The sequence below is a fragment of the Castanea sativa genome, chromosome 4, assembly GCF_040712315.1.
Source record: "Castanea sativa cultivar Marrone di Chiusa Pesio chromosome 4, ASM4071231v1".
Lineage (NCBI taxonomy): Eukaryota > Viridiplantae > Streptophyta > Magnoliopsida > Fagales > Fagaceae > Castanea > Castanea sativa.
Genome location: NC_134016.1, coordinates 35074781 through 35146869, shown reverse-complemented (window position 1 = coordinate 35146869; position 72089 = coordinate 35074781). Strand labels below are relative to the sequence as shown.

Sequence of the window (72089 nt, the reverse complement as noted above, 5' to 3'; positions counted from 1 at the left end):
TCATGTCCAGTTCATCCATCAGCCACACGCACTGCCCTATTGGCCATGTCGACCACCAATCTGCCTGCAAAAGAAATCTGGCTTTCAACCACTAAATCACACGCCTCCACACACTGCCTGGTTTTCTGGCTTCTCCTCCACTCGCCGATGGTAATCACACACTCCTGCCACACCCCGAAGAACTCCTGCTGACGTCATTGGATGACGTCATTACTCCTTCATCATGCCACATCATCAGCCACGCAAGCCCTAGTCCACGTCAGCAACACGTCATAGGATGATGTCACCAAATCTGCTACCCGATCCGTGACCAAACCCAAAAACCCGGAACCGACCCGGACCATGTATCCTTTGACTTTGACTTTTTGTGTTCACCTTTGACCAAAAGTCAAAATTTTCAAAAAGGCCTTATATTGCTCAGTTTTTCGCGTAGATTCCAATTTTGGACTCCGCTTCTTCATTTGAAGCTCCAAAATTGTTCAATTGGCACATTCTTCATTGTGGTTTCTTTAAAGGCATTCTTCAAGGCATCTTCAAGTGATCTTCTCATACTTATCCAACCTCAAACCTTCATCAAGCTTCCACTTTGAGTTTGAGGGAGGGTGTTAGAGATATATTAAACATATTAGCCCAATGTAATAGGCCCAAGCCCACTCTTACTTGTACTAGTAGTTTAGGGTTTAGTCACTTATACATACTAATGTTAGGGTTCATTGTAACATAGGTTTTGTACTACACTCTTATACAATAAAAATGTAGCCCTTAAGGGATTCTTCCGTGGATGTAGGTCAACAAGGCTGAACCACATAACCCTCATGTTCTCGGTGCTCCTATTCTATGCTTCCCCTTCCACATCCACTCTAGCATATACAGCATGGTATAACACATCGCGTTGCTAATAATATATTTAAACAATTAACATGCTTTGATCCTAGTTACCATTATAACATCACCACAAAATCTGTTTTTATTCTATCATAATAGCACTAAAACATAACAACACTAACCTGCATAAAATTAAATAAACAACAATAGGGGGGGAAGTTCTCTAGAACCATAAAATAGGAGCAATAAAATACTTAGTCGCAATCAAAGACTAGGAAGGTTGGATGCACAATGACCATTTTTTTTTTTCTTCCATTAGAGCTCTAGAAGAGTGGAGGGCCTTGAACTATGAATCCCCCGTATATTTAAAGAGCATAAGAAGACTCTAGAAAAGGGGTAGGTGGGCTAACTCGGATTTTGGGAGCTTTGACTTCAAAATTTGAAGTTGGAGGGAAAAAAGGAGCTAGATTTTGAAATTTTGAGTCAGCTGGTTTTGGCACTTGGATATTTTTCCTATGTCTACCGATGAGCAGATGGAGTAGCAGAGCCAATGCTAGCCTACGTTTTTATTCTTTTTTTGGATAAAAATTGAGGTAAAACTGGGATTCTTGCCAATTTCAGGCCAAATTACATTGACTTTAGTAATATTAACCCTTAATTATTGCCTAATTATCCACTATCCCTTTATTAGGGATTATTAATGTTTGACAATATAAATTGTCCAATGTGTGCTCCCTCATGATTATTTTAAGTCGAATCCAAAAAGATCATGGCACATCATTAATTTTAAATTTATTCTTTATGGAACCAATTAAAATCAATTTTTCATAATTACACGTGATTAGACTAAATCATGCAAATGCATTTAGCCATTGAAATTTGATTTCACAGTATCTTTCAATCCAATGGTTTGATTGGAGCTCATGGCATATCATTTTGATCATTAAGCTTCAAGATTTATTTTGTGAGAAGTAATTAGAAATCCAACATCTAAAATTATAGTTCTAACCGTTAGATGTGAAACTACCATTTTACCCTCATATGAGGTTAAGTGCAAGTTGTAAAATAGGGTTAAGGATGTGCATGGATTGGGTTGGGTTGGGTTAGAGTGGTTTTTCAACCCAACCTAACCTTGTCGGGTTGAGAAATTTCTAACCTAACTCACATGGGTCAAGTTGATGGGTTGTGCATATATACTTTATGCCTTATAAAAGTTGGGATTTCCTTAATTATTTAAACATTATTTTCAATAAATTATTACAATCCATGTAATATGCTTAAATTATATCCCAAATTCCAAAAATAATTCTCAAAATACCAAAATAAATCAAACAATAAGGGTCATATTTTTATGTATTGGCATATCCGAGATCAAAACATACTTTTTATGTAATTCAGTCTAAGTTTAAGTTTGTCACATTTTATCTACAAGTGGGATAAATCAAAAACACAATACTACTCAAGAAATGTTGGAACTGCAATTCTTGCTACTTGTTAATCTATTGAGAATAAATGAATCTCAATGCATGTCTCAACACCTCTTGATCCATAGAGCCTCGGGAAAACTAAACAAAAATTTTCTGTTTTAGCCCGCAATGACTTGGCCTTTCTAGAGATTCATGCACTAGGGTTCCATAGCATATAAAAGATATTTTATCGTCCTCATCATAGATATAGAAAGACACACCCATAACAAGAGTTGTTGCGACGTTTGTGCGTCTAGGGTTTTGTACCAAGATGATACCAGTTTAAGGAACACTCGCACACATATACTATTTCCTTCAATCTAAAGCTTCATTTTTAAGGAACTCGATTCAAAATAATATCTTAATAAGGACGTACTTGGACACACTTAGAAACAATATAACAGTATCAATTTATAACTGAAGGAAAAATGCATGTGCGCAACAGATAAATAAATGGATCTACTTCATTCATAAAAGTTAACATGTACTATATAAGTTTCATAATTTAAGAACAAGAGAGTGTATCTTAGAGCGGTGAATTTCAAAATCTGAAGATCAAAATCTCTTGGAAACACTTTCAATCTTCACTCCAATTCCACTAACGCCCAAGATGTGTGGTCTCTCAATCAATTCCAAAGGAAGAAGGTCAAGGAATGTCTAACACTTCTTACACCACATCGCAATTATGTTCTCTTACAAAATTCTCTATAGAAAATTCTGTATATTTCTCCCTTTTGTGTCTAACCGATTATCTAATTGGGCTGGCCTTTTGGGCTTTTTCAATTGGGCTTTTTCAATTGGACTTAAGTGTGTGGCTTGGAATGGGACCAAAAGGGACCAATAAGACATTAGCTCCAATGGGCCTTGGGCTTTTCTGTCAATTCTTGACAAGTCCAAAGTTACCATTAATTATATTTAATACCACTATATAAATATAGTTGCACTCTAGGCCTTATCTATAAATTATATCCCAAGACTTTATTGTACATGCAATCCCTTCATAAAATATTCGTAGTAACACAAAGTCATGAATGTAGAATGCCACTTTGTAAATTACTACATCTTATCCTTGAGTACCCGGTTTAATCCTTTAAGTTATTCATCATATATTTATGAAATCCAATCTCATAAATACATACTCTAGTAACTATTTACTAAAGTAGTTAGGCCTAACATTCTGAATAACAAACCCATTAAACTTATCTCAAGGGAATATTTTGTATCTCCAGGGAATATTTTGTATCTCCGTTAAGAGACTATGAATTCCATTTTAAGAATATATGTTCCATCAACATTAAATGTAATTACCCAACATACTGAGGTTTTGACCGTTACTCTAGATCTCACTCCTGATATATCAAAGTAACCTACACCTCATGATCAAGTCCATTATTCTCTCAGGATTAAGAGTTCATGCAAATATAAGTCGTGAGTTTATTATTCATTTGATAGTCGTTAGGAGAATAATAAATCTCACACCGGTTTAGTTCAATATGTTTTAACTCTTAAAACATATCAACATATCAACTAGAAATCTTTATTTCCATGATCAAGACAAATCATCTTAGTTGATATGTTATAGTCTTCGTACATGAAATGCCCAATTTCATCACCGACTACGAACTAAAATTTTGAGTTTACAAAGAACTTGTGATTTATATCTTCTGTGACTTTTCACATAAATCACATACTATGCATCTCATGGACTATATGATAATGTCTCAATATTCATGTTACCATTATTTTAGATAATAGCAAAACAACTTTATTAAACACAACATTAAGTCATACATAATGTCATACATAATAAAATACATAGCATCATACAATAGGATTTAAGGGCACACATCCTAACAATAATATCCTTAATGCTTTAATTGTTCAATAAAGCTTTCGAAATTCTTAAAATATGATCCACCTTCAGTTACACTCGTTTTGGCCATTTTCTTTAGCTTCAGTGCATTTGTTTTTATTCCATCATCAGAGAGCAGTGTTTCTATTTTTGTTTTGATTTCATGCCTCGTGATGAGCCCATTATCATCTGGGGTCAACCCTAAACCAATCTTCCAAACTTCACATAGGTAATTCCTATTATGTAATTGTTCTGTAAAGAAAGGCCAACATAGAAACTGGACTCCCATCCTTATACCCTCCAATGGCGTACAAAACATGCAATAGAAGGATGATCTAACACCTTCTCTTGAGGTACCAATTCAACAGTCGTTCCACGATCATTTGGTCTTGTTCTAAACACAAGCAAGAATTCAGCAAGTGCTCCATCTGTTATGTCTGATCGAACAACCCAAAAAAATGGCTTGCTTATGAGTTCAAGACCAAGTGCTAATTCATCAAACTGTTGTTGCCTAAAGGTTGCTAAGCTGTCAAAAGCAACATAAATGACTAAACCCACAGGTTGTTTATCAAGCCAGCTTAGACAAGTTGAATTCTGAGGCCAAAAGCTTCTAACATAATTGCTCAATTGATTGCCCAAAATTAATGGGCCAACAGTTATGATCCTAGGAATTAAATCGCAGGCTGGTGAGTCATGTTCATGAAATGAGTCTCTGAGAAGCCAGTTGCATTGTTTCACATAATGGCTCACTCTCAAAGAATAATATTCAAAAATAATGTTTTGCATCTTTGAGTCTCATGAAAAGCTCCAAGGTAACTCGGTGCTACTCCATGCTGGGATTTCCTTTGACAACCAAATCAAGTTGCCTTTTATTGGAGTTCCTACTGGGTGGTTCAACTTTTTTTTTTACCAAAATTAAACAAGTATATGCCACTAATTATGTGGACGGTACATTTTTATCCTTTTTTACATTTCTTATACCAAATATTAAATACTGAAGATGCTTGATTATAAGTTGCTCAATTAGGTATCAACATGTAAAGTAATATCTTTTTTAGTAACATAAACAAGTTAGAATTGTTAATGGCAGCCAGATATTACCTCTAATATCTAATATTCCGTACTCAATAAACTTTGGGATACAGATAAGGGTATTTTTGGAATAAGAAATTAATTCTTAAACAATAAGAGCTCGTTAGCAAAGAGTAAAGCCGACGGTGCCAATCCCTAAAGGAGCCGTCGGTCTCGAGGAAGATCCGTCTGGAACCTTGAGCCCTACACCAACGAATGCTAATGGCTAAGCAAATGGACCCTTGTTAAGCTAACAGATACACTTTTGTACTAAGCAGATGGATCACATCAACAGATAGATGAGCATACTGACGGATCCAACATGGCCTTGCGTGGTCTCCACGCACGTTCTTATATGGATATATCTTGCTCACAACGCACAAAGACCCTACCCCATGACTTTTTCATTCCCAGTATGGAAGGTATCCCCAAGATCTCGGTGCCATTAACTCCAGCTCCTCCCTATAAGGAAAAACCTTGTCTTATTGGGATCAAGGTCTCCTACGCATCACTATATAAACCATAGGTCTCCTTCTTTCCAAGGAACGCAGAAAATCCCTAGCCCTCTCACTATAGAGTTCTTGGAGATTTCTCATTCATTGACTTAACCTTTAGAGGGTCTTTGGCCGGCGCCTCACCGATGCTCTCTATTAGGTTCTTGGTTTCTTATTCTTTACGTACCCATTGGAGTGATTGAGGATAATTAGCTCAATGAAGATTTTTGTGCATTATCAGTTGGCGCCATCTGTGTGGACGAATGATTGGCCATATCACTGCTTTTAAGACAAAGAGTTGCACAGTCCAGACGCGACCAATAGCTCCCATCAACCAGAAGACAAAGAACCCCTCCAATGCCTTGGAGAGACAAGTGCAAACCTTAGTAGCAGTAGTTGAACGGCTCACCTAGCGCAACCAGGAGTTAAAGTAGCAACTAAACCAAAGGAATGAGCAACGTCCTGAAGATCAACGCAACGAATGGGACAACAAGGAACAGAACTGCAGCCACCTCCTAACAGAATATTGACAAAAGAAGGAGGATCAAGTAGAAAACAACATCCCCAGCAAGCAAGACGAGCAGGAAGACACCAACTACCCGTTGAAACTGGAAATCAGCGCAATGCGCATGGCCTAGGACATGCAAATGATGAAGGAGAAGATGGACATGATGATGAATGGCATGAGGGGACGGGTATTCACCAACCTAAACAAGCTAGTTTAGCGGACAGACTCACCTTTCATAGCGCATGTAACTTCTTTCCCCCTCTTACCCAAGTTTCAGATGTCGTAGGTGGAAGCGTATGATGGGTCGTGGGACCCACTCGACCATCTGGAGTCATTCAAGACCCTCATGCATCTACAAGGGGTTCTGAATAAGATTATATGCAGGGCGTTCCCCGCTACATTCAAGGGACCAGCAAGGGTATGATTTAGCAAAGTGACCCCCAACACCGTCTCTACCTTCAAGGAGTTGAGGGGACACTTCGTCACCCACTTTATCAGGGGGCAAAGGTACAAGAAGTCCTCAAGAAGCCTATTGAACATTAAGCAATAGGAATACAAAAGCCTGAGTTCATATGTGACTTGTTCCAACAAGGAGGCCCTTTTGATTGACGAGGCCAACGACAAAGTTTTGGTCATCGCATTCACCAACGGACTCCAATCAGGAGAGCTCCTCTTCTTCATCTACAAGATTGACCCGAAGACAATGGTTAACATGTTATACAAGGCCAAGAAGTATATCAACGCTGAGGATGCCATGATTGCCCTAAGGGGTAGACCAAAGAAAAGGGAAAGACAAGACGATCTCTGTCTCGACAAAGGAAGAAAGTCTGTCTGGACAAGTGACCAAAAGGACGATAGGAGATCAAGACCTCCGCCTAGGAGGACTATCAACTTCACCCCACTAAATACCCCACTTGACCAAGTCCTTATGCAAATAAGGGATGAGGCAGCACTGACTTGGCTAGACAAGCTGAAGGGCGATCAAAACAAAAGGCCTAAATTATTACAATCCATGTAATATGCTTAATTAATTATATTCCAAATTCCCAAGCTCGTCAAAACTAATTCTCAAAATACCAAAATCAATCAAACACTATAAGGGTAATATTTTTATTTATATGCATATCCGAGATCAAAACGCACTTTTTATGTAATTCATTCTAAGTTCAAGTTCGTCACATTTTATCTACAAGTGGGAAAAATCAAAGACACAATACAACTCAAGAAATGCTAATATTGCAGCTCTCGATACTTGTCGATCTATTGAGAATAAATGAATCTCAATATATGTCTCAACACCTCTCGATCCATCGAGCCTCAAGAAAATTGGAAAAAAAAATTATATTTTAGCCCAAAATGACTTGGCCTTTCTGGAGATTCATACACTAGAGTTCCATAGTATATAAAAGATACTTTATTGTTGTCATGATAATATAGAAAGACACACATAACAAGAGTTGTTGTGACATTTGTGCACCTAGGGTTTTGTACCAAGATGATACCAGTTTATCAAGGTGTGATTTGAAGAACATTACAAAGCTACGACAACCAAATAGGTTGATGTGATGTTAGTCAAAAATAGAAGATTTGTGTGAAGGAGAAGTTTTCTGCAAGAAGTAGTCTTATTGAGGATTAGAGTTGAGCTTTCATATAGGTCAGTAGGTTCTACTATAGGTAGGTACTCTAAGATTTGGTAAGATTCCTTGTACTTTTAAACTCTATTTATGTTAGTGGATTCTTCCGTAGTGTTGACCTAAAATTCACTAGGTAGGGCTTTGCCTGCGATAGTTTTCCCTATCATGATCAAATCGCCCTATCAAACTTATTTTCCACTACATTTTATTTAGTTTGGTGATTTGATTGTGCTTTAATTAGTTTTGCATGTAATTTGGACTAATTAATCAACTTAGATAATTGGTTAATTAACTGGGGATCAATCTATAATCTAACACAAACTAAAAACATAAAATAAACTTATATACATGAATAGTTGGGTTGGGTTAGGTGGGTTGAAAAGACTATCAACCCAAACTTGAGCTAACCTAATGCTCAAAATAAAATTCCAACCCAACTCCCAACCTATGAAAACCAACCAAGGCATTGGGTTGGTGGGTTTCATGTGCACCCCTAAATAGGGTTTCTACACAAGCACATAAAGTTCACTGAGAGATGATCTTGGAAAACAAATGTTGTAACTTAAGGACCCAATCTACTTACAAAACCTTTGCACATCTAGAGTATCTATTATAACCTCTACAAATGTCTAAAAGTTCACTATTAGCGACAAGAAGCAATGTCGTCACTAAAATTCACTTTTTAATGATAACAAATGTCGTCACCAATATAGAAATCACATATACTATATTTATCTTGGCCACATATCAATGATGACACGCAAGATCATCACTAGCAGAAACAAGGTATGTTGCTAATATAAATCTTATTTTAGCAACATAAATGTTATCGCTAGAAAATTTATGGCTGTCGCTAATATTTCCCACCACTTCCTGCAAGTGAAAAAAGAAATTCCTCCATCTTATTAAAGACCTATAAACTATGAAACTTTTTTTTTTTTTTGGCATTTATTGAAGACTATAAATTGTCATAGCTAATGTGTACTTTTTTTTTTTTTTTTGAATAGTTAGATTAATTAGAAATTAATAGAATAATATAATAATAAATTTTTTTTTTTTTATTAATTTTCAGTTATGATATAGAGGGTCCGCCTACATAATGTGTACTTATTAGTAGCAACTTTTTGGTTGTTCGTTGATAATTTGATCGCTAAAGACGTAAATTCTTGTAGCAACTCATCATCCACACAAATGAGAACATCTGGAACTTCAAGGAATCTTCTTGAAGATTTGCTACAGCGAACTCGCTAGAAAAGTCACTGGAAAAGTTTTTGTGGTTTCAAATGTTTAAGGCTTTAGATACATAGGAACACACAAATGGTTTTTCTTGTTTTAGCTCTACCATAAAGATGATTTCTCTATTTAGCTCTGGCATATCCGCCTTTCTGCCTCTAAAAGTTGTGCAACAAAGTGGTTTATATATATGCACAAAGTAGGGATAAAACTTAAAACATAGCAAAAACCTTTTTTTAAAACTGAATTTAGATTGCAAATAAAATATATAAAAAAAATTGCTTGTGCTTAGTTGGAGCAACACCATGTCAACTTTCAAACAAATCTAATATTTGTCTTTATTTTGAAGCTTTAGATGTTTATTATCCAATAACTACTCATCTTTGAGGAGATCAAAACATTATTAACTGTCTTTTAAACAACTATTGGCCCTAATTTATACAGCCTTATTTTGACATGTTTTGACACAAAGATTTGCTCAACACACCTTGCGACGTTTAATGCTTGATCTGTTCAATAAAGTACTCCAAGTTTTTTGTAGAAGATCCCCCTTTCCCAACACTCTCTCTGGCCATGTTCTTCAGCTTCAGTGAATTTGCTCTTACGTCATCATCAGAAAACAACTCGTCAATCTTCCTCTTAATTTCATGGCTTGTAATGATCCCATTGTCATCTTTTTTTAACGGTAAGCCAACCTTCCAACCATCACATATGCAGCTCTGGACATAATGTTGATCTCCAAACTGAGGCCAACATAGGAAAGGAACTGCATTGCTTAAGCTCTCCAAGGTTGAGTTCCAACCGCAATGTGTCAAGAAACAGGCAACAGAAGGATGAGCCAACACCTTTTCTTGAGGTGCCCACTGAACAATTTTTCCATTAGCAAAACCATCTGGGTATTTGGTGTTGGACCCTTTGGTGAGGTCTGATTTTATCACCCACAGAAATGGTCGACCTGCAAGTTCAAGTCCAAGTGCTATTTGATCAAACTGGTGCTGGCTAATGGATACAAGTGACGTGCTGCCAAAGGCTACATAAATGACTGATCCAGCTGGTTGTTCATTGAGCCAGCACAAGCAAGTTGAATCCTCTCTCCAAAGGTTTCCAACAGGATGCTCATTTGCCAGCAATGGACCAATAGGTAACATGTTTGGGAGTAAATCACTGGCTGCAGGGTGGAGGTCATGAAACCAGTGGCACAGTAGCCAGTTGGATGCCTTCATCTTTTGCTGGATGGCAAGGGCATAAGAAAACATGGTCTTTTGCATCTCTAGGTTCTCTGGCCAGTTCCAGAAGAACTCAGCAGTGCTCAGAGGTGGTACGTTTGGTGACAATTGTATTTTCCCATCCTTTCTCGGAGTCCCTGCAGGTTCATTCTCCCTAGTGAAATTTCGAAAACCATATCTTTCACTTTCTTTTTCTTTTTTATCCATAATTCAATAGTTAGGGGCAGTCGCGTAGCCAAGGGGGGCGAGAGGGGGTAGGTGCCCCCAACCTGCCCCAAAATTTGTATAAAATAGCATAATACTAGAGTTTGATGTTAGAAAGCCTAAATTTCCCCTACACATATCGAAAAGCATGTTACTTTAAGATTAAAAAAAAAAATCACCATACTAGTTTTCGTCTTTTCCTAGTGGACCATTTAAATAGTTAAATTCACTATTATAGAATTTCTTTGCTTCTCACATAGTCACAGTATATAATACAAACTACAAATTACAGACTGATAATTTTTAGACATAAAAGAGGTCAATGATGAAAAAATTGAAATCACTTTTTGTGCGTAGAGCATTAAAAAAATCTACTTTGTGTTCATTCAAGATGTAAACCACAATATATGATTTAAAATTTTTTTAATGATCCACATGTATGAGATGATGTGCTACTTTAAGGAATGTTGTGAAATTACTGTGAATTTTTATTGTATCCTTGACATAACTCATATTTTCTTTTAATTTTTCACAGTTTCATACCCTTCCTATATATCTTAATTTTAACTACTTAAACAAATAAGGAAACATATGCCTAATTCTACAAAAAAATTTAAAAGAATGCAAGGCACTGAAACATTAATACAACTTTATAGGTATATTATTATATCATTATATTCCTAACACTCTTACATTAATTTATTTTTTCAATTTATTTTAATTTCAACATTATGTATTTAGATTTTTTTTTTTTTACTATAATTTGATTATTTTTGTTTTCTTTATTTGAATGATATGAAATATATATATATACATACATGTAGTTAATTGAGCTTATGAAGAAATATTATTATAATAATAAGATGTCATTTAATCTTGTCCCCCTAAGTTGAAATCCTGGCTCCGCCACTAGCTAGGGGAGGGGAGATTTGAAACTTAAACTTCTCCAAGAGGCAAGAGGTGACAGTTGAGCTGTATGGCCCTTGATTTAGAAAATCATATTTATAAGTGGTGATCTTGTAACAAGGCACATACTTTATAAACGATAATTGGCAGTATTTCCATAGCTTCACAGGCCTTAAGGCACCGCGATCCTGCTATGCTATAGACATTTTACTCATAATGGAAAACAAAATATGAAGAACTAGATATAATGATTCAATAGCAGAAGTAAAAATGAAAAGAAACAAAATTAATACACAACAAACACTGTCACAGACTAACCATTTGTGTCAATGATGCCTGCCTCAAGAAGCTTCGGAATGTTAAGTGACGAGGCCAAGAGTCCTGGTTCGGATGTCCAAAACACTGCCCGCTTGAGCCTCATCTTCTCAGCAATCTCCAGAGCCCACATAAAAGCTGCATCAGTAATAACACAAGTGATCTGATCATCATCACCACCCAATTGGTTAGCCTTCTTAATCAAGTCCTCAAGATGACCAGGCAAGACTTGAGCAATACTCGAACTGAGCTTCCTTTCATCTTTCCGATCATCCTCAGATTCCAAACCATCAGGGAGTGAGACTAGCCTCATCAGGTGCTGCTTCTCTCCCAGCTCTGGCAATGCATTCTTCATTCGTACATGTGTAGACTCTGTTATCACAAATGTCACCTTTACCTCATGATCAACTAGAAGGTGTGACAACTTCATGAATGGTGCAACATGCCCTTGTGCTGGGTATGAAATAAGTAACACATGAGCTTTGGTTGCTCCCATGCTTTTAGAATTGGAGTTTGGTTGGGTCTTTGTTTTTTGGTGTGGTTCAGTCTCTCCGTACAATTGTGTTTGTTCGAATTTTGTAGGAAGATTAATATAGAATTCTAGCAGTGAACAATGAGTTTAAATTCCAATATCCATTATCTAACTTGCACTTTTAGTCAAATGGTGAACAAATGATGTAGCCCACCGTGAGAATATTAATAATTTCTCCACAATGATATCAAAATAATATTTTCCTATCGGAAGATTCGGAACTCCTAAGAAATAGGTATCATTATTTGATTTCTATGATCCATTCAACTTAGCAACACGTCGCCAAGAGCCTTGTAGCCTATGAAGCACCGGCACAAATACTGCGCGGGTACAGTTACGGATACAATGTAGTAACAAGGCAATTTTTGAAAAAGTAAAACACAAGTATGATGAAGATACGTATATTAATTAATTATTAAATATGGTTAAGATTTTATTTTTCATATATCAATTTAATAGAAACAATGAACATTTTATTTCTATATATTATTAATCATTTATTGTTTTTATCAAATTTAGAGTAATAATGTATAATAAAGCAAATTTATTACTATTAATTATTTACCACCGGGCACATTTGGTACGGTGATCACTCTACAAGTATAAATGCTTGTGGGGTGTGGGGGGCAAGTGACGGGGTTCAAGTCTCCAAAAGAGAGCTTCACATGCATATATACTTAGATTAGACTAGAGTAGAAATTCTATCTTGTATCAAAAAGAAATTACTATTAATCATTTATTGTTTTTATCAAATTAAGCATAATAATTAATAATAAAGCAAATTTATTATTATTAATCATTTATTGTTTTATCAAATTAAGAGTAATAATTAATAAGAAAGAAAATTTATTACTATTAATCAGTTAGGGTAATTAGTAAAGTTTCTAATGGTTGTAAAGTCTCTAATAGTTGAATAAGAGATTTGAGATTCAATCTCCGCCTACACCAAAAACCAATTGATATCTTGGTCTGATGATAAGAAGTTATCATCGGAAGTAGACGTCATAGGTTGAAACTTTCTCCACAAAAAAAAAAACAAAAACAAAAAATTGGAGTACACCAAAACAAAACAAAACAAAAAAACACTCACCACAAAAAAACAAAAATTGGAGTACACCAAAAAAAAATCATTTATTGTTTTTATAAAGTATGAGTAATAATTGATATATTTATTACAATTAAATGATGTTTATCAATTATAATACAAATAAATAAAAAAGATATTTATTAATTTTCAAATGCAATATTATTATTCAGAGTGTGAATGTTCTCTTTGTTTAATGAAGAGGTATTTGATTCCTCTTGTTCTCGTATCCCGACAATGTCCTGCATATTTTTTAAATTGTTAGAAAATGTCATAGCTAGGACACGCATGTATAAGTGTCCAAGAAGTGTTAAGTGTACAACACGGATACGACACCTCAAATAAAGTGTTTGTGCTTCCTAGCTTGTAGCTTAATTGGCACATTTACATGCACAAAATGCTAGGGCAAGAAGGTTTGAACTGCGAGATTGGCAGCATATTGTAACTATATAAGATAAATAAATATGGAATACACCAAAAAAAATAATTTATTGTTTTTATAAAATATAAGTAATAATTGATAATAAAGCATATTTATTACTATTAGATGATGTTCATCAATTATAATACAAATTAAAAAATTAAGATATTTATTAATTTTCAAATGCAATATTATTATTCAGAGCGTGAATGTTCTCTTTGTTTTGTAAAGAGGTATTTGATTCCTCTTGTTCTTGTATCCAAACTAAGTCTTGCATTTTTTTTTTTTTTTTAAATGACATAGCTAGAACACGCATGTAGAAGTGTCCAAGAAGTGTTTAGTGTCCGACACAGGTACAACACCTCAAATAAAGTATCTATGCTTCCTAATTTATAGCTTAATTGGCACCTCTCCATGCACAAAATACTAGGGTGAAAGGGTTTGAACTGCAAAATTTGCAAAATATTATAACTATCTAAAAAAAATCATTTATTGTTTTTATAAAATATGAGTAATAATTGATATAAAGCATATTTATTACTATTAAATGATGTTCATCAATTATAATATAAATCAAAAATAAAGATATTTATTAATTTTCAAATGTAATATTATTATTCAAAGCGTGACAGAAACTCACTTCACACAAAAAAAAAATGGAGTACACAAAAAAAAAAAAGCATTTATTGTTTTTATAAAATGAGTAATAATTGATAAAAAGCATATTTATTGCTATTAAATGATGTTCATCAATTATAATACAAATAAAAAATAAAGATATTTATTAATTTTCAAATGCAATATTGTTATTCAGAGCCTAAATGTTCTCTTTATTTTGTGAAGAGGTATTCGATTCCTCTTGTTTTCATATCTCGACTGTGTCCTGTATTTTTTTTTAATTTTTAAAGAATAACACAACTAGGACACGCACGTAGCAATGTCCAAGAAGTGTCAAGTGTCCGACATGGGTACAGCAACTCAAATAAAGTGTCTGTGCTTCCTAGCTTGTATCTTAATTAACAACTTTTTATCACAAAATGCTAACGCAAGAGAGTTTGAACCGTAGATTTTCAGCATATTGTATCTATCTAAAAAATTTTAAGATAGCAACACGTCTTATCCTTGCAATCCCAATGGTTATTCCCAATGGTCATGCAAAATCATCATCCGAAACATACTCCTTCCATTAAGCATTGCCATTATTTTAGGTATATTATATTTTACAAACATCTTTTAGGTATATTATTGTTAAGTCTTCGAATCGAAGCTTAATGGTTGTTAAATAAAAACCATTCATAGTTGTCATTCAAATGTTATGAAGAACAACCTCCAATAGTAGAGATTTCATATCACTACGCACCTTTGGTGCAGTGGTCACTCCACAAGTATAAATGCTTGTGGGGTGTTGGGAGTAAGAGTCGAAGTTCAAATCTCCAAGATAGAGCTTCACAGACATATACAATTAGATTAGGTTAAAATAGAAATTCTATCTTGTATAAAAAAATATAGTAGAGATTTCATGGTTATAAAAAAAATGGTGTATTATAACTATCTGCCCGAAACTATGGATCATTTAATATTTATGCTAAACTATTAATTTTTGCAATCAATATCTTAATTTGAGATAAAGTTGCAATGTTTACCATACCATCCAAAATCATTGTCAAAATCAAAATATTAGTTGGGAATTGGGATAGATATTTATTTACAAATAATAGGAACTAGGAGTGGCAAAATTTGACCCGCAAACACAATACAGCTCAACATAAAATTAGCAGGTTATGGGTTGACGAGTTCATGTCATATTCGGGTTGACATGATTGACACGTTTAATAAACAAGTCAGGTTAGTGTCTAACTCATGGAACTCATTTAACCCGTCTAACCCATTTAATTAAATGATATTTTACCAATATACTCTTCAAACCCTAGGTATAAAAAGTTGTTAGTTGTTGTGGTTTATTTTCCTCAACATATTGTGATTGATTATTTGTGATATTCAGATATGTTTTAATTTTTAAATGATTATTTGGGAGAAATTACACTTTACCATCCTAAACTATGCACCAGATTACATTTTGCACCCTAAACTATTACACTAATCACACTTTGCACCCCGGTGTTATTTTTGCTGTTATGTTTAACGGAATCCTACTGTTTTAATTAATTTTGAAGAAGGACATTTCAGTCTTTTAAGTTTGTTCCACCTAAGTAAGAAGCATGTGCTTGTCATATGCAGCAAGATTCCGTTAAACAAAACAGCAAAAGTAACATCGGGGTGCAAAGTGTGATAAGTGTAATAGTTTAGGGTGCAAAGTGTGCATTTGGATAGTTTAGGGTGCAAAGTGTAATCTGGTGCATAGTTTAGGGTGGTAAAGTGTAATTTCTCCTAATTATTTGTGATGCATCTACTCATTAGTTCCAAATTTTATATTAGAAAAATTATTTTTTTTAGTTTTTCATAATTTAGATCAAGTTGGTTAATACTAATTTTTTTTTTTTTTTTTGCTTTGATAAAATCTGATAAATGAATTGATATGACTAACCCAGTTAATTAACAGGTTGTATTAGAATTGAAAAATCTTGGCTCGTTTAATAAACGTGTCTAATTAGTGTTAACTCATATAGTCAAATACTCATTAGTCAAATAAATTTTTGCAGTGAATTTTTTTATAATGGGATGAAAATTAAAATTTTATTTCAAATTAACATGTTCATTGCAAGAATTTATAGTTTGTGTTAAATGTGATCTCATAATTTAGGGAGACATTTAAGCCATGTCATTTTATGTGGGGGGGGGGGGGGGGGAAGGGAATTATGTTTATCAGTACAAGACAAAGTTTGGCTACAACCAACAATAAGAAAACAAATTGCACATAACTTACTTAAAATGGTTGTATACAATCACTTAAGTATGGTTACACGTGACACATTTTATCTTCTTATTGTTGGTTGTAGCCTTATTTGTAGCCAAACTTTGTCGTTTACTTTATTTCGAAAAAAAAAAAAGAAGAAGAAGAAGCTAGCATTACGTATGAAAACTAGGTGTTAAATGTATACTCTTTTTCCTATACTCCTTAAGTTTTTAGCAATTTTCAATTAATTTTGAGCCAATTCAGACCTGATTTTGCTACCATTTTCTTCCCCAAAAATTGATAGTATAAGAACCATAATTGTCAAAACTTGGATCATATCATGAATCTTTTTTTTTTATTATTGTATTCTAATAATTTTTCTTTATATTTTTTCCTAGCATTCTTGCTTCTTAGACTTATAACAATGATAACAAAAATAAATTTGCAATTATAAAAGTCAAATGTCAAGTATTTAGTCCAAATTTTATAGAAGAAAGAGAATAGGAGGGAAAAACTCATGGACATTTTATTTTTTTGGACTCAATTAAGTATTCCAATAATTTTGTATTAAAATAAATCTAACAACTTGTTTAAATCAAATATAATCTCAAATTTTAACCAAAAACCTCATTTTAAACTCACATATTTAAGTATCGTACAATTCAACGGTACGATACAATTCATCAATATACACTTATGTATTGTACAATTCATGAACACTATAATATACCTCTACGATACAAAACTTTTTGTACACGTATGATTTGTATCATAAAATACTAATCATATGTCATATGATACTGACAACTATGGCAAGAACTCCAAACAACTCATCTTTGATTAGCTTCCCTAATCAATTAAAACCAGACCTGCTATAGTACTGTTGAGTTTTCCTGAGCCTCCAAACCCTACACTTTGCTCTATTAGAAACTCAAAATTTCTCAAGTTTCACCTACCTCTGCCACCATAAAACCCTAACCCTAAATATCCTTGAATTTTACAAGCTGCTCCACAGAAAAATCATGCAACTTGGTTCCTGTATCCAGTCCCTCAAAGGCTCAAACCCCTGTAAAATTCAATCTTTGCTAGCCTAATATTGAATCAAAAGCCCTCTAATTTCTTTTCCCATCCTTTATCCTTCAAAGCAGAAATCGTCCCTTAAGCTTTTCCTTAATTCATGGAAGACAAACATCCCTGTCCTGCTGTCCTACGTCAATTTGGACATTGACGCACTTGAGAAAAACTTGCTTTTCCCTTAAGAAACAATACCAAAAGCCAAAACATTAATGTTATGGGAATAAAAACAGAGCATTTGGTCGCTGTGGCTTCAACTCTACTGTCCGAGCTCAGAAAAGTTGGCCACCTCTGAGATCACTGTAGGCCTCCATGAGAACTATGTAATTGGTTTCTGACTGTTCAAATACTTTTTTTTTCTTTTTTTTATAATTCAATAGTTGGGAGAGGGGAGATTTGAACGTTAAACATTTCCATTAGATATACCCCCCATTAGATATACCCAGAGGCGCCAATTGAGTTAAAAAGCTCTTGGCCACTGTTAACATACTTCAAACATGCATGATGTAATACTCTTAAGTGCTATAGCAAATGCAACACTAGATTAGTAGACTGTGCATCAACATAAATAAATAGATGAAATTGAGAACCAAAAATGCATTTTCACCATTCATTATTCTATTGATACTTGAATCATTAAGTAGGTAATGCTACAACCTGCCTACTAGTCTTAGTAGTTAGTACACCAATGTCATTAGGTTTTGTAGGGTTTTGGCCGGGGTGGTGGGAAGGGGCGCTATGTGAAGTGCTTCTTCCATGGTAGAGCTAAAACTGCATCCATTTAATTTGAATAACATTGTCACAGAAGATGTCCAAGCAAAACTACAAATTTCATTAACAATATACCCCAGAACAACAATAAAATCACCATCAGAAGAATGGAGCCTTCAAAGAGTTTGTCTTGACTATGTGAACCATGAAATCTTAACCTTTTCTGCCTGGTCGAGCAGGCCCAAAGTAGTTTGTGACTAATCCCATAATAGCAAACCTGGTGTTCATAATTCCAACATAATAGATGTAAGATAAGTAACCAATAACACCATCATATTGAAGCACAGATGATAAAAGGAAAATATACGTTGAGGACCGAAAATCTTAAACTAAAAATAAAATAAAAATGGAATCAGTATCCGTCTCACGAGCTTGAAGATCAACAATTGGACACTGATGTAAAATTTTCCCATAGAAGTTAAACCAACAATTTGGAGTGGAGCTCCACTACACTTAGTGGATCTAATGACTACCGAAATCCCATGTTTTGGCTGCAGTTATTATATTCTTCTCTAATTATATGTCAATCATTTGTACACAATGAAGCCCTAAAATTGCATTGAAAGGTAAGATTACACAAAGCTGGAACAGATTAGCAAACTAGCCATGCAGTGTCCTTTTATCCAACAAACATGTAAACTTAAAATAGACATAAAATTACTACACTTTGTGCAGAATCCTAAGATGAGGAGATCTTCAAACCTACTCTAAAGAAAAATGCTGCCTCAAAGTGATAAGTTAGTCTCCCCTTTCAGCTGTATATGGCGTCTTAAAAGGTATGGCTGTGTTACCCTTTATTTATTTGTTTGTTTATAAGAAATTCATAGTGTCTCATTTGATACTGACTATTACAAGGGAGAAACTATGATAGGGTGGCGCGCCATATCAGTCTTGATGGGCACCACCCCTTTTACCTATATTGGATGGAACTTTTAACACTTTAAGATATTCAATAAGTTAAGGATTCCTAAAGAAGAGATAACAAAGTGAAAAATAATAATTTAAATGCTTTTTCCTATGGGAAAAAAAAAGGGGGGACTCTAATCTTGCCCATATATGCACAGCTATCCACCATTCAAACTCAAGCAGAGAAAGAAAAAGCCATTTAGCTCTACTAATTCATGCAAAATTCAGAAGATGTACATTTATATTTTTTATAGATTTATTTGAATGCCTTTGATCTATAGGTAATTTTATCAGATAATACAAAAGTAGGCGAGGTCTCACCAATGTTAATGGGGCATCACCTCATCATAATTTGTATCTTATTAATTTTATGAAAGACAAAATATAAGAAATCAAATCATTTCAAATCATTTGTTAACGTTTGTGGGAACAAATTTACTCTCTATATAGGTCCAAAGGATTGTGGCAAATTACAATCACCAAATGAATAACCAAAGTGACCATTTGCATCAAAACCTACCATTAAGTCATTAACACAATCTAAAAATCAACTACTGAAAGAAATTGCCAAGTAGATAACTTGAATTTGCTATAGAACATTTTCTTCTTTGTAATAGTGGCACAGAAATGGACCTGGTCAACCGTAAAACAAGACAAAAACAGAGAGAATAAAAAGGCCAATGAATCCTCAACAAGTTCACAAAAAGTCAGTTCAAATTTCCATGTCTGCCAATACCTGGCAAAAAAGGGTTACTATATCCCAAAATTGGCATTTCCTCCTAAAAGAAGGCCATTCAGAAGATGTACATTTATATTTTTTATAGATTTATTTGAATGCCTTTGATCTATAGGTAATTTTATCAGATAATACAAAAGTAGGCGAGGTCTCACCAATGTTAATGGGGCATCACCTCATCATAATTTGTATCTTATTAATTTTATGAAAGACAAAATATAAGAAATCAAATCATTTCAAATCATTTGTTAACGTTTGTGGGAACAAATTTACTCTCTATATAAGTCCAAAGGATTGTGGCAAATTACAATCACCAAATGAATAACCAAAGTGACCATTTGCATCAAAACCTACCATTAAGTCATTAACACAATCTAAAAATCAACTACTGAAAGAAATTGCCAAGTAGATAACTTGAATTTGCTATAGAACATTTTCTTCTTTGTAATAGTGGCACAGAAATGGACCTGGTCAACCGTAAGACAAGACAAAAACAGAGAGAATAAAAAGGCCAATGAATCCTCAACAAGTTCACAAAAAGTCAGTTCAAATTTCCATGTCTGCCAATACCTAGCAAAAAAGGGTTACTATATCCCAAAATTGGCATTTCCTCCTAAAAGAAGGCCATTGAGTGCTGATTTTTTTTTTTTTTTTGGGATAGGTAATAACAGTTTTATTGATAAGAAAAGTACAATGTGTTTACGATAGTAAACCCACTACACTATTTATCAAAAAAATATAGTAAACCCACTACACTTGAAGCAAATACAAACAAATCAAAGGGAAGAGTTGACAGAAATAAGGAAATCAAACAAGGAAACACAATGCGTAAAATCAGACATTGAGTGCTGATTTTATCCATTTAATTATGGGCTGATCTGAAATATCTAGGACATCAAGAAGTGGAGGTTTAGACTATTCATGTCAACTTTGGTTCTCTCTTCTAGCAGTAAAATCTTGGGCGTTTCGAGTCTTTTGGCAACTTTGAATAAGCCAAATACAGCTCATTCTAGACCAAAATAGCCATTTCCAAGGTTTTCATAACCAAATGTCAGAAACATCTAATGATACCCGTCATTAGCATCTAAAGGGTCTTCGCTTGTACTACACAGACCATACAGAGTAGTCGTATCAATTTGTTCAGATCTTCTATTGTGAAAAAACTAAAAACCACAGATACTAGAAACTAGCAGCCGAATCTGTATCATATACATATCCAATATTGACCAGAATACAATGGGATACATTTTTAGTCCTTTTTTCTTAAATTCTTCCCTCCCTCTCGCTCACACGCACACTCAACCAAACTAATAGCTTCTTAACTACTAGTTTTATTATGTAGACACATTTATGCCTTTTTATCATTTCTTATTATATTTTAAACTCATAAAGTCTCTTGTCATGGAATAAGAGATCCGGGGTTCCATTGAGCTAAAAATTAGCACAATATGTAGTATCAATGGCTTATCATATACTGAATTTTCAAGAATTGACAGACCCAGAAATTTCCTAATATCTCCGATGTGTTTAATCAAGAAATCCCTAGTGGTTTCATGAGTATGAAAATGAAGTTGATTCACACAAACATACACTAGTTTGAGGAATACAGAAATGAAAAGGAAAAAAGTGAACTTACATCATGGCCATGGAGACCTGTTTGAGATCGGTTTCGAAATTGCGCAAGTTGGTGAGCGATTGAGCGCAGAAAATGATAGCAAGCCACGAGCTTAGCTTGTACTGCAAAAAAAAAAAAAAACCAAAACCATAAACATAAGAATTTCAAATCTATGCAGAGATTAAGATCAATATTGAAAGGTAGAGGAGATGGTAGGGGACCCTGAACATGACACCGGCGATGCCGAAGATGACGGCGATGAAGCCGGAGTAATCGACGGGGAGATCTTGAGGGTTCACCATCGGAGCCACGAATGGCTTCGCCGCCGACGGCATACGCGGATCGTTTGCCGAGTTTGAGTTCCCGTGCGATGACATCTCCGATACGATTCGTTTCGATCTCTCTTCTCTCTCTTGCTCTGTGTGGAAATGTGGCTACCTCGTGCGCCTCAGCTTAGCTGACTAGTATGTAAAAAACAAGGTCTCCCCACCACCTCATCACCATTGGAACCATGTGGGACCAACTCTCTACACTTTCTTTTTTTAGTTTTTTTTTTTTTTTACTAAATTTTATTAAAATTTTAATTTTAATTATTTTAAAAATAAAATTTAAGAGTTTTAATCTATAACATCCGCTTATGATGATAACTTATCATCAAACCAAAACACTAATCAATTCAAACCAAAACACCAATCTGTTTTTGGTGTAGGCAAGTATTAAATCTCAAATCTCTTATATAACCATAAAAGACTTTACCATTTAAGCTAACTAGAACCCACTTCTTGATTTAATCCTGAAAGTCTAGTGATACGACAAAATCATATGACATTTTAATGTCACACTTATTTTAAGTCGTGGTAGCATAGTAAGTTCCAATATAATTTTAAATTTTAGTTTTGTTAGTAGAAGAACTAATCATGTATAATTATCAAGTTATTTAAATTTTAAAATGAAATGGATGATACCATGGTATTTTGTATACCTTCAAATAAAGAGGATTATTTTCCCATATTAATATCTAACTTTCTTAATGAAATCATATATATTATATTAAATTTTCTCAACAATATATATTGAGTAAAAGTTCATTTAAGGATCAAGAAATTTAATTGACTCTAAAAAATCCAAATTTGACTCTAATTGAACACTAATTTTGTGTCGTGTTTTTAATTGCCCACTAATTTGATGTCAAGTAATTCTATATTTTAAATAGGCTTTGATTTGTATCAAGCATCATTTCATTTCTCATTTTGTATCAAGTTTTTCTACATGTAAATTCATGATCTAAACTAAAAATTATAAATACGTCCATGTAAAACTTTGAATATGTAATACTTTCAACTTATTTAAAACTATTTCAAATTCATCTAAAACTACTTCTAACCCATAATACTTAAATCTCATTTGAAACCATTTCTAATCTATTTAAAACTACTCGTATTTTCTAATAAAAATTAATTATTAGTTTAAATATAATCTAAATAAGTAAATAAAGTAAAATCCAAAATTTAAAGCTAAGATTGTATGTGACACATAACATAATAATAAGCTATGCAAACATGCTATATTATATAAAGATTAATTGTTCATATATTATTTAAAAAGTGCACTCATAAAAAAAAATTATTGTATCACAATAACAAAATATAAGTTAAGAAGTAACAATTTTTTATTTATTTTTTTGAAAATAAACAAGAATGAACAATTTGCATGTTCATCCAAATAATATTCTTACAAGATTTTTTTAAGAGTTGACAAAATATAGTAATGACTAGCAATAATATTTAACTTATAAATAAATTTTTATATAGACCCAAGTATGTTTATTTTTATGTGTATGAAGCTAGTATTATATTTAAATTTTTATGTAACATTTTATTTATATTGAAAAAAGTAACTTCATTGTAATTTTTTTGAATCCGAATTTTTTATTCATTATTAATTGAATTACTTAAAAACCTAGATTGTAATTTTGTTTTTAAAATTTAAAGACTTCCAAAATATTTATTTACAACTTTTTAATGGAATTGGATAAACTTTGGAGCAGTAGCACAAAGGAATATTTATAAAAATTGGATTCTAAAAACCAAAATTTAAAAAAAAAAAAAATTAATGTATTTATAGAAATTAACACTAAACGACTAGTAGTACAGAATCAAAAACCCTCCATGCTAAACCCCGACCTTTTCACATTGGCATCGGCTTCATCAATGGCGGACCAACCTGAAAAAACCCCAACAATGGAAACCCTAGACCCACAAACCCCTTCTCCTTCTTCTTCTTCATCTTCTTCTTATACTGTTTCTTATTCAAAACCACCAAACCCAAGTGTTCAAAATCAAAACCCTTCACCAATGCCACCATCACTGACAAGGCTATGGAGGCCAGCCGCGCAGCGAAACCTCCGAAACCAGTGGTCCAAATTGGTTTCTTGTAGGAAACAATGGGTTTCTTCTTCTTCTAGTGGAAAGTCCCACGCTACCTCTCTCGTCAACGCCCATCTCTCTCAGAGGTATCTATCCTTTTCTTTTTCTTTTCTTTTCTTCTTTTGGGGTTTTTCTTTTTTTTTGGTTCATGTTTTGGTTCAGTATTCATTTTTGTGATGTGGGTATTTTGTGGTTTTCCGGTTTGTGTTTGGGTTTGGATGTTATGTTCTGTTTGTTTGCTGAGAAAATGTGGGAGTTTGATTTTGGGTATTGCTTTTCTGGCTAAAATACAACTTGCGCCTTTAAATTTGACCGTTTTCAATTCAGTCTTTTAAAGTTTAATTCAAAAATAAATAAATAAATAAAATTAGTCCTTTAACTTCGATTTTTTTTTCAATTTAGTTATTCCTTCTAGTTCTGTGACTTAAGTCCAACCTTGCTGTTGATTTTAGTTTTTTTTTTAATCTCCAATGGACCAATATGGCTTGTTTTGGTGGACTTAACGGTGTGGATCGGATGAAATGACTACCTCAGAATTGAATGAATATTAATAGACTGATGAGGGGAAATTTTTTTTTAGAGGAATGAATTGAATACAATTCAAAAATAAAGGCTGTCATTTGTAACTTAGCTTTATATTTTTGCACTTTGGGTAGGTATATTTGGCTTAAAGTGTTCTGCTCTGGTTGGTTCTTGAGAAAATGTAGGGAAGAAAAAAACTTGGGTTTTAAGTTTTTGTTCTCTTGGATTATGGTTATGTCATTTTTTCTGATACTAGATAATGTGAAACTTTGCTTAACCATGCCTGGTCTGCTCTGGCTTAGTTAAGGATTTGTGCTTCATTTATTGTGGATTGACTTTGGCTGAAATTGGCAACAATGAAGTATTAGTTTGTATATTAATAAGGTATTTTTGTGGTGATTTATGTGAGTTCTGAAATTCAGGGTTTATATGGGTTGATAATTGATTCAGATACATGCCGTCAATGGAGCTGGGTGTTCTAAGTGACATGCTCAATATAAGAAAGAAAGCGGGTTGGAAATTGTTTAAGCAGCAGGTAATTATCAGTTTAATCTATTTCTAATTGTTTTGCATGTGCTAGTGCATGAGATTTTGTCAGAATCTTTGGCTGAAGATCATTTTATTCAACTTTTGGGTAAAGCTGATGAAAGTTTTCATGTTTTACTTTCATAAATTGATCTGAATCTGGATCAGGGGAATATTTTTGAAAAGATTTGGCCAGTCTTTAATTTTACATTAATCATGTAAGTTGAGACTGCAAACTAGGTGAGTATTCCAAATAATTGTCTGAAAATTTGAGAATGACCAGCTCATTGAAGTTCTGGAAGCCAAGTGTGAGGTTTTGGACAAGGATTGCCTAAAACTTTGCTTCTAGTATGACACAAACTATGAAATTACTATGAAGTCTGGAGATCATGTTACTTCATAAAATTTTATGTAGACTATAATGCAACGTAGATATGTTCTTTTTTGAAGATCAATTAGTTTGCAATGAACTTTCTGCATGGTTCTGGCAGATCAATTAGATGCTGATCAGACGGCTGGTGGGGTCTTGATTATGTGGGATAGGAGGGTTTTAGAAAAGTTCAAGGTTCTGGTGGGTTCGTTTTTGGTGTCGATTAAGTGGAAAAGTGTGGAGGATGGTTTTATTTGGGCATGTTCAGGGGTGTATGGCCCAAATGATAACAATTTGAGGGGTTTTATGTGGGATGAGTTGGTTGGTATGCAGCAGTATTGGAATGTTCCCTAGTGCTGTTTTGGGGATTTTAATGTTGTTCGTTTTCCTAGTGAACGGAGGGGTGGGACTCGGCTTACTCCAGCTATGGAAAAGTTTTTTGAATTTATTGAAGATTTAAACTTGATAGATTTGTTGTTGGAGGGAGGGAGTTATACATGGTCTAGTGGTACTGACCAGCCATCCATGTCTAGGATTGATAGGGCTCTAGTGTCACATGACTGGGAGCAACACTTTTCGGATGTGATTCAACAGATTCTACCACAACCTGTTTCAGATCATTTCCCGATTCTTTTGGAGGCAGGGGGTATGGCGAGGGGGAAAAGTCCCTTTCGGTTTGAGAATATGCGGTTGAAAACGGACGGGTTTGTTGATAGAGTTGATTCATGGTGGAATTGCCATTCTTTTTCGGTACACCTAGTTATGTGCTTGCTAAAAATTGAAAGCTTTGAAAGAAGACATTATTCATTGGAATCGCCAAGAATTTGGCAATGTTGGTCGCAGGAAGAAAGAATTATTGGGGGGCTTTTGAGTTTTTAGATGCTAAGGAAGGGGTTCTTGGACTCACTAAGACGGAGCGAAATGAAAAAAAGAAAGCGAGATCGCAAGTAGAGCATCTTCTTTCTCTAGAGGAGATCTCATGGAGACAAAAATCGAGGATGTTGAGCATTAAGGAGGGAGATAATAATACTAAGTTCTTCCACAAGATGGCTAATTCTCGTAGAAGGTATAACCATTTGAGTTTCTTAGAAGTGGATGGGGTGATTTTTGAAGAAGGAGCAGAAGTGGCTGCTCAGGTAGTTCAATTTTATAAAACTCTGTATCAAGAGTCCGAGGAGTGGAGACCTTTTGTGGAAGGTCTGGAGTTTGATCAAATTGGGTAGTTGGAGAGGTGGTTGGAGAGGAGGTTTGAGAAGGACGAGATTTTATCAGTGGTTAGAGATATGGAAGGGGATAAAGCTTCAAGTCCAAATGGCTTTTCTATGGTCTTTTTCCATCATTGCTGGATAGTAGTAGAAAAAGATGTTTTAGTAGTCTTTGAAGAAATCTATCAGCATTGTAAGTTTGAGAAGTCTCTTAATACTACATTTATAGCTTTGATCCCTAAGAAGAATGATGCCTCTAAGAAGAATGATGCCTCTAACATTCGTGATTTCAGACCTATTAGTTTGGTGGGGAGTATGTATAAAATCTTGGCCAAGGTTTTGGCAAATAGATTGAAAGTGGTGTTCGATCAATTGATATCTGAATCTCAGAATAGTTTTGTGGGAGGTAGGCAAATCATTGATTCAGTTCTCATTGTCAATGAGTGTGTTGATAGCAGAACGAAAATAAGATTCAGAGGGCAATCTGTAAGTTAGATATTGAGAAAGCTTATGACAATGCGAATTGGGAGGCACTTCTGAAGTTGTTGAAGAAAATGGGCTTTAAGGAGAAATGGTGTAGCTGGATTCGAACTTGTATCTCTACAGTGCAGTTTTCTGTGTTGGTCAATGGGTCTCCAGCTGACTTCTTTGGTAGCTCTAGAGGTTTAAGACAAGGGGATCTGTTGTCTCCCATGTTATTTTTAGTTATGATGGAGGTGTTTAGTAGGATGGTGAAGAGAATGGAGGGGATAGGATTACTTAGTGGCTTTAGGGCGGATGGTAGGAGGGGTAGAGGGGAATGTGTTTCGCATTTGCTGTTTGCGGATGATATTATTTTGTTTTGTGATGCAGAGGTGGAGCAAATCCTAAATGTTTGATTGTTGCTACTTTGTTTTCAGGCTGTGACCGGTTTGAAGGTTAACGGAGCTAAAAGTGAAATGATTCCTATAAGGGAGGTAAATAATGTTCATGCTTTGGCAGAGATATTGGGTTGTAAGGTTGGGGCCTTGCCGATTACTTATCTTGGTATGCCGTTGGGGGCGTCCCATAAGTCTCTCTCTATTTGGAACCCTATTTTGGAAAAAATTGAATGGAAGTTAGCAGGGTGGAAGAAGTTGTATTTGTCGAAAGGTGGTAGACTGAAATTGCTTAAAAGTACGCTATCTAGCCTCCCCACTTATTTTTTATCTTTGTTCACCATTCTTACACGTGGCAAACAAAATTGAGAAGCTGCAAAGGGACTTCATGTGGGGTGACCCTTAGACACATTTATTGGGTTGGAATAAAGTGTGTATGCCTATTGCTAATGGTGGTTTGGGTATTAGGAAATTGACCACTTTCAATAAAGCCTTACTAGGAAAGTGGCTTTCGCATTTTGGGATCTAGGAGAATAGGCTTTGGAGGAGGGTGGTAGCTTTGAAATTTGGGGAAGAATGGGGGGTGGATCTCTAAAGTTGGGAAGGGGTGTTCATGGGTATAGTTTGTGGAGAAGTATTTGGATGGGTTGGGAAGTTTTTAACAAAAATGTCTAGTATAAGGTTGGGGTAGGGGATAGAGTGAAATTCTAGACAAGCAGGTGGTGGGGAGGTCTTCCTCTCCATTTGGCTTTTCCAATCTTGTACAATTTTGCTACAAACAGAGATGCTTCTGTAGAGTCATCTTTGATATGTCAAGGAGCGGGGATAGGAGAACTTGGGATATTCATTTCATTCAGGGTCCTAATGATTGGGAGGCAGATGTGGTGGATGATTTCTTTCGATTCTTGGCATCCAATTTAACCTTCAGTGACTAATGGTGATCGTTTGAGATGGAAGTTGACAAAAGACGGGGATTTTACTATCCGCTCATATTATCATAAGTTACATGGTTCTTCTTCTGTTGTTTTTCCAAGGAAAGGTATTTGGAAGGTTAAGGCACCCCAGCGTGTCTCTTTCTTTATTTGGATAGCCGTATGGGATAGGATCCTCGCAGGAGATAACTTGCTACAGCTTAGGGGATTTGATTTCGTTGACTGGTGCACTATGTGTCGTTGTGATAAGACAGTGGATCATTTGTTGTTACATTGTGGAAAGGCTTATCGGTTGTGGTGCTTTGTCTTTAGAATTTTTGGAATTTCATGGGTTCCCTCATGTACGGTGTCAGATTTTCTATTTAGTTGGTGGAATTGGTTGTGGAAGCATTCATCTTACATTTGAAACCTAGTTTCGTTGTGTTTGATGTGGTGTATTTGGAAAAAAAACAATCGGCTGACGTTTGAGGATTTGGATAGATCCAAGGACCAACTGCTTGCTCTCTTTTCTGGTTCCCTTTTTGATTGGGCTAGGGCTTGGGGACTCACATCTAGTGACTCTCTTTTTTTATTCCTTAGCTCTCTTCTTCTTTGTAATTAGTGCCTTTTATGTTTTTGCTTTTCCATCTTTTTTGTACTTTTGATATACTGGTGCTAATTTGCATTTAGCAGTTTTTTGAATATACATCTTTCTTACCTATTAAAAAAAAGAGATTTGCTATAATGAACTGTGGTTTTTTAAACCAAACAACAAGACGAATTTGGCAATTAATATTACTAGTAAACTTATAAGAGGACCTTTAGTCCATCATGCAGAGAAGTGTTTCCTGTAATAACTTACTTTTATTATATGATGCATACAAATCTTTAATGGTATTTTATAATCTAGTTTTGTGTGTCTGTCAGTACTTACTGAATCTTATTGTTTCAGGAAACTTTTCAGAGCAAACTTTTATCTTCATACAAAGACATGGTAATGTATTCATCATCCAAAATTATAACGTGTGTTCTAGAATATTATAATTGAGCATCTAAGAAAATTTGTATTTTCCTTTTCTTTTTCATTTAGAGCATTAAAAATTTTTCCAAGAATCTACTATTTAGCAATATATTTCAGTGGGGTTCTCATTTTGTGGTCAAAATTTTGGTGTTGGCCACTTGATCTGACTTGCCACCTAAGTGCGAAAGCAATTTTCCAGTCTAGCTGGAAGCCTGACAATATGGTTGATTTAATAAAAAAAAATTTAAATCATATAATTAATTGGAAAGGCATCGGTTGAGTTTTTCTTTCTACCGATCACCTTTCCCAAATCCCCTAAAAGTCAGAGCTTTGTACATTGGGTACAACATTTTCATTGTTTACTTTGATTTGGTAAAATGCTTTGTATTAAGTTGTACCAAGAACAAGCCAAAACAAACAGGATACATACACTATTTTTTGTGATTCATGTCAGCATGTGTTAATTTAGCTTCTTTCGGACTTCAGAGAGAATGGAATATTTTAAGAGATATTTTGGTAACTATATTGTTTTTATCTGCATTGCAGATTACATGATTCAAATATTTTACAAGATGTATCTATTCTTTTGATTTAATACGTTTATCTACAGTTGGCTGCTGTAACTCAAATGGTCAATGCTAGCAAATCCATGAGAACTTTTCTCAAAGGACCAAGCAATAGTGCGCTTGTACAATTTTCTAGCTTTTCTGGAGATCAGAATGACTCTGGAGATGGTGGTGGAATTCCAGTCTTTGCATTTTGGTCAATCTCTTCTCATGGTTTGTTGATTGCAATTTTTATTACTGGATCTAGTTTTTCAGTATAAATTTATATGCATCTATGCCCATTACCGTATGGTATTTCCAAGTTATCGTTGACAGTACCAATCTACATCATCCCTAACTTATCCTCCTTTTTAACTATTTTGTTAATTAGTTGTACTTTCAGATCATTTTTGCATGGAAGTTTGAAACACACCAGTTTTGAAAATTTGGCCGAGCTTTATATATTTATTTCTTGATGCAGACATATCTCATTTATGAAACAATTTTTACCTATCAAAAAAAATTAATGATACAATTTTTTTCTCTGAAATTGGGATGATGAAAATTTTTTAATTAATGAATAGTTAAAGAAAAACTATAATGTCAAATCAATGGATGGGTATTTGGTCAGAACTTGCTGGATGTTTGATCGTGAGGAGCAGAGTTTATTGGCGCTTAAGGGATTTTTCTGTGATATATTTAATTATGGATGGTGGATTCATTTGCTAGTTGTTTACTTTTCCATGTTTTGTCTTTTTAGATTATTGATTCTTTGTCTTTTGAATTTTTTTTCTTACCTTTTGTTTTCGCACTCTGTTGCTGGTGTTTTCTCTTGCATACTTTGTTGTACTAGATTGTGCCTGTTAAATGTTTTAAAAAAAATGACTTACTTATTTAGAAATTAAAATTAAGGTAACAATGTCAAATCCATGACAAACTTAAGCCTCACTTCTAAATATATTCATTTAGGTCTAAATCGATAGTATACATTTTTTGACTTAATTCATATAATGTGATGATTCTTATCCTTGAACAATCTCAGAGCAATTGGCGGAGGAGCTTGTTCAGATGTTTATAAGAGAACTAAATTTGAAGGTAGTTGTATTTTTCTTTGACCACAAGGAAATTTTGTTTAATTTGAACATTTTCAGTTATATTTCTTCTTTATCGATAACTAGTATTGTTTGGTCTGGGCAGCGGTTGCTGGTACTAGAGTTACTGTCCACTAGTTGTGACGATCCACAAGTGAATGAGTTGCATTGGTCAGATCAGCTTTATCCGGGAGAATTTGATCATTTGAGTATGTGCAACCTTTTTTCTCAAGAAACTTGTGAGCCAGTCCCACCAAAATTGATGGATTTGAAATCTGATGCACCCACTGTACGAAGTAATAATCAGCCAAACCCTGAGGTTTTGCAGGTACTGGATTCAACAGTGTGTATAACAAAATAATTTAAAAGGCATGCAACTAGCCATGTAATACATGTATGATAGAAACACCTGGGCTTTGGATTTAAAGCGTTGACTGAGGTTATAGAGGTCCCTTTAGCGACATCCAATTTTATCTAACAAATGAGATTAAACACTGGGAGATGTCTAATAAAATATTGATGAGATTAATTAATAAGATGTTAATAACCATAATACTTATAATACTAACTGAGTATTTTGATTAAAAATCTTTAAAGAAAAAATGCCATGTGGCAGAAGAACTGAACTTAGCATAGCCATATGACATACTTTTGACAATTCTAGGGTTTCTAGAACTGAATTTTCTCCAAGTTTGAGCTTTTATATATTAATATATAGATACTTTTTTTTCTTGGAATATATCTGAACTGATTTTTTTTTCTTTTTTTGGTGCTTATCTGAACTGGTGAATTGTCTTGTGTTGCAGGTTTATATAACAACATGGCTTGCAGAGGTGAACATAGATACTCTTAGGTAAAAGTTGGAGTTCAAGAATACAATCTCTTTTTATTTTTTACCTCTCTATTTTTCTGAAAAGAGATGATAGCTTGGGCTCAACAGTCCAGTGGGTATCAAATAATAATAGTTGCATCACCTGTCTGTGCCAAAAAAAAAAATTTGCAGGGGGGTAAACATTCACTCTGGAATTGCTTAGAAATATAGAAAAGTACAAACCTAAATACCATTAGTTGAGTTGACTGTTTCCAAATTGTTGAAGAAAAACCATATCAAACCATGAGTATACATAGATAAATGTGTCTCCAAGCTCTTTACTGTAATCTGGAGTGTCACTAGCACAAAAGTTAACCGTCATTTTTATATTCTTTTTTTTTTTCCTCCACAGGGTTGATGAAATATTTGCTGTAATAGGGGAAGAAATGCATGTTAGCCTTACATGAGCTATTCTCTTGGCAAAAGACTTATTGGATTAAGTTTATCCGACCTCCCCAGACCGTGAAGGATGTTCTGTTTTCACTACATCCAGTGTAGACAATGAGAATGTGAATATAATCATCGCTGAATCTCTTGCATCATAAAGCATGTTATGCTTCACTTTGCAGAAGTAGCAAGAGAAGGAAGCCCTACCATAGAGTTGTCTCCAGGCTATGGATTATTTTTCCCACCAGCAAAATTTTACTGTTGCAGTCACAGTGGCAGTTTTACTTCCATTAAAACCAAGCCTAGAACCAAGACAAATGAAGATGAAACAGTTGGTGTTTGGTTATATAACTAGAAGAAAGCTACTAACAAGAATTCTTGAAAATTTATGTGGACATTGAATCAAATATATGTCTTGTTTGTAGAGGAACATTGTACAGAAAAATATATGCTTTGGGGGCTAGATCTTCACTGTTCTGTTCATTTGGCCACCAGAATGTGGTAACTGATACATGATTCGTCAGTGTATCATTTCATTAATGCAGAGTTAACAGAACTATCATTGTCATTTTTCCATTTCAAAATCGCAGGGTTTACTACTTCTAAAATTGTAAGGTTAGGAGTTTAATTTGTTTCTTTTTGAAACCTCGGGTTTTAATTTGTTACTTTTAAACCTATACTATTTAATTTGTTACATCCCTATTTTATAGGATTTAAAATGTAATTTTTTGCTTCATTTTATATCACAACAAAATGTGACTAGCTAATAAGTGTTCCGTAACTTTGTTTGTCTTAATTATTTTTTTGAGAAGGAAGCCCTAAACTTCTTTTAACTTAAAGAAAGTTTGGCTAAATCGGCCCGATACAATGAAAATAAAGGTAGTGGAACATCTTCCATCCACACTACATAGTCATCGACATTAATAGCATGTCAGGCTAAACTATGGGCAAGTTTATTACCATCTCTCTTAGTATGAGAGTAAAGTAATTTAGTAAAAGAACTAGACTGACTAAGAGCATCAAGTATAATGGGCTTCACTCATGCTAAGTTACTCCCTTCTTCCTTTAAGGCTTGCATGACAGCTTGACAATCACCCTCCAACACAGCTTCGCTTATTCCAACCTCTTGTCCAAACACCAAGGCACGATGTGCTGCTAGTGCCTCTATCTCCATAGCATCATAGGCTTGTGGCAATACCTGTGATAATGACACTATCATCTGCCCTCTACAATCCCGAATAGCCACACCCACTCCACTCTTGTTCTCTGACTTAAAAACAGCTCCATCAAAATTCAGTTTAAAGATGCCTCTTGGTGGTGGTTTCCATACTGAGTTGGGTTGTGGACGAGCAGACATTGGTTGTGGAAGAATAGAAGTAAACTCATTTAGATTTTCCAAAGCCACTTGTGCTATCTGATCTGTTCTGTAGCTTGACGATTGGTGTCGAATCTAATTGCATTGGTGCCATATTGTCCAAGCAGTCATCGCAAAGAGTTCAGGCTGACCATGGTTATCAAGGATCCATGAGAGCAATTCACGGAAGTCCACAAAACCGGTCCTGTTTCGCTAACCCCAAACTGGTAGCCCCGACCATACCTGATCCAATTCTTTACACGACCATAGTGCATGTAGACCAGTTTCTTCCTCAACAGAGCATCAGTCACACAGTGTGGGGATAGGGATGGAGCGTCGTCTCAAACTAACCTTGGTTGGAATGGAATCTTTCCAAGCCCTCCAGATGAAGTTCTTTATTTTATTCAGGACCTTCAGCATCCAAACCTTTTTCCAGAAGCTTGTACAGGGTTGTACATCACTTGGAGGAGGACCATCATGTAGTTCCTTGAGAAACCAATATCCAGATTACAGGTGTAGTTCCCATGCTGAGTGAATGGCCAGAACATCTCATCTGCACGAGCCAACCGAGCCAAATGAATTCTTTTTATCAAGGCAGCTTCATTTGGGGCAAATAAACCATCAATGATACTTGAATTCCAAGACCGTGTATCAGCATCTATCAACAAATCAATTGTTGCACTTTCCATAGACTCAAGAGGAGAAGAAATTTGGGTTGGATGTTTGATTGGCAACCAATGGTGTTGCCAAATCTTAACCGAGCAGCCATCACCTATTCTCCATGTCACACCTTTCTCAATCACATCCCTACCACAGAGAATACTCTTCCACACATATGATCCCCCACTTGATTCCTTAGCTTCCATAAGAAAGCAATTTGGAAAGAACCTAGCCTTGGAAACTTTGTAAAAGAGTGAATTTTTCTCATGTAATAACCTCCATGCTTGCTTAGCTAAGAGTGAGTCATTATAGAGGGCTAAATCGCGAAAGCCCAATCCCCCAACCATCTTGGATTTTGTCATATCATCCCACTTAAGCCAATGAATTTTCCGTGAGTCTCCACGTTGCCCCCACCAAAACCTTCTTATCAAAACTTCGATCTCATTGCACAACCCAATAAGTAGTTTGAAACACCCCATTGCATAAGTAGGTATTGCTTGAATTACCGACTTTATCAAAACCTCCCTTCCCGCTTGTGATAAGAGTTTTCCTTCCCACCCTTGCAACTTCCTCCACACCCTCTCTTTTATCTAATTAAAGCTAGCATTTTTACGTCTCCCAATCAAAGAAAGGAGACCCAAATTCTTCTCATAATTATGCTCCTCTCGGACCCCCAAAATATCTTTAATATTCTGCCGTGATCCTTCATCAACTGATCCACTAAAAAAGAGTGCCATTTTTTCCCTATTCACTTTCTAACCAGACACACTTTCATATTTGGAAAGGAGGTCCATCACCTTGTCACACTCCCCAAGGGTTGCTCTACAAAACAAAAGACTATCATCTGCAAAAAATAGGTGAGTGAGTTTAGGCCCTCGTCTACAAAGTGCAAAGCCAGTAATATCACCACTATTTGCAGCTTGTTTGATAAGACCATGTAGCCCTTTCGTGCAAAGAAGAAATAGAAAGGGGGAGAGGGGTCCCCTTGTCTAATACCTCTTGACGGAGTAATAAGCCCTTTAGGTTCACCATTGACCAACACTGAGTAAGTCATAGTTTTAACACAAGTCATAATCAGACCAACCCATCTTTCATTAAAACCCATCCTCATCATCAATTTTTCCAAAAAATTTCATTCAACTCAATCATAAGCCTTGCTTATGTCCAGTTTCAAGGCCATGTAACCTAAGGAGCCAGATTTATAATTTTTCATACAATGTAATGTTTCAAAGGCAATCAAAATATTATCCGTAATAAGACGGTCTTTGACAAAGGCATATTGGTGTTCAGTGATTATTGAGGGGACCAATTTTTTTAATCTATTGGCCAAGACTTTGGAAAATAATTTGTAGAGGACATTACACAGGCTAATGGGGTGATAATCTGTCACATATTTTGGGCTTTTTTTCTTGGGAATAAGTGTGATGTGGGTATGATTTGAAGGATAAGGTAAAGTACCTGAGTTCAGCCAAGCTAGCACAGATTGTGTTATATCACCTTCCACCATTGGCCAATAGTGCTGAAAGAACAAGGGAGGCATCCCATCGGGTCCGGGAGCTTTCAAAGGTCCCATTTGTTTCAAGGCATCAGCAACTTCAAAGACACTAAATTGTTCATTTAATTGGCTGTTCATACTTGCTGTAATCACAAAAGGAATATGATCAAGTACCGAGGAGGATAGGTCTGGATTGATGGTGGTGAAAAGCTCTTGATAGTAATCTGTGATAATGGTTGCAATGTTCTCTACATTTTCTGTCCAAACATTGGCCGAATCATATATACCCAGCAAGCTATTTTTTCGAAACGATAAGATGCCCGTGTGTGAAAATACTTGGTGTTGTCGTCCCCTTTGCTCAGCCATTGGATTCAAGCCCTTTGCTCCCACATTCTATTTTCTTGGTCCAACATAGTGTTTATCTCCACCTTCAAGGTCCTTACCCGAGTATTGTGCCCACTAATAATAGCCAGTTCTTCCTCCTCCCATAATTGTTTTTTCTTTTTATTAAGCTCCCTTTGGACATTGCCAAAAACGTTATGGTTCCACCATGTCAAATCTTTCTCACATTGCTTCACCTTGTATATCACAGCTCTATCTAAATCAGTATCAGCACATGAATACCATGCTGCCTCCACAACTTCCCCACACCTGCTATCAGAGAGCCACATTTCTTCAAAGCAAAAAACTTTCTTTTTTCTGAGAAGGCAGAGTAAATAGGTGTGTAGCTAAATATTAATCCAAATGTCAACAAAAATGAGTGAACTCAATTTTCCTAAGCCTAAAACTAAAGGAATTTTTTTATTGACATCACAATGTTTAGGAATTTTAAAATAAATAAATAATAAAAAATAAAACCAATGATTCTTGCATAGGTTTGTTTAAAGATTGATGACCATGACCTTGCTCATCAGCTTATTCATTCCTTTGATAAGAATTAGACTTTGATCATAATTACAAACGAAAATAACAGTTGCCAATTTTGGGTCAAATATTATAACCGAACCTTAATTTCAAAAGGAAAAAAATTAACAGAAGCTGGTCCAATGGAAGGAGATGGTAATTTTGATAAGCTGCACGTAGCCCTACAATTCAACTTTAATAAATGTGACAAGTCCTAAATTGTTTTAGGAGCTACAAAACAACACTCTGATAAACTTAAAACAATTTTCTGAATAATTATTTATCTATGCAAATCCATCTAAAACATGTTGCATTAACACTCAAAAAAAGAGTTAGTTGATATTCCCATACTTGAACGATACAAGTATAAATATATATATATATATATTGAGGCTTTAGATTCATCTTAACAAGGAAGAACCAAGGTTGAACCAAAAGAAAATACATCTTCATACCTTTCACAAACACCAAGGATGAATGTAGAAATCACACTTGGCACATTGATAGATCAACCCTATGCAAGGACCACTGCATTTATGACATGAAGGGTGCTCTTTAGTTGCCTCAACTAAAGTAAGGGGGTGTTCGTGTCAGTCAAATTTGGAAGTACTTCCAAACTTGCAATTTAAATATCTTCCAAAAATACATTTAGGATGAGTAGGATAATTGCAATTTGCACAATAGCAAAACCAATGTTTTGGGTCTCGTTCTTCTTCACAAATATCACAGTAATATTCACCAGAATCATCTCCAGCAATATAACAAAGAGTGAAGCAATGCTCATGTTGTTTATACCTTGTAATATGTTGTAGTGTAGTGCATTTGAAGTCTAGTGTAAATTCACAAGTGGTACAACGAAATACTTGGCATCTTTCAAGATCACAAATACTACATTTTTGTTCATATGTTGTGCTAGAGAGGTTAAGACAATGCTCATGACCATAATGGATAAGGGTGTCTGTGATCAAACTACATTGAATATCAAGATCAAACTTGCATATCTCATAATTGTAGGTGAATCCATTCAAGACTAGTGATAGGCGTCACACCGAAACAACTTACTCCTATAAGGTGCTTTTTGAGAGGGGTGAGTGGGTGCCGATGAAGTGGGTGTTGCTTTCTTCTATATAATTTAGCACAAGATTTATAAAAGAAAGAAGCTACACTTGGCACAACTATAAAATGGAGGGAGAATGGCTTGTGTGCACCCATCACATTTATCATTATTCCGAACCTCATCAACAAGCTTTAAGTCATGCTCATGACTAAAGTGTTCAATTTCTGTAACTATTTTAGTTCCATTCTCCCTTATATTGATTTTTTTGACTCTATAAGCTAGTAAGTCACCAGACTCATTGAGTTTTGGATCTTCATTATCCAACATAGTTTTTGACTCAATGGACTCGTCATCTCTAGGTTCTAGCATATTTATGTCATTTATGTTTCTCTTGTCCATAGCACAATTGAGGTGAGCCACAAAATCACAACTCAAGCAATAGTAAAGCCCATAGTTTGTGCCTACTTTTTGGACACAAAGTTGACAAAATCAAAAGTTAGATTGGACTTCAAGAGAATAAGTGAGATGTAGAGGATGCTTGTGACATCGTATAACTTTGACCTTGCATAGGCAAGAAGCACAACTTTTATGTGTCCAGAAATTGCATAGGGCACAACATTGCCTTCTATGCCACAAAGGTCACAAGTGAACTTTATCAACTTCCAAAAGCAGGTCAATGGGTGGTTATGGACTTCAAATTCCAAGGTAAGTGGTAAAGGAGCACATCTGTTGTGAATGTTAAAGTTGCAACTAGAACAACCATAAGTGTATTCCGCACGAAATTCTTTGCAAACTTCGCATTTGCTATATTCATGGTCGTCACGATATATCCATTTGTCAAAGAGAATAAAAGCATGTTTTGGGTGCAAGGGATGGTGCAACTCACGAGGTACTTCAACACACGATTTATGAAGGTAGAACCATTTGCATTTTATACAACTATAGCTACAACCCAATATCGGCTTCTGGCACCCATAACAAACTTCACTATAAATTCTCTCATCTTCATTGAAGACCAACGGATGCTCGTGGAAAACTTTTTGAAGATCCATCTCTATCACATGCATAAACAACATCCAATTTGTTTAGAAATGATATTTATAAAACAAAGCTAAGTCCAGTTCAAGGGCAGAGCCAAAGGGGGCGAGGGGGGGCACATGCCCCTCTGACTTCTCCTAAAAAGTCCATTATATATACTTATGTAAAGTTGAGTTATGCTCCTAACATAGAATAGGAAAAACACATAAACTTTTTCTCTATTCAAACTGTAACTGACATGAAATAAATAATAAAAACAAATCTTCCAATTGATAAAGTCTAGACTTTAGAAACACAACAAAATCTCACAATATTTTCATAGTACTCTTGTTTTTAGTTGAGATGGATCTCAGAATAATTGATTTTATTTTATTTTGACCAATGATATACTAACGCCTCAATTTATTGTAAAGATATTATGAAATTTTGTGCTGTTACTAAAACAACTCCTCCCACTTCAAACAATCAGCCTAACACAAAATAAATGCCACCAAACTTGTTCAAGCTGTCTACACTTTTGACCAATATTTACTCTCTTTTTTTCACTTATCCAAATTTCCTTCTTTTCATTTCAAGTTTAGCTTGTGGAACTAAAATTACACAAAATAATAATAATAATAATAATAATAATAATAATAATAATAATAATAATAATAATGTCTTGTATGGTACTAAAGCATTAAAAAGTCCATTATTTTTTTCTCCTTCATCTCTTGCATTTTCATAGTTTCAAAACTTGAGTTTCTACCATAAATCCAAAATTTTAAATAATTAGAAGAATAGAGAAAAGTTGAAATTTATTTTGAGCAATCAAATTAGATCTCTAAACTTTATGTATATAGAATAAACTCTTACTTTGATTTTTAGTAACTATGAATTAGATGTTTTACAATTGTTTAATTTTAATAGATTTTGTATGACAATTACTGTTTGTTTATAATTTTATTATTAATATTGATTAATGATTTTAGGTTTTTTTTTATTACTGTCTTTTGATCTTGTCCCCCTAAATTGAAATCTTGGCTCCACCACCGAACCAATTTAATGTTGTTTCTAGTTCTATTTTCCTTTCAAAAAGCAAGTGATTTCTGTGACCTTGTTTTTTAAATTTGTGTAAGAAAATAATTATTAGATATCGAGACATACCTTTATTGATTAGCAACTCAAACTCTGGTCAGAAAGTCCTCACCTTCAGCCACTGTAATGTCTCCAACAATCTTTGGTACTGGCAGATTTGGTGTGGGAAAGTGAGGTTTAGACACTGTCAGAAAAGAAACACACACACAAAAGAAATGGAGTAGTTTTAGGACCACAATTTTTTTACCACAACCTTAAGCTGACAGATTGTGAGTGAGTTAACTGTCACTTACACATTGATCCACCATTTTTTCTTTACCAATCACACTCTACCTCGTCACAGTTGTGGTTAACTATCACTTTCTCTCTCTCTCTCTTTTCCAAATAAAGAGAGAGAGAGAGAGAGAGAGAGAGAGAGAGAGCCCGTGACAAAGGGGGAATCACTTGTTTTGTTGGTGACTTTGTATTGTCCCCTTTCTTCTTGTCCTTGTTTTTGGGCCACCATACATACGCATGCAGAGCAAAAGTTCTAACCATGTAAAGTTGAGTCCCCAAAGGTCCATTTTCTTCTCGTCTATTTTTGGGTTAGCTTACACATATATTACGCATGCATGACGAAAGTTACCCCCAATATATTGACTAGAAAAGTAGATTTAGCCAATTTTCATCCTTCATTAATAGACCGAAAGAGAGGATAATTAGTTCAATTTTTTTTTTTTTTTTTTGGCTTGCCTATTCAAAGATAGACCACCAAGTTTTTACAAATAGATCAAGAAGATGATGTTCTTATTGAAGTTCAAGTTTGATTACAAAGATAGAATTGAAGTTTTTTTTTTTTTTTTTTGAGAAGAAGATAGAATTGAAGTTGATATCAAGTAAAGAGTGTAGTAAAGCTTGTTTTTATCTTTGTTATGGTACTTATCTAAGCAAGCTTTCACTTAACCCAAATCAGCTAGCCAAGGTAACTCGACGAAATTTTAAGAGTAGCTTCAACATTTTCCATATTATAAAAGCGAGAAACTTAGTTATAGTGGTCTAAGACTTTGTCAAGTAAGGTATTCTTTAGAAAATCTCTTTATTTAGCATTCCACGTCATCAAACATTTGCACTTATGTCAAAGTGTTAATAATTTATTATAACGTGTGTTGATGCCCATTTTTGCAAATCCATACCCAAAAGTCTATGAGGAAGAAAGCCTAATCAAGGCCCAAAGGCCCACCAAGAAGATCAAAGAGAAAGAGAGGTCCAAAGGAAGAAATGCAATGAAAAGTGATCTGTAGCAATACAAATCTGCCGCAGGATACAAATCTGCCGCAGGATACAGATCTGTTGCAGGATACAGTTCTTCAGCAGAATGGCTTTGGCAGATGAAGATAAATTGGGCCCAAGACTCTTTTGATCCAGTCAACATTATTTGGGCCCACAAAAGGCCCAAATCCTTTTGGATGAAAAAGATAGGCGTGAAAGCTAATATAGAGAAGCACAGTGCAAAGAAATAAGAAACGGCAGGAAGTGTCAGTAGCAGGAATCACGTGAAGGAAAGAAAAGTCAAACCAAAGAAAATGACAAATGCAGCAGGAACGCATGAAAAAATAAAACAAAAAACACGCAGCAGGACGAAACAAAATTAATCTGCTATGGCAGGAATGACGTGGGAACGAAAGAAGACAAAGGAGCAAGCACAGAAAGGTCGGGGCACCACCAACCTGTACCCAGCCAATACAAGGGAGGTGGGCCCACGGTCAAGGAGATTCAGAGGGCGTGGTTTGGTGGTGGGGGGAAAAGGGGGTCTATATTTGGTTTCCTACCATAACTTCTTTTAGGAAAATGCCTTGCTGGGATGGTATCTTACCCAAAAGAAGTAGTGGATGGTTGGGATCATCTGATGCATGCCATAGAGCTAGGTAGTGAGATAGCCCAAGAGGTAGAGGTATACAGCAAGAACAAACAAAAAGGAGTTTTGTCGTAAAATGAGTAATGATGCGGCAAACAAACTAAGCAATGGCAGTGGTCTGGGCAACCAATGGGTCAGTGAGTAGTCTTGAATGGATGCCCACTACGAACCAAAAACAATTGGTGAAGCCCTAAGGGTAAAAGGGAGAAATCCCATTGAATTTGATCACTATAAAAGGAGGTAGCCACGAATGAGAAAAAGGGGAGGGGAGGAAAGGAAAGACGGGAGACCCAATGGGAAGGGGACCCAAGAGAGGAAGCACCTAAAGGAAAAGACCCAAATGAGAAAAACAATTTGCGGCAAGAGAGTAGTAAGGAAATTAAGAGTTAAAAAAAATAGAACGGAGAGAAAGAAAAAAAGCGGTAAAAAGAAGAGAGAAAACGTAGCAGGAATAGAGGCATGCATCAATAGACCATCTTTTCCCTCCCTCTTAGCAAACCCACTCTTTGAAGTCTCCAAAAAATGATAGCTAGTAGCCATTTAGGCCTATTCTCCAAAATGCACAACTTTTATGGCAGAAGCCTGCGGCAAGGTTGTTCAAGTTGGGGTTTGGGTTCCTTCTTGGTTTACTTATTCTATGGGAAGATTCAGTATTTGATTTCGATTGCAAATATTTTTTTTTTCTCTCATTATAAATTATATCTGCCGAGCATGTTTTTTTTATCACGTTTGCCGCATCGGTTGTCCAGCTGTGGCATCTTTACTTGTTGTACTTGTTATTCTGCTGTAGTAACATTTTATTATATTTACCGCGTTAGCTATTATGCTATCTAATCCTTTCCTGCCGAAACTTTCTTCTATATTTGTGGTTACGTGTTTTACTTCGGACCCATTATCCTGCCACAAGTATATATATACATATATTTTGTTTCTCACATTCTGTGTATACGTATAAGTATATTTATGGATATACGTATGTATATATTTGAGAATATGCTAACCCATGTAAGCTAACACTTGCTTGATTGGTATTTTCTTTGGGTTTTAGATTTGTTTATGTACAAGAAGCAGAAACATATTTCTCTAGTAAAAAATGAAGAGTCGTTCACATTGCAAAAGGCTTTAATGCGCGGCAGACAGCTTTATTAGCACAGTAGACAGCTTTGTTAACACAACAGACAGCTTAATTGCACAGCAAGCAGTTTTGTTGCACCGCAGACAGTTTTACCATACAGCAGAAAAGTCAGACCTGTGGCATATTCTGGAGAAAATTCCTTCTGCGGCAGAAATAAGGAATAAGCCCACTTTGCAGCATCTTCCCTCATACTTGGACTCATTATTTGCGCACAAGTCGGAGCAAGGAGGGTTGCTATTGGACCGGTCCCAACTCCCTGATCCAGAAAACTTTGGGGCCTAGTGCGCGGCAGGCAACCCAGCCCAATATTTGCAAAAAAAAGGCCCACACAACGTGTTAATGGTTAAATGCATTTATTTATATATATTAATTACTAACATGTGTACCTTTTTTTTTTTTTAATTAGTTTAATATTTTCAAAATTGCACTGTTGTATTACAAATTTTCATTATCTTTACCATTGTTGAGGTTCATTTTTTGAAAAAGCCCACCAGTAGGAAAAAACCCAACAATCTGAGCAAGAAGAAAGTTAGAAGATTGATAGAAATGAACCATTAACGGCAAGAATAATAAATCATTGGCCCATAAAATAAATAAATGGGTCTTAAGAAAAGCAAATGAACCCAGATGAGCCCAAAGGGGGAAGTTGTAAATCCATGGGCATTATGTAATAAAGAAAAACAAGAATGGGCCACAACAGACCCGATATAATGAAGTAAGAAAGAAAGGGGTTGGTGGAAAGCCTATTAGCCCCAAGGATGAAGGATAAAGTAATTGGGTCAAGAAAGGCCAAAAGAGTTAGCAAAGTGCCCATGGGAATACAAAATTAGGAAATGGGCCGAGGATGCCCAAGGAAAGCAAATGGACCAAGGATACTCAAGAAGAAAGAAATGGGACAAAAGAGCCCACAAGTAATATAATATGAATGACCATACGGAGTCATAGAAAGAAGGCTGGGCAGCAGGCCCAAAGAGGCCCAGCAAACACGGGTCTAATAACATCGTGGCAAGAATAACAGAATGGTGTGGCAGGAATGGCAACATGACTACGGGTGAAGTAAGGAATGGACTAAAAGGAGAAACTCAAGCAAGGCCCAGCCCTTGAAAAGAAGTAGGCCAATAAGTGGAATGAAAGACCAGAAGATGGTTCACACCATAAGAGGTCGAGGATGGGCAGCAAAACGCACAGACGAGCCCCAGACCACGGCAAACGCATGAGCAGCAGACAGGTTTTGGACGTAAACAAGATGTGGAGCACGCACAAGACACAGGCCCTACCAGCCTGTATCTAGCCAATACAGGAGTGGTGGGTAATGGGTCAGAGGTAAGAGAGGGTACGGTCTGGCAATGGGGAGAAGGGGAAGCCTATTTTGGGGTTCCTGCTCAAACTCTTTTCGGGAAAATGTTCTGCTAGGATGACATACCACCCAAAAGAGGGGTTCTAGCTCAAACTCTTTTCAGGAAAATGTCCTACTGGGATGACATACCACCCAAAAGAGGGAGGATGAGCTGGAACCACTAGGTGCATGCCACGAGAGATAAGAAGGGAGAACACCCTTCCCGTGGCAGATGAGAAGGTCACGATAAGCAAACAAACAAAACAACCTTCTTTGTCTGGTAATGGGGAGTAACACATCTAGCACAGGTAAGTGGTGGTAGTTGGGGCACTGACAGACCAGTGGTGGTCGGCAAGGACACCCAGACTAGACAAAGGTTGTTAAGGGGTCAAATAGTAAAGAAACAGTCGCAGCAGGCAGTATATAAAGAGCATTTGTCGTGCACAGTGGGAGGGGAACGGTAGCAATCACCATAAAAGTGATCACTATCATGCCGCACAAGAAAGCACTAAAGAAAAGAGAGAAAACAAAAAGGAGAATTGAAATAGTAAAGACAAGGGAAAGAAATAGAGAGTTAAAAGAAAAAGAGTAAGAGAGATTAGAATGGCAGGCATGCACCAATGGGTTTTCTCCTTCTCTCCCTTTTAAAATCCTACCCTCTGCTAAGAAATACTTTCGGGCACAAGCTATTCAGGTCCGCTCCCTCAAAGTGTGTTATTTCTGCGGCAGGATGCTCCTGCGAGGTTACCCACATTGAGGAAATGATTCCCTCCTTGGCCACAGCCCCGTAACTAAACTAAATGTAACAAACTAGTCATATTCTTCTTTGATTTTACTGATTATTGCTATTTTTTCTCCTCCAGCCTTTATTATTACTCTTGCAACTTGTTCTTTTCTTTTCTTTTAGCGAAAGACTATTTATTTAGTTTACCTAACAATAACGTATCTCGTTTATCATTGTTTTGTTGTACACATTCCGCCACAACTTTCTTCTGCGGTAGTTTCGCCTACTGTGGGCATGTGACAATAGTTTTAACAAACGGAGGCATAGTTTGTGCGCAAACCGGACCAAAGTGAGTTGCAATTGGGCCGGTCCCCGACTCTCTTATCTAGAATACCTGGGCCAGTGCAACAGGAAGTAGTCCAACCCAAAATCACAAAAAAGACCCACCACAACCATGAATACTGAACTTCGTGTTAATTGGATGTTATTTAGTATTTGATTAAATATTTTATAAATAAAATATTTATTGATCTATGATTATTTTAATATTTTACAAGTTTGGAAAATATAAAGAGGCAATGTAATATTTGACCAAAAAATTTATATCTATTAAGTTTTAACTCATTTTAGTAATACATAATATATAATTGAAATTAATTTTCTAAATATAATCAATGACGTGTAATGTGTAACAGAAATTAATTTCCAAAGAGTATATACGGAAGCTAAGTATTATACATGAACCATAAAAATAATTTCTTACTAAAATTTTCAAAATGAACTAATAGCATACACGCACTTCACGTAGAACATTGGCTAGGTTAAAGTTGTAATGGATTAATCATAAGTGTATTTCTCATTAAATTCGTTGCAAACTTCGCATTTGCTATATTTATCATTGTCAAGATATATCTATTTGTCAAAGAAAATAAGAGAATGTTTTGACTTTGGAGTGCAAGGGTTGATGCAATTCGTTGGGTACTTCAGTCTTCAGCAACCATTTGCAATATTATATTAAGTTTAGCTAGGACCCAATATTGGTTCTTGGCAATCATAACAATCTTAACCAAAAAATCACTCGTTTTCATTGAAGACGAACAACGGATGCTCGTGGCAAACATGTTGATGCTTCATCTCTATTATATGCAAAAACGTCCAATTTGTTTATAAAATGGATTTTATAGAATAAGGCTGATGGAACTGGTGGCAGTATTTGAAACCAGTTTAATGTTGTTTCTGTTGTTTCTTTTTTTGAGAAAAGTTTTAATGTTGTTTCTAGTTCCACCAATTTTGCCCCAAACACAATGTATTTCAATAAAATAAGCTGAGGTGTTAAATATATTTGAGCTATTCATCATAATGAATAAATGAATACACACGTATATTTGAGCTGATAAAATTCAAATTAATGGAAACACTATAAAGAGGGCAGTGCCGTATGGCCCATATGTATTCGAAATGTTTCAAAATTGCGTGGGAATCAATCATGTATATAACGAAGCAATAAGCCAATTACAGTTCCACACACACACACACATGTATATTCCTTTCCTGTCTCCTAACTTGGAAAATTGAAACGACTGCAACTTCTTCCACAACTTTAAGAGAGAACAAGTCATTTGAGAATTGATTTTCCAAATTAACTTACCATCTCAATAAATTTTAAAATCCAAAAAATATTGTGCCGGGACAAAATTTATTAAGTAACCAGGTAAATGAAAACTGACTTTATAATCATTTGGGTATTTTCTACTTTGTCACTACTTTTAACTGGATTTCAGTAATAAGCATTTAGGTCCAGGTACTAGGTGTTCCATTATCAAAACAAAAAAAAAAAACACCGTTGATATACCTTTCTAATTAGGTTTTTTTTTTTTCTTCTTTTCGCTGAATACCTTTTTAATTAGTTTAAATTAACATAATTCAACACTTCATAGCTCTAAAATCCAAAATTTGTTTATATTAAAATGATGTAATGTAAAACATGGGTTTTCAAAGCTTAGCCTTCGTTTGGAGGAGGGAATGGGATAGAATGGAAAGGAATAAAGAGAATAATTTTAGAGTATTCTTCACTACCATTATTTAGAAGTTTTAATATAGGGAATAAACTTTCCCATTCTCTTGTTTGAAAGTGGGAAGAAATAAAATAGGTAGGAGAAAACACTAATTCCTTTTTGTTCCCTTAAAATTTCAAATTTTTATTCCTCTCAAAATTAGGAGGAATGGAAGTTTCGAGAAAAATGGGAGGACATGGAATTAGATTTAATTTTTTACTAAAACTTCCAAAATACCCTTATATATTCAACCATTTATTTTAAAATAGGAGTCTAATAGTAATATTGTCATAAAATAATTTCATTACATTCTCTCTATGTAACTCTCAAACAAAATTATCTACATTTTATTCATTTTCATTCCTTTATTTTAAAACATCCAATCAAGATTACTTAATTTCATTTCATTTCATTCTATTCTTTTCTATTTCTTTTCCTTGCTTAAATACATTCCATTCCATTCCCTTGTGATCATTCCATTCTATTTTATTCTATTCCCTTATAAACTTCCAAACGAAGCCTTAGTTTCACATCTTAGAGAAAGTTAACAAAAACTTAAGCTTTCATTTTAAATTAGATATAGATTTGGTAGTTCTTCAGAAAAATAAATAAATAAACAATTTGTTAGTTTTCCAATTGCCAGAAGTCTCATCCTATTTTTTGGGAAGGCATTCCAGCTTATCGTTGAGTTCTCCAATAAACATCTAACGGCAGCATTTCCTACCACCGTTATCTAACTTAAGCTTCTTTTCTTTTTCTTTTTTTATGCAAGTATAATTAGTTACAAAAATTGGGAAGAGGGGGATTCTATCTCCATTGAAAACACCAGGAGGTACCAGTCTCTTAAACTAAAGCAAGTCGGGCACAATAATACATCTAAACAAGATAGGGCACCTTAACCCAAATGGAGGTAGCTCCAGACAACTGAAAATAGGGTTTCCATGAACCATTCAGATCATTTGGCCACCATTTCTATAATTTTAAGCTGAATTTCAGACAAAAAGAATCACTATTTTTAAGTAGTAGTATGAACAAGTCAGATTAAATATATAACAGTTTAACTGCCTAATCTTTGCAGTAAAATTGGAAATCCCGGCCCACTCTCCCCCACTTTTCTACTTTTAACAGAAACCCAATTTCTGAATGGAAACTCATGCTCCAAAACTTAGGAACGATTCATATTATTACCTGGAATTATAGGAGCTGGAAAACCAGACTGCTTCTGTCCTCCCCAGTTACTGAAAAAATGACCGGGAAGTTCCTTTCTTAACTATAAGGAGCAACTTATATTTCACAAGAACGACATCAATGGCCTAGATTGCAAAGATCTAAAAGCCTCCATCGATTTAAAGGAGACATTCTACTATCCATTCTTCTCCTACAATCCCAATCCTGTTGTTCTATTTTGTCGAAGTAAGTGCCATTATATAAGTTGAAAGAAAATGGACCAGAGAAGCATGAGGGACGTGGAGACAATTGATCAAAAAGAGGAAAAAATCAATTAATTAATGATCAAAGTGAAAGACATTGTACCCTGTCTGGGAGATTCCTAGGCATTGGGAGTGCAGTAACATATCTTTGGGGTTTCTGGGCATTTGTAGCTGTATCGGAGGACGCTGAGGTCTCGGCACCATCAACTTGCCCCCGGCCATGGAATTTAGCAAAACGATTGATGACAGAAAACTTCTCCAGATCCTGGCATTCCACTCTCAAGTCTAATATTGAGGCTTTATTCTCCAGTCTGAATCATCAAGAGGAAGCAATAGAAAATATGAGAGAGAGAGAGACAACGCACTAAATACCATAATAAGAGCAGCAACAACAGACAACCAATAAAATATATGACAATAACAAACAAACCAACAACAACAAAAGCATTTTCTTTTCTTATTTTCCTTATATTGGTAAATTACACGTACAATGGGTAACCTTACCCTCCATCCCACCATTATGGAAGGAAGAAGTGCCATCTAAGCTAAAGCTCATTGCCCAAAAGCATCTAGTATTCTCCATATGCATAATCAAATCCCCCTACCTCCACAAACCTCCCCCCCCCCCCCCCCAAAATAAAAAAATAAAAAAATAAAACTAAAAAAAAACCTCCCTTTACCCTGAAGATTATTATCAAACTGACTGTAGAAGTTTTCTGGGAGAATGCAATGTAATTGAGATCATTCTTTGGGTGTCGTAACTAACAAACTTCATTCATTGACTGAAGGCAAAAATCAAGAAGCTTGCATCTAAAAATGATACCAGTGAAAAATACATTCTAACATATTTAAGGTGTTAGAAGTTGTTCTCTATCAGCCATCCGAACATCCTTACCTCAGTTACTCCCAATTCATGAATGTCTCTATCTTAAACAATGTAAGAGCACAAGGCATATGCAATCCCTTCTAGTTCCAATATGCTAAAGATCTATTTTGGGACAAAATTAGCACATTGCAAACAAGAAACAACACAATCTACTAGGAGCTCAAGTTTAATGCTCCTCAATATCTATAAACATTAAATGCTCCTCAATATCTATCACCATGGGGGATAAAGCTAGGAAGCAAAGTAAAAGTGCAAAGGATGATACTCAGAAAAGCTTTATCCAAAATTCCAAACTACTCAGATTCTGCCAGGAGAATTAATTTATACCAAGCTGCTTCATTAATGGAAACATTCTTTTTACTTTGAAAGAAGATAACCATGAATCCTTAACTCCAATGACTTGTCACTTTCAGATGACACTAAAGGAATGCCTTGTTGCATGATAGAGAAACCTTGTAAAGGACATTGTAGCATGAAAAGATTCATAAACAAGTCAAAACAGGGAAAGACTCAGATATGGTGATATGCTAGCGGTTTTGGGGGGGGGGGGGGGGCACTTTGTGGTGGAGGATACACACACACACACAAAGGCCAGAAAGCTACCTCAACAGATCATTTTCCAGCTTCCTCACTTCGCCAATAAAGTCTTCCACAACCTTCGCGAAGTATCGATCATCAATTCTCCCAGATGTTCTAAGCTTCTCGGACAGGCTAAAAGCAAATTTCAGAACTTAATATTATTAAGTATGGAATCATATAAATTCATAAATAAAAAATGTTATCCAGTATAGGCACATATAAAAAATTCCAAATGACTTCTAGAGCAATTCTTACAGGTTTCTGTTGTCAAGAGGCAAAAGGGTATCCCTTCCAGAGCAAAAGGTTGCACTGCATGCATCCCCTAAGGCTGATCTAGCAACAAAGTAAGCCACACTCTCATAGTGTGAGCTAGCATCTGCAGATAGAAGGGCTGCTGGAGGAGGGCGAAGCAGTTGCTGCATAAGCTGCTTTGTCAAAATAAGCCTTCTTTTCAGCCTAAGCATCTGGAGTCCATCTTCAACTACTTCAGCTTCATCTTCCACCTGTCATCAAATATGAAGCAATTAGAACTCTCAAAGAACCACAAACACAGGAAAAACATAATATCAGGCTACAGTCAGAGAGACTGCCTAACAGACCTTCTCAATCAGTCGATTTGCTGCTTGGGCCCAGATTAATTCTGCCGTGCTGTAAAATGTAGAACTTTGCAAATGTTAATTAAAAAAGAATAAACAAATCAGCCGGGGGTGGGGGCCAACATGCATGTCAAAAAATAAGCTAACATAATAAAGCAATCAATGTAAAAAATAAATTTGATAGAATTAACTGACCAAAATTTAAATTCAGAATAAAACAGAAAGAGACGTGTAAGTCAATAGATAGTGGATTAGAAAAGTTAATAGACTAGAAGAACCATATAGGCCAAACACCTGATATTCTGGAGCCTTTGGGGACCCTCTGTTAGTTCCTTATGCCATGGTATAAGTTCCGACGTAGCACTTTTACGCTTCTTGGGTCTCACAACAACCAGGCTTTGATCAGGGACATCAGGAGGCAATAAATGAGGGGATGAGAACTGATCATTTGCCATTGATGTGGAGGTAGAACTTTGCTGGACATTACCAGGATGACTAGCATCGGCAGCAGCATTAACTTGCTCCACAGAATTATGAGCAAGCAAACTGTCAGATGGCTTTCCAATAATGAAAGGCTGCTCCAAAGCCTTTTTCCGCACATCATATGTTGGCAGCATCTGTCCATTTTTAAAGGTTCCATACTGGTCAAACCATGATGGTGCCATCTGAGGACTAATCTGAGAATGCTCAGCTCGAACAGCAGTAGCATTATTACTGGATAAATTATGAGAATTGTTCTGTGTAAATGCAAGCATATCCTGAGAAGATGCATTCATATCCCGACTTTCCCCTGGCTTAGCTGAAAAGCTTAGCATCTTAGAATCTCCAGATGGACCTGCACTATTATCAATTGATGCATCTCTTGTCATGCTATTGTATCCATATGATAATTGCTGTCCTCCTTTAGGTGCTACCTGTTGCACATCCACACCACCATCTGGACCTTTAAATCTCTTCACACTACGATTACTTGGATCGATCTCGGCACCTTTCATGGCTTGTACTTGATGCAATAAGGAGTAATTTTGATTCATAACATTATTTTGGTTTAAAGTACTGCCAAAATCTGCAATTTCTCTTTGGGTAGCAGCAGCATTTGAATGAGATGAATCAGAAACATGCTTTGCAGCAGATTCCTTCCCCTGTGAAACACTTGATGCCTTTTCAACAGGATCAATATTCTCAGCTGAAACTTGCTGCCCAGGGCTTCCTTTCATAGGCTGCTCTTTCCCAGCAAAGGCTTGAGAATTTATAGAACTTGCACTGAATCCAGATGGACCATTCCCTCGTTTCTGGGCATCTTGACCATCAAGCTTTAGAGATCCAGAATTGTTATCTGGCTGAAAGTGAGTCCTAAAAAAATTTGCAGGAGCCTTGGATGGATGAACACCTAATAATCGTTGCTGGGTAGAAACACTATTCCAGACATTAGGTTGCATTTTTGAAAAGGCACCCGGTTGAGACATGCCAGGTGTAACAGAAGGCAGAGAGACTGGCATGGCTTCCAAAGCCGGGGTTTGTTGGCCTGGATCTCTTGAATGGGTTTGGTCTGCACCACTAGGCCGGGACATCTCTGCAGAACAAGTAAGGTTATTTTGTGGAGTACTTGTAGACATATCTGGTGCCGATGCCAGTGCAGATTGAACAGCTTGAGCTCTCTCCCCAGATTCATCTCTCTGTTTTGATTGGGAAGCAATCCTATCTAAAGATATGTTCACAGATTGATTCGACAATACTTGTCCACTTGCAATGTGCTGACCCTGCAGATGACTTCTTGAGAAAGGAGAACCAGATGTGAAAGCTGAAGAAAAATTTCCCTGAACATTGTAATGTGAGGGTTTATTGCTAGGTTGTCCTAAACTAACAGAAACATTATTCCTAAATTCACCCTGAGATGATTCACAGGAAGATGGCAAAGATTGAACAGAGGCTGCGGAAGACAACCACGCATTACCCTTATCTCCAGTCCCAGAAGCAACATGAGCTGAACCAATTACTGTTTGTGAGGAGCTCTGGGAAGACATGGCACGGTCAGGAATTGGCAACCTTTGAGATGGAGGGGCTAACTGTAAACCAAAACCTTGAGTTGCAGAAGACGGATTTTGCTGAAGATGACCAACAGATCCATCAGAAGTTTCCGCTTCAGGCATCTCAGAAGACATATACTGGTCAGAAGAGCTATTATGTGTTCTGATGCCAAGTTCATTTGATTGATCCACCTTGTGAAGAAGCTCAAGCATATTTTGACTGCATGCATCATAAAAACCAAAGGATATAATTCAACTCAAAACAGGGAAAAAAGCAGAAAGAGAAGTATAAAAATGTAAACAAGAAACACATTAGTAGTCATTCGGTGAAAAGAAAAATGCAAATATGCTGTGGGCAAACATGTATCATCGCAGTATCTAACATATAAAAGCTACTAAACAATTAATGAATAATAACTAAAGAAAAAATTCAACCAATAACATAAAAAATTAAATTTATAAAATACCAATGCCACAAGAGGAACAGCTACTTTTAAATATTCAACTACCTTGATGAAGCTCTCTTGTTAGGGGAATAATTACCCACAGACTTGTCAAAGGGAGCAGACGAATTAGGAAGATACCCAGGATGCATACTTTTCACAGACTTGTCAAAGGGAGCAGACGAATTAGGAAGATACCCAGGATGCATACTTTTCGAAGGCATCTCATCTAAGCCTTTTGTGTCACCCTGAAAACCAGGTAAACGGCCCTGTGAAATTTTAAATGATACAGCATCAAGTAATCTTCTATAATTCTTAGGAATTCAAAACATTAAAATTTAGTTATAGAAAAACACCAACAAAAACAAAATTTTGCCAATGCCACAATTCTCAAATATAGTAAAGCCTAATGATCACCTTCTCCAATTCCATAGAATTTCTATCTGTGTGACCAGCAAATCTTGACTGGCCAATATACACCTGTTCTTGGGCTCTCAATCCTTGAGAAACCTGCTGAGCCATGGCCTGTGGATTCACATTACCTCTTGGGCCATACAAAGGATCCGCATCAACATCCACATCCCCCATTGGATGATACTGGAATCTGCGAGCTCCAGGTTTTCGATTAGCCTGAATAGATACCTTTTGTTTGCCCCCAGTTCGGGAATCACTAGCATCTAACCAAACATTCTCTCTCAAACCACCACTGGAAGTATGATGAGACATGTTAGAGCGAAAACTATCACTTGAGTTCTCTCTTTTTCTCGAGTTCTCCGTTTCATGCATTTCAACTGCTCCCTTGTCCAAGCCATTAGTTCCTGATGACTCCAAAATTTGAGGGCTCTTATCGAGATGGTGCTGATATTTCCCTGGAACCTCACTTCCTTTAGAGTTTCCTGGAGAATCAACATCTTTCCAGAAATTACGATTATGATTGTTTTGAAGCTGTTGGCTTCTTTCCTGGTTGGCCCTTGAAGTGCTTAAATTAGGTGCTGCAGTAACACTATTAGAAATTGAATCTTCCCTGTAGACCTGCAGGCTACCTCCAGATTTTGCCTGTTCTAGTTCAACAGATGAATTAGGAACAGAATCAGTCTTCCATATAACAGCACCATGACCAACTTCCTCATGTGTAGCCCCCTTATGATCACTAGCCTGAGTCAATTGAGATGATTTTTCATTATCATGATGTTTCAAAGCACCACTATCAGGTGACAAAGATTCAGTAAAGTTCCAACCGTTTGGTCTATTGTGTGGCTGGCCACCACTATTGTAAGAAGATAAGTTTTGCTGATGGGTCCAAGAACCTGAATTACTCTTGGGATTTATTTCAACACCTGAAGACTGAACAACATTTCCAAAAAGATGGCTACCTTCAGCAAGATGCTTTTGTAGAGGGCTACGATCCAACCATCTGTTTCCTTCTTCCTGAAACTGTGGAATAGTTCTATGAGAAGAACTATTCTGCAACCCATCACCCTGTTGATGTAAATTTTTGGGCCCTGATTGCTGAATTCCTGGAACTTTAAAAAAATTTGTACTTGTAGTGGGCCTATTGGCATCATCAGGATGGGGAAAAGGTCTAGAATTCATTGTCGAAGCAGTCTGCAAGTTATTATCAGCCCAGACTGGCTGTTTGCTACCATCACTAAGGGTTAAGGACTGCTGAGCCCCAGCTGGAGGTCCACTGTTCCCAAACGTTGGGCCACTCCACTCTTCCTGAAGCCCTATATCAGCACTAGAAGTTTCAGCTACAGCAGACTGCATAAGAGCACTCCAACTCCCACTTTGCAGTGAAGGAAGTCCGTTAAAATAATCTGTACCATCCAACATATTTAAGCCCCCTGTGCTCTTGCCAAAGGAATCCCACAGATTGTCATCAGAACCAAACAAAATCTTTTCTTCAGTTGGATCTAAGGAAGAGACGCTCTGTGAAGGCGCAACCTGCATCAGTGTTTTCTCTTGTGACGTTTCTGAAGATCCAGCTAGCTCTTGCCTCCCACCAAATTCTTGCATGGATGCATTTCTTTGCTGGGGATTCACTTGCTGCGAGTTTTCCAAATTAAGTCCACTGTTTAAACCTTGACCAGCAGCAGGGCCAAACATATTTTTCCCTTGAAAGTCTTGTCTGGAAGCCAGAGTTTCATCTGGCATGCTAACCTGACCAGGAAATGTAGCATATTGATGACCTGAAAAGGAATTACCACCAGCTGATACCTGCTGCAATGCAGGCTTATCCATTTGAACATGAAAATTTTGACTTGGAGTGCTTCTTGTGCTAGAAACAGGAACCCCATAAAGAGATTGATCAACCTGTTGAGGAACGGATCCCGTCAGACGTAGTGCCTGGCCTTGCTCAGGGGATAACATATGTCCAGTAGAAGATCCTTGCATAACTGGAGATGCACCACGCTGCAGCCAGTTTGGGTGACCAGCCACAAGCTCCGGTGGCCATGGATAATTAGATGCCTCATTTATAGGAATACCATTGATTAGGGCTGCTGAATGGTTGGGAGCTGTCTGTTTTGGGAGAGAGGAAACCTGATTTATAGAACTTTGCTGCCTTGCCTCTAGTTGCTGAAGTTGTTGCTGCCTCTGAAGTTCTTGCATTTGTGTGAGCATTAATTGTTGCTGTAGTAGCTGCATTTCATTGATCCCCGGCTGCTGCCTTGGCAAAGATTGCAGCATGCCAGGCTGCTGGCCACTCATTTGCTGTTGGCCAAAAAAATCAAAATTAACTGGAGATTCAGAAGCTTCCAGCCTTGATGAATTTTTCTTACTAAGCTCAGGACCCCCCCGATGTGACTCAAGAGTAGATATGCCTCTTGATGTCAAATTATTCCGATCAGGTTCTGTATCCACTCCCAAAAAGTTCGCTTCATTCTGCCTTGTCTGGAAAATATGATGCCCTTGCACATAGCCATTCAAAGTTGTCTGTTGGTTCTGAGACAAATTTCTTCCAAACTCAGGCCTCTGATTTGAATGTGTTAAGTTGAAACCATGTGGCACTCGTGAAGACTGACTTCCATCTCCCCTCTCAGACTCTCCTAAAATCAAAAGAACAGAGCAGTATGATTAATAGCAGGTAACAGAGCTTAACCATAGATCATGAGATCCTACATTTTATAATAGTACAAAAAGGGAATGGAAACAGAAGTTCATTCAGCCGTTGGAAGATACTCTATGCAATACCATACAAGTCAATAGAAAATAATGAATCAAGAGATTAACTAATTAATACCTGATTGCTGTACATTGTAATTCTTTAAATTGGAAATAAAAGACGCACCAATCTGTCTTTGGTTTCCAGCCAACAGATTGTTATTTAACCCAGGCCAGTTCCCATGAATAGCCTGTGAATGATGCTGGGCCTGTGACAAGTTCTCTTGGCCAAAGAAATTGTGGACCCTGTCTCCAACTTCGTTGCCAGGCATAGATGATCCAGCCCACAAATATTCAGCAACTATAATTTTGCGAGGATAAAATTTACCTAAAGAAATATGAATAAAGTTCAAGATTACCATATCCAACAATTCCATCATAGAACGGTATGAAATTTCTACATATACAATCAAGTTTTTTTTAAAAAAAATACCACACCTCTTTCTTGTACATTTAGTCATTCCAAGTTACCAACTGCCACACTCCCACCTCAAAACTTATCCTGCATACAAACGGTCCAGCATAACAATGAATCTTGAGTGGTCTGATTTGACAGAATAAAACTTACCAATAATTTATGCAAGAAGTCATATCAAGTCACAACTCATCATCTTATCAACCAAAAAAAAAAAGTCAGAAGTCATCTAAGGTACTTCATTATACTCCTTTTTCCTCCATATCAGATGATAGAGGGGGAGGAGATGATGGCAATGATGACAAAGATGAAGAAGAAAGTTTGTGCATACAAGTGACTATTCAAAAAGTTGTCTCACTTTACCAAAATAGATTCCCTTAAATAGTGAATACACAAGCAAAAAATTATTTGTCTTATGTTCTTTTGTTTAAGTTCTATATGCTTAGTCATGTAATGAAATGGTGTCCTTAATATTTCTGGTGAAATGTGGTTGAATTTACTTGTTTCCATTCTCTTTGGATTTACAATAGCATGTGTATTTTAGCAGTTTTATGTACTTACATTTTTTTGGTTATTGAAGTTTGATGTTTATTTGTTGCTATTTCACAATGTCTTAGTATTCTTTTGATCAAGAAAGGGTCTTAATTAGTAACTAGAAAGTCTTTTCCTCATTTAAACAAGATTTTTTACAGTAAAAAAATTCCATTTTGTCACTTTTGCTTCTTTCAAGTAAAAAGTTTAATTAATGACACATCAACACAAAGTTCTACTCTTATCTCCTTTTTCTATATATATAGGTAAAGAGTTTTACTCTAATCTCAATGTTGAGATTCCAATGATTATCTGTAAGTCCCCTTTTTCCCTTAGTGAAACTCTAAAGTTCTCTCTCTCTCTCTCTCTCTCTCCACATTTATTTGGGAAAAATATATTTCAAACCCCATAGTTTTAGGTAGTTTCACATTAAGCCCACATTTTCAGAAGTCTAAAATTAAACCTTTTTTTTATAAAAATCGTTGCAATTCAAACCATAAACCCATTTACAGTGACATCGTCAACAGAAAATGCTTAAATAAAACAATGTCATGTGGATATTTTAACACATGCCAATTACATGTGAACATCACTTCACTCCAAGCCACACAACATTGTTTTGATTAAGCATTTTCCATTAATGGCTTCACACGTAATGGGTTTATGGCTTCACTTGAAAATTTTTTAAAGTACAGGGTTAATTTGAAACTTGTAAGAGTGCAGGGTCTAATTTGTAAACACCTCTAACCTATAGGGTTTAAATGTAATTTACCCTCTCTTTTTTTTTTGATAAGTGATTTACCCTATTTTATTGTAATTGCTCACAGTGTTGTGCAAACTCTTCACCCACATTTAATTCATCCGTAAGTCCAATTTTATTTCAGAAAGCCTACCACACTGACCACAAACCCTATTCTGTATGCCTCCAATTTAAGCACGTAACTAAAATAAAATCCAATCTAATTTTATTCTATTTACAAACTAAATTCTAATTTTCCCTTCATAAAAACTAACAGAAGTGCTAACCCACCAATATTGTTCATAGTCATTCCTTAATTTCTAATTTTAAGGGCTGCCCAACATCATTCCCTCTTCCTTGCTACACCCCCTTCCCAAGTCTTTCTTCCTTGATTGAATGTGCTTTCACACAAAAACTTTACACCATCAAGGATATTTTTCTCATTGACATAAAAACATCACAATTACATTGAAAGAAATCTATGATTATCTTTGATTACACAGCCAATGACTCTACAAACACCATGGTAGCAAAAAGACTTTCAACAGTAATAGAACAAAACAACAGCATTTTATCTTTTTTTCTTAATTCAATAGTTGGAGGAGGGGGATTTGAACCCTAGATATCTCCATTAAAAAGACCAAGATGTGTCAACCAGTTGAGCTACGAGACTCTTGATATTTCTTATTAAAAATATAATAAAGAGAAAGCAAACTACAATGTAATCTGACCATACCTGCTTGCCATTCTAGATTCACTTAATTATCAGCAGTAAACAGGTTACCAACCACTGCCATTAAGGCCCTCCCAACAACCTCCTGTCTAAGTTGGAAAAGGTCAGGATAATTCTATCACCCTTTGAATGATGGAATGAATCTGTACATATTCTCTTTAAGTACGTCATTTCTTTAATGGATTAGTATTTTTCTTACCTATCAAAAAAAAAATGATGGAACAAATCTGCTTTTTAGAAACACCCGAGTTCCATCCAAACCAAGAATCAAATTGGGTCACAAACTCAACATTTGAAACATCCCATCCAAGCACAGACACTAATTGAATTTATCATGCCATCCCACCTCCAAACCATCCTCCACTGCCTAACCATACAGCACATTTGCTTCATTAACGTTCACACTTATCTTGAATTAGCCATCCTAAAGATTGTCTATGCCTATCACCCCAAAAGAAATTTTTATTTATTTATCACCCCATAAGAACTTTGACCACATTTTAGTAAACTCTAGAAAGCAACTAGAACAGTTAGAGCCAATGGGTATAGACATCACATGGTCATAAAGTTCCTTTAGTATCTTGTTGGAACACTAATGATTTTCTCATTCATTCTTGACAAGTCTATGCAAAATGATTTTCTCATTCATATAAAATTTCCTTTTCCTGGTATAATTTTCTTTTTCATTTTTCCTATCTTCACTAAATTCTGTCGAAAATAATCTTCATGTACATAACACATCTAATCAGGCATTTTCTTTACATTAAAACTCAATATAGATCTAAGCTTTACTAAAGCCGCACATCATTAGTCTACTTAAAAAATTCTCTTGTTGCCAGTGAGTCCAAGTGCAAGTGAAGTATACATCTGAAGCTATGGATCATCAAAAAATTGATGACTAAGTGCCAGATGTTAATTACCAGGAAGGTGTGTGCATTTGACCCTTGTTAAATATGAAAGACATATCAAAATCAAAAAGAAAAAAGTAGAATAAATGACATTCAGGCCATACAACCATCAAGAAGTTGCTAATGCCTCGATACCCAAGTCATCAGAATCCTCCTACCACTAACATCCAACACCCACAAACAGAAGCAAATATGAAATATATGCTCCAGCCCAAATCTGACACAATAACCCATCTTCTCCATTTGGTTATTCAGTGAATGTATGCCACAGAGAAAGAACCACAAAAGGCCAAATAAATAATTTAATGCTAAACTTTTAGAAATTCAGAACCGGAAAAGCCCCCAAAAACAAACACTTTTCTCTTTCAAAAAGTGTAACTAAGCCTAGCAAAACTATAAGTTCCATTTTCTAACAAACAAAAACGACAAACAAAATACACAATCCTCAAATTTCAATTCCTTTCCCTTTTCCTCCATTTTCAGAGCACCCAAACAGAAATTGGAGCCAAAAAAATTTTCTCAGAATCTCACAGCTGTACCCCGAAAAAAGCACAAGATCGAGAACACAACACCACAATTCGAACTGAAAAACCAGTGATTAAATCAACAAAGCGAAGCGAAAACTACAATACGAGCTGCGAGAGAGCTGCCCAAGCCTAAACCACAAAACCCTAGCATAGATTTGTTTTTTCTTTTCTTCGAAATGAAAAATGGCCCCCCAAAGAGAGAGAGAGAGAGAAAATTAGGGTTTTTAGAGAGAGGAAAGAGGAGGTTTGAACTTACAGTGAAGCTGAGCGGACTCCATTGAAGCTCTGCACCGATCCTCCGATAGTGTGTGATTGCAGAGCGCTAGGGTTTGAATCGAAGAGAGAGAGAGAGAGCGAGCGATAGAGAGAGAGAAATGGGTGTGTCTTTGTGAGCTCAGCGAGAGAGAGAGAGAGAGATAAAGTGATCGAAATAGTGCGAAATTTTCAACGAACTGAGGAACAAAACTCAGGTTCGGACCGAGGCTAATTGGTTCGGTTGACGACCCGGGTGGATCGGATCCGAAGCTGAAGCGGGTTTGGTTCCTTGGTAAAAGGAAAGCGTTTTGCCTTGCTATACGAAGGGGCATGTGAAGAGTTGTTGAGGGTAGAGAGAGAATTAGGTGGTTGCCCAATCAAATTCTGCCACGTGTCAGTGAGGCCAAGTTTTGGATGGGAGTAATATAGTGTGGGGAACTGTATTTTGTGTGATTGGATTGGATTTGTGCTAACCGTTGATTTGAAAGAATTTTGGGTGACTTTTTAAAGAGATTGTCTTATAAAGTTTGAAAAATAAAAATCTTTTACTTTTTACATTTGCTTGGTCAATTTTTTTTTCTTCTACCTTTTCTTCACTATTTAGATTGGAGGAGGGTATAGAAGCTTCCTCGAGTGTGCCCTTTTTTTTAATAGGTCGACAGTGGGAGAGCTGAAGTTAAAAATTCAAGCCACAAACATAGAATATTAAAAATGATATCATTATCATTAAACTATCATTTAAATCGACTAATGTACCTTTGATTCAATTATTAAAATTATATTTAATCTAATTGGACGATAATATATTAGAAATATTGTACGTTTCTTATTACTCTTTTCAAAGCCATAATGAATGTTAACTTTCCTTAAAAAAAATAAAAACAAATGTTAACTTGTTACATGTATGTTCAAACCAATTACAATGAATGTTAACTTTCCTTCAAAAATAAAAAATAAAAAACAAATGTCAACTTGTTACATGTATGTTCGAACCATTAAAATAAATGTAACTTCCCTTATAAAAAAGCAAATGTTAACTTGTTACATTTTTTTTTTTTTTTTGAGAAGGAACTTGTTACATTATGTTCAAACCAATTATGATTCATTTATTGCAAATTTTATTGGACTAAAACATTCTAACAGTAAACAAATTATTATGCAATTACATTAGGTCTTTTATAAACTACAATTAAAGCACGTTCAATCTTTTTTCAAATTATCTAATTTGAATTATTATTTTATTACATGCAAATTATTTTCTTACAAACATTTTTTTGCATCAAACAAGTTACCAACTAGTATAATAAAAGATATATCTTACATGTCATGCTCACACCATATAAGTACATATAAGTAAGTGTCATGTGTAATGCGAGGTGCTTCCACCTTGTGGCTCACTTTAAGTATGTTACAAATATTAAGATAATTTTTTTTTTTTAGCTAAACTTAAGATAATATGTGATAGATGAAACTTTTTTGGTGTGATTGTGTTTATGCATATTCTTAATTCTACAACTACAAAACAAGCATTTTTAGTTTGAAATATTATCAAAACTAGGCTTGTTTTTAAAAAAGTGAAGATGATTTTCTGTAGTAGTAGTTAATTTTATACATTGAAAGATAACTTATTGCTGATTTGGTAGATAAGAAATCATATATTATTTTTGAGATTTTGAAGAATGCCCATATCCATTTTGATAAATGATTGATTCAAAATATATTGCGAAATAATTATGTTGTCTCTTTATTTTATTTTTTAAAATGTTGTCTCTTTTCTTTTGTTTATATTTATTTAACTCTCATTGGTTCTTAATTTCATTTTTTTCCCAATATATTTAGTCTTAAATCTTAGTATAATTTCATTCTTGAATCTTAAAAATGTGGGTCGTTCATGTTTTATCCCCCCAAAAATTAAATTCTTGTTCCATACCTAGGTGGATGGAAGATGAGTTCACCCTTTTTAGAGGGCTAGGGGACCATGGCCCCATTGGCTTTTGAAAACCCTCATCTCCTTCCAATATATATATTTTTTTATATAAAATAATAAAAATATAATGATATATACAAAATTAAGTTCAAGACCCCCCTAATTTTTTTTTAAATATATATATCTTGTATTTATACTACTGACTAATGCATCATTTTTTTTATTACTCCTTGTAGCTCATTAAAGCAAAGTGTATTCAAGATATATGATATTGAAAATATATAATTTATTCTCCTTAAGCCTTTTTTTTCTTTTCATAAATAAAACCTTTTTATTTATTTATTTATTTATTTATTTATTTATTTATTTTGCATTTGAAGTTTCAATTTCTTAAGTATGACCAGTAGAGAGACCACAAATTGTTATCCATATCCAGCAAATGGATTACTGTTAGAGATACAATGCTTTTATTTATTATTTTAGAAGAAAAGACAATTGTGGTTTTTTTTTTTTTTTTGGTAGCAACAATTGTGGTTTTTGTTGTTAGGAGTTAGAACTCTTTAGTACATTCATTATTTATGAAAAAAACAAGATTTTCCTTTCTTTATTATTATTATTATGATTATGATTATTATTATTACTACTACTACTATTATTATTATTCTATTATTATTATATTTTGATTAATTTTTTTTAATAATAATAGTTGTGAACAAATCATGTTACAAACTATATATATATAGGGATGGCAATGGGGCGGGGCCGAAGGATGGGGTCTTTGCCCCTGCCCCGCATGGATTTTTCTTGCCCCATCCTTGCCCCACCTCGCCTCACATGACGGTGAAAATTTCTTGCCCCATCCCCGCCCCTTAAGGCCCCGCGAAGCCCCGTCCCACCCCGTAAAACTTTATTTTTTGTTAATTTTCCCTACAACTATTACCATTTTTTTCAAATAAAGTGACATGTTTTAATAATAAAAATATACTTGAAATTATAAATAAATTTATCCAATCAAATCAAACTAATTTTTAGCAAAAACTGAATAATATTATCTAAATGTTTAACAAGACAATATCACAACAAAGATATCATAGTATAACACAATAAAATAATCCAAACTCTTAATACATTACAAAATAAAAATTGCCTAGCTCTTCAAAAAGAATCTCCACTTTAGCAACGTCGTTAAACAATTAAACTATATTTAGCAACATCATTAAACAATTAAATTAGTAATCATAGCATCGACAACACATACACAAATGGGTTTTCATTGGCCTAAAAAACACCAAAACAAATCTCCTTTGTTACTTTCTTTTCCTCTTTGATAGGTCTAATTTTTTTCAAGACATCCATTCAATGGATGATAAGAATAATGCCACATTCAAGATGCGTCTCTTTTACCCAATAAATGTTATAAATTCCTGAGTAGTGTGCATTATTTTTTTTGACTTCGAAGATAGAATTATATTGAAAAAAGGGACTGAAGCCCAAAAACTTACAAAAAGCGAGGATACTAGCAGACAGCAACCCTCCAAAAAATAAAATAAAATAACAGATTGTGTCCAAACAAAGAAAAACTATAAGAAGTATTGGTTGTTGTTGTTTTTTTTTTTTTTTTCCTACGTATGTTTAAAAACTAGCACACTTAGGTCCTCCCATTTTGTGACTATTTCATAGAGAATGGGACAAAGTCTCAAACTTGTACCTTATAAGTTATAACAACCAAATGCCCACACACACAATGACACAAACATAAATATTTAGAGTCCCAGACTTAGACCCAGACCTGTACCGCATTAAAAAAAAATTATGTTCATGATGAAAAGTAAGTTGAGAAAGACGTATGAATCATAAATGAAATCAGTAATTCAATAGTATATGTAAGTGCACAATTTGTACCCGGTCCAATCCCTAGATGGCCTCAGGCCTAAAAAGTCTTATACAATAAAATTTGTAGAGTATGGGTTTGAAACCTAGGTTAGGGATATTGGAGAGTTAATAAACAGGCTAGAATGCTGAGATCTATGCAAATAATAGATAAATATGACAAAAAAAACTCTCCTCGGACATAAGCCAAGGACCATTTGTATTACCTTTCTTTTTTTAAGTAAAAGATTACAATTTTTGTTTCAAAAAAGGTCCCCTATCTTCATACCTCTATTGTCCTCTTATATCCCTTTTCTTCTTCCCTTTTTCTTCCACATGTAGCACAGGTTTTCCAAATAGATACTTGTCCCATCAACCACCTTCTTGAAGTCTTCAAATAATAGTTGGAATGCTGAATATTACTGTTCAGAGGTCATTACTCCATTAATGCGGCCAGGGAGGTAAGTGCAGGGCCTTTAATGCGGTGATAGCAACTTTTTTCTCTTTTGATATTTCTCACACGTTCTTCCTTCTAACCACTGCATAGATCACGTCTTTACCCAATAGATATTTCGAAATCTTGTGTCTAAATCCCTTGGTACATCCCATGACCTTTACTGGGCCCGTCCAAGAAGGTACCCTTCCTCGGACGACTCCTTCACCTCTCGTAGTGTGAACTGGCCTGTGGGCCTCAAAGATTCTGCTTGGACAGACTTACACCAACAAACCAGGCTCAAGGCCCAAATACGCATTTTATTTATTTTACCCCAACAGTATATAAATTTTTTTCTAATAAAAATAAAAGAAAACGTTAAAATTGGTACCTTATTTCTAACTTTACTAGAGAGAAAAAAGAGGTAGAGAGTCACGTTAGGTATAATAAAATAAGCTGATGATATTTTTATTTAAATAATAGGGTTTTACCGTATAAAAAAATTACAATTTAACCCTTATTAATGTGGGGGCGGGGTTGGGATGGGGCAGGGTGGTCTAAAAAGTGTAAACTCATCCCTGCCCCGCCTCAAGGTGCGGGTCCAAAATCCATCCCCACCCCACCACCTTTGCGGGGTGGGAAGAACCCACACGGGGCAAAACGGAGAGGGGCGGGTACAATTGTCATCCCCATATATATATATATATATAATGTCTAATTGCGCCAAAAGGCAAAAGGCCTCTAATGTCTATTTCAAATCCATTTTTTGTCAAAATTAAATAGAAATCTTTATTTGATACCATTATATAGTCAACTGCTACTTTACTTGCATTGACTCCAACTAAGAATATTGCATGTAAACAACGAACACTTTTTTGTCCTTAAATCTAGTGGCAATGGTTGCTCGTGTGGAAACTTTCAATAATACAAGTAGTGATGTACTCAGTTCATTTATGTAGTCAACTGCCAGGAGTGGATTACTTGGAAAAAAAATCTGAAATAAATGTTGCTTAACTTGCTTGAAATTAGAAAAATATGATATTGTTGAATATCAAAGTCTCTAATTGACCCTTAGAACAGTGGTATTTGTTGCGATAACAAAACACATAGAATTTATGGCCTAAATGCTTTGATGAAACTGATGAGAAAGAGGGAACGATGTTTCTATGTGTGTTGCTCTTTACAATACCACACGTTAATTAATTTTCTATCACTGCACAAATAAACCTTTGCCTCTTTATATAGAGACCCAATATTTTTGATAGATTTAATGATATTTCTATATGAATAATCTCTTTTAAGAGTCATAATAAATTATGAATCATATATTTTTAAGTTTATATTTTAATGTAGTTTTCATACAGTTGAGATTGGTACTTATTTATTTTTTATACAGGTATTTATTTATTTCAAAGTAAGTTTGACTTATGAAAGAAAGTAGATTTTAATGTACTTTTCATACAGTTGAGATTGGTATTTATTTATTTCAAAGTAAGTTTGACTTATGAGACAGAGTAGATGTTTAGGCGCATATTGTTATTGCCAATAATTTTTTAATGTATATTTATGATCATAACATTAATCTATCTTTTTTTTGGGAACCCAAGGGGAGGGAGGGAGGGGGGGAATTATTTTGCATGTAATACAATTGTGGGGGTAAAAATTCCCGAATAAATATTTGGATTTTGGGCTTTATTGACGGGTATCAGTTTGTTTTTGGTTAAGGCATCTAGGCCCACAAGTCGGTATGCACCATAAAGGTCCGAGGAGTTGTCCGAGGAGGAATGTCTCCTTGGACTGGCCCGGCAATGACCCTGAGACTCGTCAAGAAGGTTAAAGGCAGATTTCTGGAAAAACTAATGGGTAAGAGGGTGATCCAAGCACCATCTAGACTCAAGGATGTGATAGAAATATCTAAGAAAAAGGCTGCTACCTCCACATTAAAGACCATGCATCTACCTCTCTGGCCGCATTAATGGGGAAATGACCTCTGAACAATAGAATTGAACCTTCCTGCTATTATTTAAAAGATTTCTAGAAGGTGGTGGATGGGACAAGTATCTAAGGGAAAGATTTGTATGACACGTGGATGAACAGTGAAGAGGAAGAAGTATTTGAGGAGACGAGAGAGGAAAGAGAAGGGGATCAGCTCTTGAACTAAAAAGAGAACTAAGAATTGTAAACTTTGGCCTAGAAAAAGAGTATTTATACAAATCGTCATCAGCTTACATCCGAGGAGATCTATTTGTCATATTCGTTCATCATTTGCGCAGATTGTAACATTCTAGCTTGCTAATCAAACCTCCAACATCCCGAACCTAGATTTCAAACACATACTCTACAAAATATATTGTATAAGGCTCATTGGGCCTGAGCCCAATATTCGTTTTTGGGTCCGGGTACAATTGTGCACTTACAATTGGCGCCGTTTGTGGGGAATCTAGCGTTTAAGGAATTGGAACATCATGGCAGGCTTAGGTTCACACCATGCAGAATCTCAGGGATCACAGCCCAAAGATCTCTTTGAGCGTCTTGAGCGTCGGAGGGATCGAGAGGGAAGTGTTCATACTGTATATCCTGGCGCGAGTCATACGCGCAGCGGAGGCAGTGCCACCCATGAGGATAATGCCAAGGCCATGAAGAGGGAGATTAACCACTTGAAGAAGAAGCTGTGCCGTGTCAGACGAAGGCGGGCTTCACCCTCATCCAATCCTTCCTCGGGGGAATCCCGGGGAAGTAGTTATAGTTCAAGGTCCTGGACGCCCCCCAGCAAAACCTCCTCTTGTGAAGAGGATGACCAACCGGATCGCAAGCATAGGAAGCTCCCCTCCAGGGGCTTGGGGAACGACGCTATGAGCCAAGCGTTACACCAACTTTACAAATCGCCCTTCTCACGCAGGATTAAGAATGGAAGGCTCTCTAGGGGTTCACCCAGCCCACCTTCACCATTTATAACGGCCGGACAGACCCGATGGAACATGTGAGTCACTTTAATCAGAGGATGGCAGTGCATTCTCACAATGAAACCTTGATGTGTAAAATTTTTCCTTCTAGCTTGAGACCTGTTGCTATGAGGTGGTTCAATGGACTCAAGTCGGGGTCTGTCAGTTCGTTCAGGGAACTTACTAAGGCATTCGCGTCTCAGTTCATTACATGTAGCAGAGTTCCTCGACCATTGGACTCATTGTTATCTATGGCCATGAGGGAGGGTGAGACGTTGAAAGCATACTCCGATAGGTATTGGGAGATGTTCAACGAGATAGATGGAGATTTTAACGAAATAGCGATTAATACTTTTAAAGTGGGCCTTCCCACTGATCATGACTTGAGGAAATCCTTGACCAAAAAACCCGTATGGAGTGTACGTCGCCTCATGGACCGTATTGACGAGTACAAAAGGGTTGAAGAAGATCAACAGCAGGATAAAGGTAAGGCAAAGGTTATCCCGTAGGAGAGAAGGGATTTCAGGTCGGACAGGTATCACAACAATAAGCTGAGGAGAGATTACTCTGGGCAGTCTAGCTCAGACACTCCTCAAGCAGTTAATACTGTGTTCTGAGAACCAGTACACCAACTACTGGAGAAAGTTCGTAAGGAATCCTACTTCAGATGGCCCAGTAAGATGGCGGGGGACCCTACAAAGCGGAATCAGAATCTTTTTTATCAGTACCACCAGGATGTGGGTTATACTACCGAGAATTGTTAGACCCTCTAGAACCATTTGGAACAGCTTGTTAGCGAAGGGAAATTGAAGCAGCACCTGTACCAACCTAACAAGTAAGACAGTCAGTCAAGTTCAAATAATCAGAAGAACAACTCATCTCGGCTACCCTTGGGAACGATCAACGTCATCTTTGCTGCACCTGGCAGGACTGGTTCTTGTCCTACCAAGGTGATGGCAGTGTCACACTCCCAGGCAGAGGAGTCAGGCTCAAAGCCGAAGAGGATTAAAGGGAATGTGTCTGTTTTGGGATTCTCAGATGAGGATAAGGTTGGGACCATCCAACCCCATGATGACGCCCTGGTGGTCACTTTGAGGATAGGAAATTACAATGTCAAAAGGGTGATGATCGATCAAGGCAGCGGCGCAGATATTATGTACCCTGACTTATTTAAGGGGCTAAGGTTGAAGCTGGAGGACCTCACTCCTTATGACTCGCCACTAATAAGCTTTGAAGGGAAGGCTGTCATACCAAAGGGGCATATTCGATTGCCCGTACAGTCTGGCTCAGAAACGGTCGAGATGGATTTTATTGTGGTTGACACGTATTCCCCATACACGGCCATCCTTGCCAAGTCATGGCTGCATGCTTTGAGTGCTGTCTCCTCAACTTTGCATGTTAAAGTAAAATTCCCCTCGGGGGGATTCACCGAAGAAATTCTTGGCAGCCAAGTAATGGCAAGGCAATGCATATCGGCTGCAGTACTACATCAAGCCAAATCAGAGTCCTCAGCCCCTGTTATGAAGGACTTATAGCAATTAACGACTCTGGATGCGCCCAATGCGGTGACAGCAGAGGAAGCCATGTGTGAAGATTTGGAGAAGTTTCTGATAGCGGATGATCCCGGAAGGTTCTTTCAAGTTGGTGTATGTTTACCACACCAAGAGAAGATAGAATTGGTGGAGTTTTTGAAGGACAACATTGATGTCTTTGCCTGGGATCCCTATAAGGCTCCGGGGGTTGACCCAAGCTTTATTTGTCATCATTTGAACGTCAACCCTGCCATTTTTCCTAGGAGGCAGCCACCTCGGCATGCCTCCAAAGAGCATTCCAAGGCTGTTAAAGAAGAAGTGCCCAAGCTCAAGAGGGCTGGGGCTATTAAAGAAGTTTTCTACCCGGAGTGGTTGGCGCATACAATTGTGGTGAAAAAGAAGAATGGGAATTGGAGCGTATGCGTGGACTTTACAGACTTAAACAAAGCCTACCCAAAGGACTCCTTTCCGATGCCACGCATCGATCAACTTGTGGATGCCACAGTCGGACATCCTCGGATGAGCTTTTTAGATGCCTTTCAAGGTTATCACCAAATTCCATTGGTGGCGGATGATCAGGAAAATACTGCCTTCATTACTCCAACAGGGAACTATCACTATAAAGTGATGCCATTCGGATTGAAAAATGCAGGGGTTACTTACCAAAGGATGATGACCAGAATGTTTGAGTCGCAACTTGGAAAGACCATTGAGGTATATGTGGACGATATGGTAGTGAAGAGTAAGACAATATCCACGCACGTGAAAGATCTGGACGACACCTTTCAAATACTTAGAAAGTACAAACTGTGCCTTAACGCCTCAAAGTGTTCTTTTGGCGTGAGTTCCGGAAACTTCCTAGGCTACATGGTGACTCATAGAGGAATAGAGGTCAACCCGGCGCAGGTCAGAGCCATCCAAGGCTTACAGCCACCTCGGAATCCAAAGGAAGTTCAAAAGTTGACCGAAATGATCGCTGCTCTCAGCAAATTTATCTCTCGGTCAGCTGACAGGTGCAGACCTTTCTTCCAACTGTTGAATAGATGGAAAGGATTCCAATGGTCCGAGAAGTGTGCTTTAACTTTCCAGCGACTTAAGGAATATCTTTCCCAGCCACCCATTATGTCTTGGCTGAAGGTTGATGAAATCCTGTTTGCGTATCTAGCTGTGGTCGTCCATACAGTCAGCCTGGTCCTTATAAGGGACGATGGTGGGGTGCAAAGACCGGTCTATTATGTCAGCAAATCCTTGAATGAAGCTGAGGTGCGTTACTTGCCCTTGGAGAAGGCACTTCTGGCCATAGTCCATGCCACGCGAAAACTTCGTCATTATTTCCAATCCCACACCGTTGTGGTTTTGACCCAACTGCCTCTCAAGTCGATGCTACAAAGTGCTGACTACTCTGGAAGGGTAGCTAAATGGGGAACTATTTTGGAAATTTTTGATATCAAATACATGCCGTGCATCTCGGTGAAGGGCCAAGTTCTCGCAGATGTGGTGGCGGAGTTTACTGAAACATTGTTGGAAGAAACTGCAAAGGAATCACACATGGATGAAAAATCAGTTAGCATGATCATGGACAAAGGACCTCCGATTTGGAAAGTGTCCGTTGATGGGGCAGCCAACTAAAGGGGGTCTGGTGTCAAACTTGTTTTGGTATCCCCTAAGGGAATTGTCTTCGAAAAATCTTTAAGATTAGCGTTCTGAGACTAATAACGAGGCCGAGTACGAAGCAGTCTTGATCGGTATGAACATGGTGTGTAGGATGGGCGGAAGGGAAGTTCATATGTTCTTGGATTCTCAGTTAGTGGTCGAACACGTGACGGGGACCATGGAGGCTAGGGATCCAAGAATGCAAGAGTGCTTGACCCAGGTCAAACATTTACAATCTGAATTTGATTCATTTATCATTTCTCACGTTTCTAGAAGTGGAAACACACATGCAGACTCATTGGCCACCTTGGCGACATCCTTGGCTCAGTGTTTGCCTAGGATTATCCTCATCGAAGACTTGTTAGAGTCAACTCTGACCACTGCAAGTGCCACCCGTATCCACCTGTATCCACCTGATAAGGCTTGGACCTAGTTGGATTGACCCTGTAGTATCTTTTCTGAAAAGCGACATTCTTCCCGAGGATAAGTCTAAGGCAGATAAGATTCGTCGAAAGGCGCCTCGTTTCTGGCTGTCCGAAGATCAAAAATTGTATAAACGCTCCTTCTCTGGACCATACTTGTTATGTGTACACCCTAAGTCAATAGAGGCACTTTTGGAAAAATTGCATGAGAGAATTTGTGAAAGTCATACTAGGGGAAGGTCCTTGGCCCATAGGGCTCTGACTCAGGGATATTAGTGGCCCAACATGTAGAGGAAAGCTCAGGACTACGCAAAAATGTGTGACCAGTGCCAAATGTTCGCTCCCAACATTCATCAGCCTGGGGGAGTCCTTAATCCTTTGTCCAATCCTTGACCTTTCGCTCAATGGGGATTGGACATAGTAGGGCCTTTTTCGAGGGCTGTGGGAAACAAAAGGTGGCTACTCATGGGGACCGACTACTTCACCAAGTGGGTCGAAGCTGAGCCCTTTGCAAATATTAGGGATATCGACACCAATAAATTTATTTGGAAGAATATTATCACTAGATTTGGGGTGCCCCATACGCTTGTTTCAGATAATGGCGTTCAATTCGACAGCAGAGCTTTCAGGAAGTATTGCAATGACATGGGCATCATAAACAAATACTCCACCCCAACCTATCCTCAGGGAAATGGGCAGGTCAAGGCCGTTAACAAGGTTATAGTTAGTGGACTTAAGAAGAGGCTGGATGACGCGAAGGGTAGATGGGTAGAGGAGCTACCACATGTTTTATGGACGTATCGAACTACGCCGCGCAGATCCACTGGAGAAAAATCATTCTCTATGACTTATGGGGCTGAGGCAATGATACCTTTAGAATTTGGTTTCCCCACGC

The 72089-nt window shown here is 36.3% G+C and overlaps 4 protein-coding genes and 1 pseudogene across 10 annotated transcripts; 1 reads left to right on the top strand and 4 right to left on the bottom strand.

Annotated features, from left to right (window-relative positions):
* Window positions 1-4156: 4156 nt before the first annotated feature.
* Window positions 4157-5899, bottom strand: LOC142632781 (UDP-glycosyltransferase 83A1-like; annotated as a pseudogene).
* A 3648-nt stretch (window positions 5900-9547) lies between these two features.
* LOC142632779 (UDP-glycosyltransferase 83A1-like) lies at window positions 9548-12230 on the bottom strand. The gene is made up of 2 exons (XM_075807119.1): window positions 11738-12230; window positions 9548-10446 (listed from the first exon to the last, which is right to left on the bottom strand). Exons 1-2 carry the CDS (start codon window positions 12228-12230, stop codon window positions 9581-9583), a joined length of 1359 nt encoding a protein of 452 aa, XP_075663234.1. The 3' UTR covers window positions 9548-9580.
* Window positions 12231-18281: 6051 nt separating this feature from the next.
* LOC142632275 (protein Asterix) lies at window positions 18282-22197 on the bottom strand. The gene is made up of 3 exons (XM_075806700.1): window positions 21949-22197; window positions 21749-21849; window positions 18282-18687 (listed from the first exon to the last, which is right to left on the bottom strand). The coding sequence occupies exons 1-3, from the start codon at window positions 22102-22104 to the stop codon at window positions 18624-18626; spliced, it is 321 nt and encodes a 106-aa protein (XP_075662815.1). The 5' UTR covers window positions 22105-22197; the 3' UTR covers window positions 18282-18623.
* Window positions 22198-23883: 1686 nt separating this feature from the next.
* On the top strand, window positions 23884-32926 carry LOC142630417 (uncharacterized). 3 transcript variants are annotated; one of them, XM_075804409.1, is made up of 9 exons: window positions 23884-24239; window positions 25126-25210; window positions 27675-27731; window positions 29496-29537; window positions 30175-30343; window positions 31152-31204; window positions 31307-31528; window positions 32007-32053; window positions 32424-32926. In XM_075804409.1, exons 1-9 carry the CDS (start codon window positions 23896-23898, stop codon window positions 32476-32478), a joined length of 1074 nt encoding a protein of 357 aa, XP_075660524.1. In that variant the 5' UTR covers window positions 23884-23895; the 3' UTR covers window positions 32479-32926. The 3 variants fall into 3 exon arrangements, with proteins under 3 accessions (XP_075660524.1, XP_075660525.1, XP_075660526.1); XM_075804411.1 differs by having other exon boundaries at window positions 24107-24239; window positions 25098-25210; XM_075804410.1 differs by lacking the exon at window positions 27675-27731.
* Window positions 32927-48661: 15735 nt separating this feature from the next.
* Window positions 48662-60557, bottom strand: LOC142630558 (uncharacterized). 5 transcript variants are annotated; one of them, XM_075804563.1, is made up of 11 exons: window positions 60418-60557; window positions 56747-56810; window positions 56388-56636; window positions 53564-56193; window positions 53363-53415; window positions 53213-53305; window positions 50971-52923; window positions 50680-50743; window positions 50336-50583; window positions 50105-50212; window positions 48662-48926 (listed from the first exon to the last, which is right to left on the bottom strand). In XM_075804563.1, exons 3-11 carry the CDS (start codon window positions 56578-56580, stop codon window positions 48698-48700), a joined length of 5571 nt encoding a protein of 1856 aa, XP_075660678.1. In that variant the 5' UTR covers window positions 56581-56636; window positions 56747-56810; window positions 60418-60557; the 3' UTR covers window positions 48662-48697. The 5 variants fall into 5 exon arrangements, with proteins under 5 accessions (XP_075660678.1, XP_075660679.1, XP_075660675.1 ...); XM_075804564.1 differs by having other exon boundaries at window positions 53363-53394; XM_075804560.1 differs by having other exon boundaries at window positions 53213-53415.
* Window positions 60558-72089: the final 11532 nt, after the last annotated feature.

Coding starts and splice junctions, on each gene's coding strand:
- LOC142632779 (XM_075807119.1), bottom strand. CDS start 12,230: ATGGGAGCAACCAAAGCTCATGTGTTACTTATTTCATACCCAGCACAA. Junction 10,447..11,737: donor AGGCATCATTGACACAAATG/GTTAGTCTGTGA, acceptor ATGAACCTGCAG/GGACTCCGAGAAAGGATGGG.
- LOC142632275 (XM_075806700.1), bottom strand. CDS start 22,104: ATGTCATCGCACGGGAACTCAAACTCGGCAAACGATCCGCGTATGCCG. Junction 21,850..21,948: donor TCGCCGGTGTCATGTTCAGG/GTCCCCTACCAT, acceptor TTTTTTTTGCAG/TACAAGCTAAGCTCGTGGCT. Junction 18,688..21,748: donor CAGGTCTCCATGGCCATGAT/GTAAGTTCACTT, acceptor TATGAACACCAG/GTTTGCTATTATGGGATTAG.
- LOC142630417 (XM_075804409.1), top strand. CDS start 23,896: ATGCTAAACCCCGACCTTTTCACATTGGCATCGGCTTCATCAATGGCG. Junction 30,344..31,151: donor TTGGTCAATCTCTTCTCATG/GTTTGTTGATTG, acceptor GAACAATCTCAG/AGCAATTGGCGGAGGAGCTT. Junction 31,529..32,006: donor CAAACCCTGAGGTTTTGCAG/GTACTGGATTCA, acceptor CTTGTGTTGCAG/GTTTATATAACAACATGGCT.
- LOC142630558 (XM_075804560.1), bottom strand. CDS start 56,580: ATGCCTGGCAACGAAGTTGGAGACAGGGTCCACAATTTCTTTGGCCAA. Junction 50,744..50,970: donor CAAAGGCTCCAGAATATCAG/GTGTTTGGCCTA, acceptor ACATTTGCAAAG/TTCTACATTTTACAGCACGG. Junction 48,927..50,104: donor CTGGAAAATGATCTGTTGAG/GTAGCTTTCTGG, acceptor TTGATGATTCAG/ACTGGAGAATAAAGCCTCAA.